Here is a 72,089-nt window from a genome sequence, read left to right on the forward strand (position 1 = left end):
ATAATAAGTATTTAACATTTTTTTAAATTATTTTTTAGAAGTTTCAGTTATGTTGTTTATGTAAATATAAAAATATATTTTATTTAAATAAAAATGGTTTTTGTTGTTTTTATTTTGACATATAACAAAATAATCTGTCATTTTCTTCTTCTTTTTGAGCTGTCATCTGTCATTTCTTCTTTTTTGGGCTGTCATCTGTCTTTTTTTCTTCTTTTTTGGCTGTCAAGTGTCATTTTGTGAGCAAATAATTTAGTAGAATATTTAGTAGATTTTATGCTCAATCTAGTAGAATTTAGTAGATCTTGTATATAAATCTAGTAGAAAACGACGTTCGGTCGTTGGCAACCCTGGGCCATTCCATCCGTATTGACAGTTCATTGTTGGCTGCACATTATTTTTGTTTTCTTTTCGTTTATTTCATAACAATCTATGAATCTATTCAATCTATTGTGAAAATTGAAAAATGGAAGTAAAACAAGAAGTTAATGAACGCACATGTAAAGAAGAAGTAGATAATGAGGGGGTTGATGATGTTTTTGATACCTTTAAAATTGAAATTAAGGAGGAGCCCAAGAAGGAAAGTACAAGTGATGAATTCGATTATTTGGTTTTAAACGAGGACCCTATAAAGACAGAAAAATATGAAGACAAACTCATATTATTTGAACAAAAAGAAACAAATGAAAAAAGTAAGTACCTAATTAAAAAAGTGGTTCCGTTCATAAAATATTATCTACATAACTATTTTGATAATTTACTAACAATTTGACCTCCTTAGGGTAAGCACAGAACAAGTAAGTCGCGGTGGAGGTGTAGGTCGCTGTAGATGCTACTAGTTAAGTCGCGGTCGATGTCGACAGCACATAGCAAGGAGGTCACCTGCGCTGTCAGTTGAGCTAGAATCACTATCAATTGGCTGTAAATAATAAGATCCTCCTTCATGTTTCAAAAATTTACTGAATTTAATTACTTTAGAAATTCAAAAATAAATGAATACAAAAAAGGGATTATATAAAAAATATCAACTCAAATCATCCTTGTAGGCCACGCAGTAGACATCCATGTAAAACAAAGTCGATGTAAACCTCCTGGATGGCATCGCGCTAAACCTCCATCACGACTTACCTGCTCTGTTCGCTTACATTCATTACAATGTGTTTGTTTTACATGGATGTCGACATCGACTGCGACCGACACATACAGCTCCACCGCGACTTACTTGTTCTGTGCTTACCCTTAGGGAGTAAAAGTGCGACTTTGCCCCTTACAATCGATTCAGGAAGTGTACACTTTGGTAGAGGTAGGTGGAAAAAGCTTTATTTTTGTTTTATAAAAAAAAATTCTAGCATCAAAAGTTAATAAGTGACGCTCAAAATAAAGTTGGTGCCTTTTGTTTTGGCAAAAAAAAATCAGGAAGATCACCCCCTACTTAGTAACTTAAATGAAATTACTTGTTATTGCTTCACAAGTTATTTATTTATTTATTTATTCACGGGCAAGCCCTATTCAGATATAAATGTTACAGTGTTCTAAATTATATAACATAATTATACAATTATATAACATTAATGTTAACCAATTATATAACATAAATAATCATAACATAGCAAAGTGGTTTGAGAGAAAATAATTCTATGGGTAGTACAGTTACAAAAAAGAAAAAGAAAAAAAAAAAAGAATAAGATAACATATACTTAGGTCAGTACAATTACAAACAAAAGATATCACCTAAATCAATTCAGAAATGTTCAAGGTATAACGGTTTTGAGTTATCTAATACATACATGTCATGTAACAACAACCACAATACAAAAGCTCTGACCGAAAATATTAAAAAGTTAAAAAGTTAGGGAAGAAATATGGTTTTTGAAGCGGGAAACTGATATATTAAAAATTTCGAGGTTATTTAATGAGTTAGCTAATCTAAGAGCTCTAGGAATAAATGTAAAAAGTTACTTTACTTATGTTGTGTTTATCTGTGTGATCTGTAAGTTTCATTAGTTGAAAGTGCTTATTTTTGAAAAAAATTGGTTTTAAAGTAAAATTTTTAATTTTGAAAAAATGCTTTTTTGTCAGGTTTAGGAAATACAAGTCATTAAAAATACCCCATTTTTTGGGGTGCCCGTTTTTTGTGCCGGTGAGTGTACAAATCAGTAGTTAGCTTTATTTATTTCTTTTCATTTAACCTTTTATTTTCTGATGAATTTAGAGCCTTGCTCTGGTTCCAACAGATGAGTTATAGAAGGACTCTCATCACATACCATTTTTCCATGTTTATGATTTTTAGGAGTTTTTCATTATGAGCTATATACATTAACTTCTCTGCTCCATCTATAGTCAGTCTATCCTTTTATTATGTATGAAAGAGTATATAGATAGATAGATAGATAGATTTATTTAACTACTTTACAAAAATATTGTTTGTAGCAAGTCAAAATTACAAGGTATATAAAAATTACAAGGTATATAAAAGTACAAGGTATATAAAATAGAAATATAAAACATAACTTATTAATATCACAAACCAGAAATATAGATTAACAAAAAATATTTTGTGTCACGGTAAGCATTTCAGTGGATGTTCTGCAATGCGTCATATATTCTTCCGAGCAATAAAAGCAATGCTTCAACAGATACCTTTTTATGACTTTTTTGAAACTGTTACAGCTTAGCTGTTTAATATCTTTTGGTAAAATATTGTAATAGTTATAATTAAGACAATTTTTATGTGAAAGACGCAATATACAGCGATTTGTTCGCAAATAGTGAGAGTTTCGCGTATTGTGAATATGAACATCAGACTGCTTTATTAAATGGGCCCGTTTTCTGTGAATTTCAGTCAGAACTTGATATATCAACAACAGAGTAGGTAGCGGCATAATTTTTAATTTGATGAAGAGAGGTCGGCAATGTTCCAGATAACTAACCCCTGCTAAAATTCGGATAGCTTTCTTTTGCATCCTGAAAATTTGAAGAGAATTTGTTGAATTGCCCCATACGATTAATCCATAGGTTAGGTGCGAGTGAAATAAAGAAAAATATGTCATCTTCAATGTCTCGAAAGTTGACAACCCTTGCTAGTTGACGAATAAGAAACAATGAACTAGACAGCTTCCTCTTTACTTGTGAAATATGAGCTGACCAGTTCAATCGATTTTCTATGGTTATTCCTAATAGTTTAGCAGTCTCTTTGTCATCTGGATCGCCATGTAAACCACTTGCAGATATAATCAAGTCCTGCATTTTTTCACTATTAAGTTTTAGTTTGTTCACAGCAAAAAATGTACTAGATTTACCAGAAACTTCCTCGTAAGCCATTTTTAAATCCTCATTATTATTACCTGATATTATGTATGTCGTATCATCCGCAAATTGTACTGATTTGTACGGAGATATGAAATGAGGCAAATCGTTGACATATACAGGGTGTCCAGAAACTCTACCGACAAACAAAGATAGGAGATTTTTTAGATAATTTTAAGATAATTTAACCCAATTCACTTAGTCCGAAAATGCTTCCTAAGGAGCTAGAGCTCTTTGAAGATGGAGTTATGTAATTAGTTTTTCTTAAATAACTCCAGAACGCTTCTATTTAGAAAAACGAAAATTGGTATGCATATTTACTTTCCAGAAATGAATCGATTCCATCCATTGTGAATTTCTAGTATCGGTCATAGGCGTCCGTTTTGGGTAGGGCAACAGGTATTTTATCGCATAACTTTTTGTCTTTCACTTTTAAGCATTTTTGACACTGGATTATTAAATTGTGAGGTATTCTAGTACTAAAAGGTACTCTTGCTTTTAGTCGGTAGGACACACCGTTTTCTAGAAAAATCGATTTGAAAGTTTTTCGTTTTTGGAATTTGAAAAAAATTTCAAAAAAAAAACGATGCATTTTACTAACTTAAAGCAAGAGTAACTTTTAGTACTCGAATACCTCATAATTTAATAATCTAGTGTCAAAAATGCTTAAAAATTAAAGACAAAAAAGTTACGCTATAAAATAACTGTTGACCTACCCAAAACGGACGCCTATGACCGGTACTAGAAATTCGCAATTAATATTCATCTCTGGAATATAAATAAATGTACCAGTTTTCGTCTATCTAAATAGGTTTTTTTTGAAATTTTTGTTTGAAATTTAAAGAACAAAAAAATTTTCAAATCGATTTTTCTAGAAAACGGTGTGCCCTACCGGCTTAAAACAAGAGTACCTTTTAGCACTAGAATACCTCACAATTTAATAATGCAGTGTCAAAAATGCTTAAAAATTAAAGACAAAAAAGTTATACGATAAAATAACCGTTGCCCTGCCCAAAACGGACGCCTATGATCGGTACTAAAAATTCACAATGGATGGAATAGATTTATCTCTGGAAGATAAATACGCGTACCAATTTTTGTTTTTCTAAATAGAAGCGTTCTGGAGGTATTTAAGAAAAACTCATTACAAGACGCCATCTTCAAAGAGCTCTAGTGCCCTTAGGAAGCATTTTCGGACTAAGTGAATAGGGTTAGATTGTCTTAGAATTATCTGAAAAATCTTCTGTCTTCGTTTGTCGGTAGTTTCTGGACACCCTGTATAATGAATAAAAGATGTGCTAAAACTACACTCTGGTTCAGAGGAGGAAGCTGGTAATCCCAGTATTGCAATTTTCAAATAGAATCCATTGACCAAAGTCTGCTTTTGCACAGAACTTTGCTAATTCTGTAAAAATGTTTTCTTTGTCAATAAACTTGTGAATATTGGTTAATATCTTGTCTATAGACTGCATAGCTAATAATATTATATGCTCTTCTCCAGAGAGACTTTGTCCTGTTAAAGTAGGATCAAGTAAGCTTGCAACATAGTGCAAATGCTTCACTGCCATTTTTTTCTTTTTCCTAATTTAGACAAGCATTCCTTTTGCTCAGACTTACTGATTGAAAGTAATGGAATAATTGGTGTTAGCACAACTGCTACTTTTTGCAACTTTATCTAAAATATTTCATCATCCAGACAGTTTTGTTTAACATACCGTGAAAATTTTAAATGTTTTCCCCCTATGACCATATGCATCTGTAAAGCACTTTTAGACGCAATAAGACTAAAATTTACCTAAATGCCTTGTTATTCTCGTAGCATTATTTGTTTATTTAAATTGAAAAAAAATGCACTTATAAATTTTCTTTTTATTTATTATCACTTTTGAAATATTCCCATGCATTACCTAGCTTTAGGCATTTTTATTATGAAAATAATGAAGCTAATATTTCAATTTTCAATTAAATTTAAATTAAAATCAACAAATAATTCAACCACAAAAAAACTAAGAACAAGTAAATAAAACAATAAACCGTAACCTCAATGTTCTTTCTGTACTTTGCAGTGGTCGTGTGAATTAAATAGCGATACTTTCACGTAAATTTAAATTATGTCACTGACTCTTATGTCCAAAAGCCTCTTGATATTCTCAAAAGTTCTCGGAAATGTTATGGAAAGTACATACTCGGAAACATTCTCGAAAGTTCTCGGAAGAATTCTCAATAATTTTTCATTGAAAGTATCTGGGAATATTCGTAGCCAGGAGAATATTTCCATTTTTTTATAAGCGAATATTCTCGGAAACTTTCCAATATTCGCGAATATTCGCTTGGAAATATTCTCAACTCACATCACTAGTTTTGAAGCTAGAAATTTTTTGTATGAAACAAAAATGAACACTTTTTTAAACACTTTAACAAAGTTTTCCCCAAAAGTGCTTTATTTTTTGGATATTTCACGTTAAAATATTGGATTTGGAATTTGACGAATATGAACCTATTTTTCATTAGCAATAACTCTGCTTCTGCTAGGTATAGAGACCTAATATATACACAATTTTTTTCACTTTTTTACAGGCTATGTTTCTGCTAAGAATGTTTTTTTCAACAAAATACATTGTGAGTTATTTGCAAAAAACATCTAAAAATGTGGTTATTTTGTTGAAAAATGAACATATTCACTCCCAAATAACTCGAAAAATATTGACTTGGTGAAAAAAATCTAAAGAACAAAAGTTGCTTAGGTCCATTTCCGGACTTATTTTGGACATATATTTTTTCACCCCCAAGAGGGTGGTGACTGTGGTGAGCTCACCCCTAGAGCAAAAGCACACATCGGCACAATAACACTTTTTTCATTGACATGTTAGCTATTCGTATGCCAAATTTCATGTCAATACAAGCGGTTCTGTAATATATAGAGGTTTGCAATATTTTACCATTAAAGAATGTACTACCTTTCTTCTGAGATTTTTAAACCGATTATAATATTATTGTATCTTCAGATGAAACAGTTAGGACATTTTTATAATTATATTTTGACAACTGTTAAAAATGAACTGACATAATTATATTATAACATTACATACAGTCGGAAAAATGAAAGAATACCCATGAACAATCACATCAATCACTTATTTTGTATTTGCTATATTTTTCGATAAATAACAAACGTTTGTTATAGAAAAAGACAGCAAATACAAAATAAGTGATTGATGTGATCGTTCATGGGTATTCTTTCATTTTTCCGACTGTAACATTGCGAGGTGACACTATAAATAGAGGAGGAAATTATATAGTCACCCACGCTATTTTGAACTTAGAAAATACAAAATAATTAAAAACCTAAATCTAAAATCTTGAATTGAGACATCGAATTCGTTCAGATCTTCTTAACCGTGATGGGATGACAACCAGTGGTGCACCACAATCACTATGGTTGACTTTAGATATAATTCCTTGAGCTTCTAAGCTGTCAAGTTCTTTTTCAAATTTCCTCCTGAGTGCATAAGGCACATCTCGTTCGTTAAAGTAGACTGGCTTGGCATTTTTACGCAGTTGCAAATTTACTTTAAAATTTGATATAAGTCCAATTAAAAAAAAAACAGTAAAATCCTGTATAAAATTTATATTTAAAAACCCTCAAAAGGGTCACATCAAAATCACATAACTAGTTTTCGACTGGTTTACCAGTCATCATCAGTGCTTACCTAAAATGAATATAACCTGATAAAATAATGCAAAGATATTGAAATTTTGACTACAGTTAAAAAATTATCAGTTATACTCACGTGCAATGTACATGCTAACCACCAAGATATTATTTGACAAAAATATGTGGGTCAAAGCCCAGTAAAAGAACTCCGTCAAGGAAACATTGGTTTAAAAGGCTACATTAAGTGTGGATGTTTAAAATATTTAGCTAATCTGCCCCACGTAACATCTGAGTTGTGGATTTGACTTGTTTACATGTTGAAAGGAGTTCGAGTTTGGCAAGCAAAACGAGAGGTCGTGTGGCAGGTGTATTGGCGATAAGGTAATTTCGGATTCGAAACCTATCACAATAAAAACACCGGTTTTTCAAAAGACCTATCGTTATCGATAATCGTTAAACTTAAAAAGCGTTCTTGTGCGAAATAAAAATAAACTTCTAAGTGTATAATAATAATATTTATATTAGTGCTGAGGTTAACATTTAACATTTAATTTAAAATGGCCAGTGGCGGAACAGGAACAATCCGAAAGGAAACCTATAGAAAGAATGAAGAACTATCTGATAGTGGCGACGAAGAATCTAAGAAGAAAAAATATAAAGAAGATAAATTATATTTTGAAAAGAGTAACCTGACGAGACGAACACCGAATAAAAGCAACGACACAAATGAAGAGATGATAAAAATGATGCGGGAAGTTATGTGGAAAAATGATGAAATAATGGCAGAAATAAGAACCATACGGAAAGACCAAAAAGAAACGATGGAATATATTAGGGAGCTGAAAGAAAAAAACGAAAAATTGGAAGAAGGTTTAAAAATGGCAAACAATAGAATAGAACAATTGGAAAAAGATAGACGGAGAAATAATATAGTATTAAAATGCCTAACACTAGATGCTACCGACGGAAAGCCTGTAAAGGAGTCAGTAGAACACTTCATAGGAAGAAATCTGAAATTAGAGGTCAAACTGAGAGGAGCGGTGAAGATCGGCGACCAAATCTTTGTAGCAGAAATGGAAAACCTGACGGATAAGCTGAGTGTACTAAAAAACAAAGGAAAACTGAAAAATCTACAGGGACAAAAGGTGTATATAGAATCAGATTTAACAAGAAAGGAAAGGGAAATACAAGCAAAAATTAGGAAAATGGCAAAAGAAGAAAAAGACAAAGGTAATACTACGAAGATAGGATATATGAAACTGTAGATTAATGGAAAGGAGTGGAAATGGGACCATAATAAAGAGAAACTTATACAAACTCACAGAAATTACGGGGAAGGGACTTCAAAAAACTAAAAGATAATAATGAGACCGGACCCACAACAATGACGACCAAGGCAATGAATGGGAAAAGCGATAGGGAAAAAGATGATGCAAATGTAAACAAGGATGAAAATAGGAAAAAGGGGAAAGCTAGATTGCAGAAAAAAGGAGAGATAAAAATGGGAACATGGAATGTGAGAAGCATCAGTGGAAAAGAGGAAGAACTGGTAGAAGATATGATAAGACAAAAAATAGAAATACTAGGAATAACAGAAACGAAGATGAAAGGAAAAGGTCTTAAGAAAATACACAAAGGATATTGGTTACTTTGGGTAGGAGCGGATACAAAAGAGAGAGCAAAAGAAGGAGTCGGGATAATAATTGCACCGAATAGACTACAACACGTTATAGAAGAAACATATGTTAACCAGAGAATATTATCGGTGAAAATTAAACTGATGGACGAAGAAATATGGACAATAATAACAGCCTACGGAGTAAATGAAGATGCAAGAAAGGAAGAGAAAGATAAATTTTTCGAGGAGCTCCAAATGCAAATTGATAATGGGGAAGAAAACATAATTGTAATGGGAGATCTAAACGGTAGAGTCGGAAACAACAACAGCGGAATAGAGGAGTGCATGGGAAAAGAAGGAGAAGAAATGCTAAACAGAAATGGTGAAAGAATAATAGAAATATGTATGGAGAACAAACTAGTTATAACAAATACAAAATTTAAACATAAAGAAGTACACAAATACACGAGTGTACAAGACAGCAGAAACGAAAAATCAATCATAGATTACTTTTTGGTAAGCAGCAACAAATGGAAAAGAGTACAGGATACGAAAGTGAAAAGAGGCTCGGAGATTGGCAGTGACCACCATCTAGTAATAATGAGAATGAGAACAACAGAGGAAAAATAAGAAAAGAGAAGAAAGGTAGTAAATGAAAAAATAAAAAGTTACAAATTAAAAGAGGAAATATATAAGAAGAAATTCCAAGAAAAATTAGATAATACTTTGAAAGGTAGGGCAAAAAATACAAATATAGAAAAAAAATGGGAATATCTAAAATCTAGCATAATCAAAGCAGCTGAGGAAACTTGCGGGAAAGCAAAAATAGCAAACACTAACAGGAGGAGAACAGAATGGTGGACGGAAGAAATACGAGAGAAAATAAAGAACAAAAAAGACAAATGGAAAAGATACCTAAGAACAAAACACCCGGAAGATTACGAAGCATATAAAGAAAAAAGGAAAGAGGTTAAAATAGCGGTGAAAGCAGGAAAGGAAAGGTCATGGGAGAGATTTGGACAAAAAATGACAAAAAATTATAGGGAAAACCAAAAACTCTTCTACGGTGCATTAAAACAACTCAGACAAAAGAAAGAGCACATTATGCCGAATATAAAAGACAAGAATGGAAACGTACTAACAGAAGAAAAACAAATAATGGAAAGATGGAGAGAACATTTCAAAGAGCTAACTCATGTAGACAAGGACAACATAGGGGAGATACAAGAAAGGAATGAAGAACAACAAGTGGAATCCATAACAAGAGAGGAATTAGAGAAAGCAATAGAGAGAGTAAAACTGGGCAAAGCACCAGGCAAGGATCATATCACCCCGGAAATGATAAAATTCATGGGGACAGAGGGAATGGATAGCATGAAAGAACTAATGAATGATATCATAAATAGAGCAGAATTACCAAAGGACTGGAAGAAAGACATTATATTACCAATACACAAAAAGGGAGACAAGAGAAACTGTAATAATTACCGAGATATCACCATATCAAGTATCCCTGGGAAGGTATTAGCAAGAATACTAGAGACAAGAATAAAAACCCAAATAGAAACAACTATGGAAGACACACAGTGTGGATTCAGGAAGGACAGAAGCACGCAAGACCTAATATTCACATTAAGACAAGTAAGTGAGAAGGTAATCAAGAAAAATAGAGAGATACATATGTGCTTCATTGACCTGGAAAAGGCGTTTGACAGAATCCGAAGAAAGGACGTTTGGAAGACACTAACAGAAAGGGGAGTCGACAGACACATAATAGAAGTAATAAAGGATATGTACAAAAATAATACAAATACAGTAAGAACCAATAACGAGGAATCCAGAGAATTTTCTACAAGTCAAGGCGTCAAACAGGGATGCGTGCTGAGTCCACTGCTATTCTCAGTGGTACTGGATGAAGCGATAAAGAAAGCCAAGAGAAGAATGAGAAAACTAACATTAGGATACTGGCAAATGAAACAGACTCAACTATCGGAGCTACTATTTGCAGACGACATGGTATTGATAGCAGAAAACAGAGAAGACTTACAGAACAATCTTGAAATCCTAGAAGAAGAACTATCAAACATAAATATGAAAATTAATACAGAGAAAACAAAAACAATGATAATTTCAAATACGAGGAAGACACACGCAATAGAATTAGACGAGAAACAACTAGAGCAAGTGGAATATTTTAAATACCTAGGAGTAATAATCGAATCAAATGGTAAACAAGACATGGAAATAAACGAGAGAATGGGACGAACAGGAAGCTTATTTAACACTATGAAAACAACATTTTTTGGGAAAAAAGAGATACCGGAAAAAGTAAAAACGGCAGTCGTTAAATCAGTAGTTAGACCAACAATCATGTATAGCAGCGAGACATGGACATTGACGGGGAGACAAAAATCCAGAGTCAATGCTATGGAAATGAGGTTCCTGAGGAAAATAGCAAACAGAAAGAGGACAGACAAAATACGAAACGAAACAATTAGACAAAACCTAAAACTAGAACCAATAAATGAAAAAATAGTAGAAGGACAACTTAGATGGTTCGGGCACGTGTGTAGAATGTCGAACGAGAGGCTAACAAAACGAGTGTTCGAAACGAGAGTGCAGGGGAAAAACAAAAGAGGGAGACCAAGAGTTATGTGGGTAGATGAAATCAGGAAAGAAGTCGAGAAGAAGTGATTGACATTGGAAAGTGCAAGAAACCTAGCGCAAGATCGGAAAGCATGGAGACTACAATGCCAAACTCAACTCCACCAGCCTTACACCTAAAGGTAGCAAGGCTTAGGACTAAGTAAGTAAGTACATGTTGAAAGTATGACGGCAAACGGCAAGTGACAATGAGATGGATAGGACCTCCGAACGATGACAGACAGAAATGACAGTTCCACAGGAAGTTAAAAATTAACCTGTCATATTTAAAGACTAAGGTGTACAGCATGTTAAAATTAGAAATGGTGTAACAACACACTGCATTGTGAAAATTATCATTTAAAATTCATTAAGCTAGTTGTTATAGTTAAAAATGTATTCACGTATACTGTAAGTGCAGTTAGGCAAATCACATTACACAAAAGTTTTGTATTCGATATTCTAAAGAATTAGTCGCCTAAGTTTGAGTTTAATATAACAATAAGTTAAATAAATTCGATAACTTTAAATCAACACAAAATTGCTTTTTTAAATCTTAGATCTCTTGATAATAAGATTTGTTTACTGAATTTAGTTATCGAATACAAAACTTTTGTGTAATGTGGTTTGCCTAACTGCACTTACAGTATACGTGAATACATTTTTAACTATAACAACTAGCTTAATGAATTTTAAATGATAATTTTCACAATGCAGTGTGTTGTTACACCATTTCTAATTTTAACATGCTGTACACCTTAGTCTTTAAATATGACAGGTTAATTTTTAACTTCCTGTGGAACTGTCATTTCTCTCTTGTCATCGTTCGGAGGTCCTATCCATCTCATTGTCACTTGCCGTCATACTTTCAACATGTAAACAAGTCATATCCACAGCTCAGATGTTACCTGGGGCAGATTAGCTAAATACTTTAAACATCCACACTTAATGTAGCTTTTTTAACCAATGTTTCCTTGACGGACTTCTTTTACTGGGCTTTGACCCACATATTTTTGTTAAATAATATCTTGGTGGTTAGCATGTACATTGCACGTGAGTATAACTGATAATTTTTTAACCGTAGTCAGAATTTCAATATATTTGCATTATTTTATCAGGTTATATTCATTTTAGGTAAGCACTGATGATGACTGGTAAACCACTCGAAAACTAGTTATGTGATTTTGATGTGGCCCTTTTGAGGGTTTTTAAATAAACCTTTTATACAGGATTTTACTGTTTTTTGTATTACATGGTATACGGCCAACCACAGGAAAACTTTTTCCTTGTGAATTTTTATAAGTCCAATTCTTTCTTCAAATATGTCTAAATGTTTTTGAACAATTTCTTCTTCATTAGCCTGTATATTTTTAATTTGTCTGATTGCTGTTGAGCTATTGATGTCTTGAAGTTAATGTTTAAATGTCTTATCCATACACGCCCTAATAAGGAGTCCAATTCATCGGGAACTACATAAAATTCTTCTGGTGAAATTTTATTTTGATATTGTATTGATGTTTTTGCTTTAACCAGGGGATAACATACGTTTTTTTATAAATATGATCTAAAGGCAATATCGGATTTTTAAAGTGGTAAATCAAGATAAAGTTCTTTAAGTTGTGATTCTGAGATGAGTGTAAATGCTGCTCCAGAATAAACTTAAAATGTCGGTTTGTTCTTAATAGGGCTTTTCATTCACAGTAGTTTGTTTCGAGCTTCTGTCATATGACAGAAGCTCGAAACAAATGACAATCGATGAAAAGCCCTATAAACACTGTCACATAAAATTTTTCAGCATCCCTGTAAGACTGATTTTCATAAATGTCTACACTTTTATTAATGCCAAAAATATCTCTGTTTCTGTTTCGCTGGTTTATGGTTGATATTCTTTAATTAGATGATGGGTTGAGTTAGTTTTATGTTTGTTTGCTAAAAGCTTTGAAATACAAACTGAAATGATGTGACCGTATTCTTTACCATCTTTGCACTGAAATTGTTCAGGATTTTACAGTTTTTAACAAGATGTTGCTTCCACATCTTAGGCATCGATTGTCCATACCCAATTCTTGAAAATTGATTCTTGACCTAGACTGGGAACACTTCCTAATATGAAACATTGAATTTGTCTCTTTCTAGATTAATTGATTTGGTTGATATTTAAAAAATTGTTACTGGACAAAAATTCTTTACTGTCGATAATTGAAGATTTTAAGATTAAAGCCTTTTTTCCAATTTTTCAAATGATTTTTCATTGGATTCCAGAAGACGTTCTTTAATTAAGACGTTCTCGAGATGCCTCGAATAAACTGAGCTCATAAAAAATGTTCAGAAATATTTACCTAATGTTGGAACGTAGAAATAAATTCACATTCAAGAGTAGTTTGCTTTAGAGCAGTAGTATATTCGGAAATTGACTGATTTTCTTGTTGATATAAGGAAAGAAATTTATGCTGCAGCACAAGAATATTTTTCTTTGAATTCAGGCGATTCTCAAGATTTCTTACGATGCGCGATGGTGTAATCAAAATCTCTAATTTTGTGAGGTGCAACTAAAGCTGAAAGCATTGAAAAAGTTGCATAGCCAATAGAATTCAATAGTAGGTCTAAAGCAAATTGCTTGTCATCGAAAACGTGTTGGATTTTAAGGTGATTTTCGGAAACGTTCTATGCACATTGTGAAGTTTTCTTTTTGTTCATTAAAATTTTCGAATAGAGGTACAAAATGATTAGTATTAGAATTTGAAGTAGTTGCCAAACTTTTCTGCAGTTGATCTAAAATTTCCTGGTTTACCATCATAAACTAAATGATCTAGATCCATGCTTAATATTTATTTTAAAAATCTGGTTATTCAATGATTTACCTCGTCGCCAATTTATTATATCTTCAGATGAAATAATTAGGACATTTCTATAATTATATCTTGACAACTGTTAAAAATGAACTGACATAATTATATATAACATTACATAACAACATTGTGAGGTGATACTATAAATAGAGGAGGATATTGTAAATATATTTTTTTTATTTAAGTAGGTACCTATATGATAGTGGTTTAATAGGTAATCACGGTTTTAGGTTTTGCCCACCAAGATATACAAACTGATGCAAGCAAATTATTTAAAGACCTTGATATAATTAACGCCGATTTGGACCAATGTCTAACTGCCTCGACGAATGTGAACACTGAGAAAAATTATTTTACCACTGAAATTTGGTATAAACAATTTTCAACAAAGGGCCATGTAGAATCAGATAACAGTGTTCAAACTGTAGAACAGGTTTTTACGTGTACAGTATGCGCCAAAAACTTTTCAAACATTTCTGATCTAAAATCAAGTGCGGAGACTACCGCTGCAGGAAAAAAACTTATAACGTGTGAAGTTTGTTCTAAAGAGTTTAATACAGCAGGTGTTTTAACAGTACCTATTGCAGAAAATACTTTTCCATGTCAAATTTGTTCCAAGAGTTTTTCACAAAGGTACAATTTAAAAACACATATGAAAATACACACTGGAGATAAGCCTTTTGCGTGTGATATTTGCTTCAAGATGTTTTCGCTAACATCCAATTTAAAAAGACACATAAAAACACATACTGCAGATAAATCTTTTGCATGTGAAATTTGTGACAAGAAGTTTTCACGAAGTTCTCATTTAAAAGAGCATATGATAATACATACTGGAGATAAGGCTTTTGCGTGTAAAGTTTGTGCCAAAAAGTTTTCACGAAGTTGCATTTTAAAAGAACATATGAAAGTACACACTGGGCATAAGCCTTTTGAGTGTGAAATTTGCTTCAAAAGGTTTTCACAAAAATGCCATTTAGAAAAACATATGAAAGTTCACACTGGCGATAAGCCTTTTGTATGTGCAATTTGTGACAAGAGTTTTCCACAAAGATCCACTTTAACAGAACATATGAGAGTACATACTGGAGAAAAGCCTTATGCGTGTGAAATATGCTCCACAATGTTTTCGGTAAAATCCAATTTAAAAACACATATGAAAATACACACTGGAGATAAACCTTTTGCATGTGAAATTTGTGCCAAAGTGTTTTCGCTAAAATCTAATTTAAAAAAACATCTGAAAATACACAATGGGGATAAACCTTTTGTATGTGAAATTTGTGCTAAAAAGTTTGCACGAAGTTCTTATTTAAACGATCATATGAGAATACATACTGGAGATAAACCATTTGCATGTGAAACTTGTGCCAAGAAGTTTTCACATAGATCCAGTGTAAAAGAACATATGATGATACACAGTGGACATAAGGCTTTTGCGTGTAAAATTTGTTTTAAGAGTTTTTCACAAAGATCCTGTTTAACAAAACATACGAAAGTACACACTGGACCTAAGCCCTTTGTGTGTGAAATTTGCCTCAAAAGATGTTCACAAAAAGTCCATTTGGAAAAACATATGAAAATACACACTGGAGAGAAACCCTTTACTTGTGAAGTTTGTGCCAAGAAGTTTTCGCAAAGGGCCAATTTAAAAGAACATATGAGAGTACACACTGGCGACAAACCTTTTGCATGTGAAATATGCTGCAAAATGTTTTCGCAAAAACGTAATTTAAAAACACATATGAAAATGCACACTGGAGAGAAACCTTTTACATGTGAAATTTGTGCCAAAAAGTTTTCACGAAGTTCCAATTTCAAAGATCATATGAGAATACACACGCTGATCATATGAGAATACACACTGGAGATAAACCTGACAGACTTGCTTACTCAGCAAAGGCTATAGCGGAATAAGATGGTCAAAAATGCCCCCGCACGGATCAGCGCCGCTATTTATGTTTTCGATAAAGGATATAAAATTATGCACTCATGAAAATTTTTAGCTTCCCGGAGGTCCTAGAACCTCTTAAATCGAGAAAAGAAGAATTTTTACGTTTTATTTTTTTGTGAGCGCAATTTTAATTTAAAAAATCTGAAAAAATTCATGAGGATGTATGTATATTTTGAATACAAAACAGCCTGATTTTTTACAGATTTTTGTAATAAAAAATGACCCCAGGAAAAATTTTTGAAATTTTCAAAAAAATTTTAGGTTATGTAAATATGATTTGGCCAACTTTTAAGTAGTATTTTTTTGTGTATTTTTTGCCGTTCTTTTGAATGGCAGAGTCAGAATTTTTAATATCTGAGCGGAAAGAACGAAAAAATTGAAAAAACCGGTTTTGGCTGTCTCGAGATGCATCTCGGGACAGCCAATTTTAGTATTTAGGATCCTGACTAAAACAACTGAAAAAACACTAAAAGTGTGAATTTTGTCATAAAATTTGGTATGTTGACTTATAATAATATTTGGAACAGCTTTTCCAAATAACTTTTTTCGATATCTCTAACGCGAAGCAAATCGAATCGAATATCGAAAATTCACCCTGTTTGTGGATCCGTAGTAGACCGCGTTTAAAATGTAAATTTCAGTTGACTATTTTAAAATTGTGAACCATCAACCTGTGTGACTGTGCCAAATTTCAAATCTGTATATATTTTGATAGCCGAAATATAGGGGTGTCTTCATCTTAAATGCTACACACTGTATATTATCAATTTAATAATTTATTGCAACTAATATAGTCGTATTTTTTATACCTAGATTTAAAATATACATTCAAAATACTGACTAATTCACTAATTTTATCATAAAAAGTTCAAATTGATTGCATTGAAGTATTGAACCAATTAATGTGTAATAATATAATATATACAGAGTAAGGTTTATGTACGGAAATCCTCAATTATCTCGGAAACGGTTAGCACGATTTTTATAAATTTTGGTGGGTAGGGGTTTTCTAATGCGGCCGATATTATAGTGATTATTTCATTCAAAGGAGATTCTGACCAATAGAAAGCTACAGAAATAAAAATTAAACTGATTATTTTTTAATGATTTTAACTTCCAATCGTATAGTAAGATATTTGATCACGTGTTTAATTCTGTCCAATCAGATTAAAATTATACTGAGAATTATCTACTGTAGAAAATTCCCGATAGAATTTTTTTGTTTACCAATTTCCTAGTTTTGACAACTGTCACATTTAAGAAAATATCCATAATATACGTATTAAAAAATAATCTTACGAATATCACACGACAGTAAAAATAAATAAGGAAATAATGCTTCATTTTTACTCAAATTTGTTGTCATTGGGCAATAGCCACTCGAACCCTGCGGGCTCTCGTGTCTATTGCCAGACAACAAATTTTCGAAAAACTGTCGCATTATTTTCAATTTATTCTCACTCTCTTGTGATATTATCCCCGATAATTTTTGATAATTTCCCGTCGTCAAGTATATTACGTCAAATGCCCTTCGTTGCTATGAAAAAATACATTCAGTGACATTAATGACAATTAATGTTTAAAAAAAATTATAAAAGTGATGACTTTCAACCGTGAAATATTTATAACAACTGTGTGTTTAATTTTACTAATTTGTACTTACATAAATAAATTACAATAAAATTTTGGTTTTGAACAGTTTTATTCATGAAATTATCGCAACAAATTGCACTCGATCTCTAAAATTAATATAGAATTTTTGCCCTCGTGACACTTTGACATAATTTCACTCGACTTCGGCTCGTGAAATTAAAACTGTCAAAGTGTCACTCGGGAAAAATTCATTAATTTTGCAGCTCTTGTGCAATTACTACTGATAATTATTACATTGTCGTCAGATCTTCCGCTTTTCTAAAAATCTAATTAATTTTTTTTGCTTCAATTGGAATACCCTGTATATTTTTTTGCGTTTTGAAGTCCTTAAGAAATACTAATTATTTTTCATGTTATATCCATGCTATATTCACATAGTTATTGCTACATTGATTTAAAAAAAATTAAACAAATTATAAAAATCAATTTTTTTCGGCCCGACATTATTTTACGTTTTTTGGACCATTGGGAACAAAAAAGTTCTTTTGTAATGTTTCTCTAAAGTTTATTCGTTTTCGAGTTATAAACAATTTAAAACTGAAAAAAATCGAATAATGACGATTTTCAAGGTTCAAAAACACAAATCAAAAATATTATTTTCGAAACTGCCTAGTACACAAAATCAAGTTCAAGCCTTATTTTATCAGTTACCAATAAGTAATTTAAGCTTGTTTCATTCTAAAATATTGTTTTTAGTTGTTAATGCAGCCCGATCGCCCGTCCTCTCATATGCGCTTCACTAACAATTATTAAAAAGCAATGTTTTAGAATAAAACGGGCCAAAAAATTTTATAGCGAGCCCCTAGAAGAATAGCTTGAATTTGAGTACTCAGCGGTTTCAAAAATAATATTTTCTATTTGTGTTTTTGAACCTTGAAAATCTTCATTATTTAGTCCAGAAAGCCACTGCGCATCCGCTAGGAAAAATATTCTAATTCAGATTTTTTGCACAATCTTACTCAAAAAGGACTCCTTTTAACAAATTTGCATGTTGCCAGGACCAAAAGGTGGTCAAAAATTTTTTAAACGTTTTTTTTTGTTTTTTTCCTAAAATTATTTTTTTTGCATGGAAAAAAGTTTTTTTAGGTTTTTTGGATCATTCCAAACAGGAAAGGTCTTTAGTAACTTTTCTCTAAAAATGATAGTTTTTGACATATAAGCGATTAAAAATTGAAAAATTGCGAAATCGGCCATTTTAAACCCTCAAAAACTATGTGAAAAACTGAAAATTTGAATGTTGCCAAGGTAGGTAGATATTCTTTAAACATCGATTGATGAAATCTCGAAGAGTTTTTTGCAATACAATATTCAAAACTCCTATTTTTTTTAATTGCTAATCAAGCGTGCTCGACACTATTTTCCACCGACAGTATGGTGCAAATGAAAGGAATAAATTCGTTATTTCGTAAACCGGCGACTTTAGGGAAAAATCCCGAAACAGGTCGATTTTTATTTTTAAGTTATGATATTGTGGCATATATGGTATACTAGTGACGTCATCCGTCTGGGCGTGATGACGTAATCGATGATTTTTTTAAATGAGAATAGGGATCGTGTGGTAGCTCATTTGAAAGGATCCTCAATTCTCTATTCAGTAATGTAAACATTTATATAATTATTTATACAGGGTGTCCTTCTACTTCTTTTTTTGTCAAATAATTTAATTTAATAAAAATTTTTTGGACACCCTGTATAAATAATTATGTAAATGTTTATATTACTGAATAGAGAATTGAAGAACCTTTCAAATGAGCTAGCACACGGCCCCTATTCTCATTTAAAAAAATCATCGATTACGTCATCACGTCCAGATGGATGACGTCACTAGTATATCATATATGCCACAATATCATAACTTAAAAATAAAAATCGACCTGTTTCGGGATTTTTCCTTAAAGTCGCCGGTTTACGAAATAACGAATTTATTCCTTTCATTTGCACCATACTGTCGGTGGAAAATAGTGTCGCGCACGCTTGATTAGCAATAAAAAAACAAAGAAGTTTTGAATATTGTATTGCACAAAACTCTTAGGGATTTCATCAATCGATGTTTAAAGAATATCTACCTACCTTGGCAACATTCAAATTTTCAGGTTTTCACATAGTTTTTGAGGACTAAAAATGGCCGATTTCGCAATTTTTCAATTTTTATTCGCTTATATGTCAAAAACTATCATTTTTAGAGAAAAGTCACTAAAGACCTTTTCTGTTTGGAATGATCCAAAAAATCTAAAAAAAAAATAAATAAATAATTTTAGGAAAAAAACAAAAAAAAACGTTTAAAAAATTTTTTACCACCTTTTGGTCCTGGCAACATGCAAATTTGTTAAAAGGAGTCCTTTTTGAGTCAGATTGTGCAAAAAATACGAATTAGAATATTTTCCCTAGCGGATGCGCAGTGGCTTTCTGGACTAATTCGATTTTTTTCAGTTTTAAATTGTTTAGAGCTCAAAAACCATTAACTTTAGAGAAAAATTACAAAAGACCTTTTTCTTCCCAATGATCCAAAGAATGTAAAATAATGTCTACATGGGCCGAAAAAATTGATTTTTATAATTAGTTTAAATTTTTTTTTAAATACATGTAGCAATAACTCCGAAACTATGGCATTTAGGCATAGGGAATATAACATGAAAAATATTCAGTATTTCTTAAGGACTTCAAAACGCAAAAGAAATAAGAAATTTCATTAGATTTCCAGAAAAACGGAAGATCTGACAACAATGTAATTATCACTATAATATAGGCTGCATTAGAATACCCCACCCACCAAAACCTATAAAAATCGTGCAAGTTATTTCCGAGATAATTGAGGGTTTCTATACATAAACCTTACTCTGTATAGTATAATATAATAATATTATATTAATACGCATTAATTGGTTCAATACTTCAATGAAATCAATTTGAACTTTTTATGATAAAATTAGTGAATTAGTCAGTATTTTGAATGTATATTTTGAATCTATGTATAAAAAATACGACTATATTAGTTGCAATAAATTATCAAATTGATAATATACAGTGTTGTGCATTTAATATGACGAAACCCCTATATTTCGGCTATCAAAATATATACAGATTTGAAATTTGGCACAGTCATACAGGTTGATGGTTCACAATTTTTAAAATAGTCAACTGAAATTTAAATTTTAAACGCGGTCTACTGCGAATCAACAAACAGGGTGAATTTTCGATATGCGATTCGATTTGCTTCGCGTTAGAGGTATCGAAAAAAGTTATTTGGAAAAGCTGTTCCAAATATTATTATAAGCCCACATACCAAATTTTATGACAAAATTTACACTTTTGGTGTTTTTTCAGTTATTTTATTTAGTCAGGATCCTAAATCCTAAAATTGGCTGTCCCAAGATGCATCTCGAGACAGCCACAAACGGTTTTTTCAATTTTTTCGTTCTTTCCGCTCAGATAATAAAAGTTCTGCTTCTGCCATTCAAAAGAACGACAAAAAATACTATTTAAAAGTTGGCCAAATCATATTTACATAACCTAAATTTTTTTTGAAAATTTCAAAAAATTTTCCTGGGCTCATTTTTTATCACACAAATCTGAAAAAAATCAGGCTGTTTTGTATTCGAAATATACATCCTCTTAAATTGTTTCAGATTTTTTAAGTTAAAATTGCGCTCACAAAAAAATAAAACCTAAAAATTCTTCTTTTTTCGATTTAAGAGGTTCTAGGAAATCTGGGAACCTAAAAAATTTGCATGAGGGCATAATTTTATATCCTTTATCGAAAACATAAGTGACGTGGCTGATCGGTGCGGGGTCATTTTTGACCATCTTATCCCGCCTTTAACAAATCTGCTGAAACCATTAGAGAAGTTTGTAGAATTGAATCGCTTATTGTATAAAGGGAATAAGTCCACCTCTACGAATTTAAAATAAGATATACATTTTGTTAAACTAAAGTGGACGGATCAATGAGTATAAGGGAAATTTGTATCTCTCACCACACCATACGCGAAATATCGCAGGATAAAATTTTTGTTGAGCGTGTATTAGTCCAGAACTATTAGTCCAGGACTGGTTACCTTTATACAATAATTCTTGTAGTGCCATTATCGTTTCTGTTTTGTTTACAGAGATGTTTATTTTATTACTTCGATTAGCTGTAACACGTGTGTGCATTAGTAGTTTTGCTGATAAACATTAATACTTTTTTTATTTTAAACAATAGTCAGGACAGGACTCCAGGTGTGTACTTGTACAAGGTTTACGACTATGTACGGGGTGGCGTCTTTTCGGTATACAGGGTGTCCCCGAAAATAGTGCGTTCCTTAAAGGTGTAGGTAGAAGGCACCATGTAAATCAAAAAAGTCTTATAACATTTTTTTCTAAATTCACCCGTTTAGCCAAAAAACGAAAATACATTTTGGCATGCAAATTGAAATATGGCAACTCTGCAATACAAAACGTTAAAGGTACATGGTCACAATTAGAGAAAATAGTGGGTTCCTGTTTATTACTGCTATATCTGTAAAGTAATAAAATGTAAATATCAATGAAACCCTTGTCCATATCGTAATACCCCTAAGTGTTTACATTTCAACCTGTCGGGGCGCCTCAACATCAAACAAAAGAAGAATTGGTTTCGTTTGATATTATACCGACATCTGGATATTTCGGTTAATTTATTAAGTTTTATTCTGTACCAAAAGAACGAGTCTTTCTCGAGGAACAAGTGATTATCAAAACAACGAGGAATCAGTATAGGTAATTCAAATAGTATATCCGTTACTTTGTAAAGGTTAGGTACTGTTTTCATCGTTATGAGTTAGATTGGAAAATTTTTTGTGTTTAGTGCAAACGTGATTGTGTTTAGTGTCACAATGAAAATGTTTTCCATCCGAGAATATCATGATATGTTGATTGTTTATGGAGAAGCACAATGCAACAGTAATTTAGCTGTCCAAATTTATGTGCATCGGTATCCCCAAAGGCGAGCTCCTAATCCTCGAACTTTTGTGAATGTTTCTCAAAGATTATTAGAAACGGGTTCTGTTGTACCGAAAAAAAAAATAGCAGAAGAACAAGAAGTGTCCATCGATTGAATGTAGAAGACAACATTTTAAATGCTGTGGAGAATAATCCAAATGTAAGCACACGAGATGTGGCTAAAATGGTTGACATATCGAAAAACTTCTACATCCATATCGCTATCAGAGAGTACAAGATTTACACCAAGGTGATCTTCGTTTAAAATTATTCCATATTCCACTACATTTCAGAAAAAAATTACAAATAACTTTTTTTAGTTGCATTAATTGGGTATTTTGGGAATTAAACCATAGTTAATAACCAGTAATAACGTAATATTTCATTCTGCGTTTAAATTTTTCAAAAATATTTCTTAGTTTTCTCAGGATTCGAAAAAATGAATGCGTTTCAAATGCATTAGAGGCCAATTTTGAGCATTAATCCAAAACCTCAATTAATTCAAATTAACCAACAATGAACCATTGTTAAAGCAAATGAACCATTATTAAAGCAACAATTATGTTGAAAGTAGGTAACAAGGTAACCCATATTTCAGATGTCAACAACCTCCCAAACAGAGTAAATAAACATGGGGTAGTGCATGGGGTTCCATTATGTTATATTTCGTAAGTCACAATTGTAGGTGTTGCCAAATTATTCAATTGTCTGAAAATGAAATTTTGTCCATATAGAGAACAATGTAATTTTTTTGGAAACGGTTAACTTTAGAAAAAAATGTTATAGGACTGTTTTGTTCTAAATTGTGTAATATATCCATACTTTAAAGGAACGCACTATTTTCGGGGACACCCTGTATAGATGAAGGAAGGTTATGTTGGGAGGAAATGTACTTATGTACCTACCTTATAAACTTATGTAAGTCTTGAGTCTTGACTTACATTGCCGAAGATAAAAAAAATGAGCATTTTAAGGACTGGCCAAGGACCAATGAAGAATATGATAGTGATTAGATTTTTAAGTAATAAGTTTTAAGGTTTACTGTAGGTCTTGTTTGTAAAATAAACGTATTTTTTATAAATAAATTAATAATTATTACCTGTAGAGCAGCAGCAGTATTTCTTCTTTTATTCATTTATTTTATAGAGGAAACAAGTCCCACCCCTTAAAACCGCCCTTTTGCCCTTAATAGTTTTCAAAGCCAAATTACTGTATCACATGTCACTCTACTAGTTTATTTCTACATTTGATATGTAGAACAAAATTTGGTAGGTCTTCAAGTCTCTAAACTAATTAGTTTTCTAAAAACTAAGTATTGCGTACTTACCCTTTATACAATAAGCGCTTCTATTGTAATGTGACCGTACTGGCAGTCACCAGTCGGTTAATTATACACGAAAACACCAGGTTTAGCCAGAAATGTAGAGCAATCGACAATCTCCCTCCGACACAAGATACTCTCAATCTGTCATCAAACGATGACAGCAGCCCCAGTGCTCCCGTCACGTTGAACGTGGATGGGAAATATGTTGGACAACATTACCAGATGCTTCCCAAGTATGAAGAGAACTAATTCGGTGTGGCTGCAAGAAAGGCTGCACACGACAATGTCGGTGCAATAAGGCTGTCTTGTAGTGTACCGCACTTTGTGCTTGTGGCGATAATTGTTTCCAATAACTTATTACTGTAAATTTTATCTTTATACATAGTATATTTCAATTCGCCTTAGTATATGAGAGTATTATGAATATATGTATTATGATTAAATTACTTATTTTAATATCCCTGTCGCAAAAACCTGTGTCACAAGCCTTTTGCGTGTGAAATTTGCCTCAAAAGGTGTTAACAAAAATGCAATTTAGAAAAAAATATGAAAATACACACTGGGATAAGCCGTTTGCATGTGAAGTCTGCTTGAAAAGTTTCCCACAAAGATCCACTTTAACAGAACATATGAGAGTACACACTGGCGATAAACCTTTTGCATGTGAAATATGCTCCAAAATGTTTTCGCAAAAATGCAATTTAAAAACACATATGAAAATACACACTTCAGATAAACCTTTTGCATGTGAAATTTGTGCCAAAAAGTTTTCACGAAGTTCCCATTTCAAAGATCATATATGAGAATACACACTGGAGATAAACCTAACAGACCTACTCAGCAAATTTAACAAGATCTGCTGAAACCATTGGAGATGTTTGTAGTATTGTTATAATATGTTCCTACTGGTTCTTCTTATTATTGTAGGTCAAGTACAACAATAAAATACTTACCTGCCGAACTTAAAAATGTATATTATCTTTATAAAATGTACATTAAAGATCAGTTTCATAATCATAAAAAAAGTATCATTGGAGGTGTTCAAAACTATTTTTAAGAGATACTTCAATATTTGTTTTCGTCTTCCGAAGAAAGTAAATGTGCACTCTGTGAGTATAGAAAAGAAAAAAATGTTAAATTTACTAAGAATGAAGAACTATTCTACCAAAATCATCTACAGGTCAAGGAAGAGTGTAAAATGCTTTTCATTTCAGAACAGGAACTCGCCAAGGAAGCTTGAGTTTTGATTGTGAAAGACCTCCAGAAAGTATTAAATATTCCTCTTCGTAATAACATACTTTTATACTATTCCCGAAAATCTTCATTTTTCAACGAAATTGTAAAAGCGGAACCAGAAATGCATTCTGCTATCTATGGTTGATACTATATAGGGTGAGGCAGATAACTGGCCTATTAGAAATATCTCGAGAATTAAAGGCAACAGAATCATGAAAATTTGAATGTAGGGGTTTTGAAGCATGATCTATTAAACGAAACTATTTTCATTTCTTTGCAACTTCCGGTTATACCGGAAGTTGCTTATAACTTCGTTTTTTTAAATGGGACATCCTGTATATTTTTACATTTTTGGAATCTCCTCAATATCTTCTTTTTTAAAATATGAGGTTTTGTAATATTATACAGGGTATTTTAAAAAATATTTACGTTTTTTTATTAATTTCGTAGCAACATTCACACCCTGTAGAATTGTAACAGTTTGACAATAAAAACTCTGCTTACGTTCAAGTGATTTTTAATATAATCTATTATTGTTAAGAATCATTAGTATAGCTAATATTGAAATTTTAGTATACAGGGTTGGTCGAAACTCGGAAGGAATATTTTCTGAGTTTTCTTAAATGGAACACCCTGTATTTTAGTATTGTAATGAAATGATATTTCATGGTACTTTTTTATTTTATAAGTATTCCCTATACCTAATTGATTTAATTTGTGAGTTATTGGTGATTCAAGCTAAACATTAATAATTAATTATGTTGCAATTATTGCAACAAAAAATACGTAAAATTTTATTAGGTTGGCCGTGAAAAAATTCAATCACAAATAATTTTTCAGAAATAAATAGATATTAATCCAGACTGATCCTTAAAATTACCAATAATGGTTTAGGTATCAAAATACCTACGTAGTTAAGGTTGTTGGTGCGATTAACAATTAAGCACAAATTAAAGCAGTTAGGTATAGGGAATGCTTAAGAAATAAAAAAGTACTATAAAATATCGTTTCATTACAATACTAAAATACAGGGTGTTCCATTTAAGAAAACTCAGAAAATACTCATTCCGAGTTTCGACCAACCCTGTATACTAAAATTAAAAATTTAGCTATACTAATGATTCTTTACAATAGTAGACTATATTAAAAATCATTTGAACGTAAGTAGAGTTTTATATGTCAAACTACTACAATTCTACAGGGTGTGAATATTGCTACGAAATTAATACAAAAACGTAATTATCTTTTAAAATACCTTGTATACCATTACAAAACCTCATATTTTAAGAAAGAAGACATCGAAGAGAATCCAAAAATATAAAAATATACAGGGTGTCCCATTAAAAAAAAACGAAGTTATAAGCAAGCAAATAGATGAAAATATTTTCATTAAATAGATGACTCCTCAAAACCCCCTAATTTAAATTTTCATGATTCTGTTGCCTTTAGTTCTCGAGATATTTCTAATAGGCCCTTTATTTGCCTCACCCTGTATACGTGGTACCAATGAGATATCCCATGCTTCAAATTAATGAAGATGATCGGCAGCCACTCCTAACAGAAGAAGAAATTAGAGAAGCCATCTTAACACGTAAAAATAACAAAGCCCCCGGTTCGGATAATCTCCCTGCTGAACTCTTCAAAAACGGCGGCGACACCCTCTTGAAACACATGCATAAACTGATAACTGCAATTTGGCAACAGAAAGAAACACCCACAGACTGGAAGTTGGGTGTTCTGTGTCCTCTACACAAAAAGGTAGACATGATGGTGTGTGATAATTAACAAGAATCTACAGGTCGAGCAAGTCTCGTAAATTTCACGATTGCGAGCCACGCTTCACGCAACCGTGTTTGCGTACTTGTGTTTCGAGTTGCGTGGTCGTGCGGAGTTATATTTACCAATTCCCAATTCGCACAATCGTACTTGAGACACTGTGTCAGGTGAGGTGTTTGAAAATTTGTGTAACTTGATTCTGTGGTGTGAAGGTGGTTAAACTTTTGTTTTATTTTTTTTTCGCAGAAAATTTTTAGATGAAGTAATTGTATGATGAAGATAACACAGAAAATACAAGAGGGCAGCATACTTTGCAAAACAACTGTTACAATTTGAAATCAACAAGTTGTTGTCTTGCAGGTAAAAAGTGACTTTAAAAAAATTATATCTTGGAAACTAAAAATTATTTTTATTTATAATTGAAACATGTAAAAGTATAGTACTCTCAAAAAAATTTCAGCCAAAAATATTCATTTTTGTAGAGTTGACTGCAATTTTTCGACAACTGCCCTTTTTTGCAGTGAGCAGCATAACAAGTCCAGTCTCATCTGAAATCAAAGTTTCTTGTAGTTTATACCTCTGGCTAGTGAATGAACAAAGGATTTTTTATTAGATGAGGTCATTTTTGTTTTATAAAAAAAACTACTTTAAAAATGAGAAAAATTGGGGTCAAAAATGTGTTTAAACTTATGTAAAATCTTCAAATTTCATTTTTTTTAATTCCTTCGTTCATATTCTAGCCAGAGGTATAAACTACAAGAAACTTTTTGATTTCAGATGAGACTGGACTTAGTTATGCTGCCAACGCAAAAAAAACTTAAACTCTACAAAAATGAATATTTTTGGCTGAAACTTTTTTTGAGACTACCTTAAGTACTATAATTTTACATGTTCCAATTATAAATAAAAATAAATTTTAGTTTTCGAGATATAATTTTTTAAAAAGTCACTTTTTTTACCCACAAGACCTATGTACCCCTTAAAAAAATGTTTCGAAGAATATGTTTGATGGCCAAGATGCATACATATATTTAGAAGGAAAGTTCCTGATTTCTGTAGTATAATACATACTACCAAAGAGGAAGTAGCCCTAAGCGCCGGACTCCACTTGCGATTTGTAGTTGTGAAGATTGAACACATTCTTTCAAATAGAAGTCGATCCATGATTATTTAGTCACAAATGGATTGACTTGTATTTGAAACAATGTGTTCAATCTTCCTGATTACAAATCGCAAGTGGAGTGCAGCGGTAATAACACCAAAATATTCCATATAGGTCCATAGAAGGTACACAGACATTGAAAAATTCCTGGAATATCCCCGAAAACATGTTCCCTGAACATCCCAGGAAAATCCTGTGTCAGCATTTTAAACATTACCTGAATGTCTTATTGGCACATTCCATGAATGTCCACGAATGTTCTCTGGACATTCAAAATATATTTTGTAGACATTCCCTGGATATACCAGAAACACAGTGATGAGCGCTCTAATAACCGGCAAAATAGCACAAAAGATGTATTAAGTAGTGAGATAAAAAGACATGAAACTAGTCGAGCTGGGAAATTTAGCGATATTAACTTATACATTTAGATTGTATCGATTGTGTACCACCTTCAGACGTATCAGACGAGTTTGGAAACTACCACTGTCACAGTGACAGTTTTAGTTGACATACTCCTCCGATATGTGTAAAGGTGGGATCAATATAACGTAAATTTAAAGGTTAATTTCGCTAAATTTCCCAGCTCGACTAGTTTCATTTCCTTTTATCTCACAACTAAATATGTTGCCCATATTTTGCCGGTTATTAGGGCACTCATCACTGTACATCCTTGCTGATGTGACAATACCTCCTATCTGTTTTTTCATGAGTTTTGTATGAGAGATGGAAAAACATGTTTTAAGGTCACCTCCTGTGTTCATATGTAAGTTTTGACTTGTTTTGTAGTTCATAGATAGTTTAATTTACTACAAAACAAGTCAAAAAATATCATATGAAAACAGGAGGTGACCCTAAGACAAGTTTTTAGTCTCTCTTACAAAACTCATGAAAAAAAAACAGATAGGATGTATTATTACATCACTGACGATATGTGGCCATACCAAATAATACATCCTTGATAAATATAAACATTTTTATTGAACAAAATCTTTTCATACATTTTTTTAATGCAATTTACCGATATTCCTAAATATTTCAAAAAAATGTGTCACATTTGCTTTGTAAACCTTTCTTTTGCCTTTCGTAGCCACATATTCCGTTTCCTTCCTGGTTTTTTGTAGACCACTTCTCTCAGCTGATTCTAAAAAAAAAATAAAATAAATGGTAATTTTTCTATCCTTTACAATTAACAATCAGAAGAAATATTATTTACAGATAATGATATGCATAATAATAATAGGTTTGTTCTAGCATCAGTTTCAAACAGTTTGAAACCATCAGCGAATAGTGGACCAGCGCGAGTAGAGAGGATCGCACAGGTGACTGTATTATGTTCTTTTACTGACCAACTGTTTGCTGACGGTTTTTGACTAGTTTGACTGTTTGCTAGAATAAACCTAATAATAATGAATATTTTGTATTTTGACAATGACATCTGATGTGGAAGTCAAAACATTAATAAAATTATTTTTTCAAGTTAACTTTCACATGCGCGTCTTAAAATTGTACTTTTAATACTTATATCATAAATAACTATTAAAACTATCTTAAGAGGAAACAGTATCGATCAACAGGTAGCGAAAATGTGTTCCAAGATTGCAGCTGTAATTTTGAATATTTTTTCGAGATATTTGGCACACATATTCTTAATATAATAAAGAATGGCGGTACAGAGCCCAATTTGAAAATATATTAATATGTGGAAATTACTCTGTAATTAAATACAATATAAAAAAACGAGCTTGTACCGCCATTAAGAAGAACAAAAAAATACACTTTCTTCAAATACAACTTTTTTATCCGATTTTGTGTTATTTTGGAACTACTAAATTTTTTTATTTCATTAGTAGTTCCAAAATTACACAAAATCTAGGCATCGGATAAAAAAGTTTATTTGAAGAAAGTGTATTTTTTTGTTCTTCTTAATGGCAGTACAGGCTCGTTTTTTAAATATTGTATAATTACAGAGTAATTTCCACATATTAATATATTTTTCAAATTGGGCTTTGTACCGCCATTCTTTATTATTTTACGAATACGTGTGCCAAATACCTCGAAAAAATATTCAAAATTACAGTGGCAATCTTGGAACACGTTTTGGCTACCTGTTGATCGCTACTGTATTAACTTAAAACATTGTAATTTGCTAAACCAGTATATTTTACTCTACTACTACTCTACTAGCTACCTCATTTTCCACTGTTTCTAAAGACTTGTTTACATGGGTAGAGTTTTGAGGAGAGTAGAGTAGCGGTAGTACTCTACCAAAAATGGCTTGATACCATTCACATGAGGAGAGTACAAGTATAGTACTGATGCTAGTATAGTGAAACCGATTTTTGTATTTTTAAACACTCTTGATTATAAGTGCACCTTAAATTCTTAATTTTTTGCTTAAGCTCGTTTACTCCAAAGCCCCCTTTGCCATTCTTTCGATGATTTCATCCTCCGCAGCTTGCTGCAAACTTTTATTTCTGTAGTATACACTACCTAAATTCCATAAACACTGGTATTCGCCGTATTATAGCTCTACAAGTTTTAAAGTTTCATCTTCGGTGAACTTCATTTTCACTATTTACACAAAACACAATTCCAGCCAGAATGACAGCGCCCCCATGTACTCTCCTACCTACTCTATTCTGCCATAATTGAGCGTGTTCCATGGGTAGAGTGTGCAGCCGAGTAGACATTTTGGCAGTAGTGGTGGTCATAGAGTAGTTACTTTGCCATAGGTTGCTAGTCACTCTACTTTAACTCCAACTATACACTCTACCAGCTATTCTACTGTGCTGAGCATTTTTACAGGTAGAGTTACTCTACTCTATCAAGTACTTGCATCATTACTCTACCCGTGTAGACAAGTCTTAAATCTACTGAATGAAAATCTACTTAAGCTTAATCTACTCTTAATGAAAAATGTCTAAAATCATTTACCCACCTAGTATTATTGTAGAATTTAAGACAGTCCAGTGCCTTATAAATAATTTCAATATGAATATTTTTTCCTTTAATTCTCCTTTGATACCACTCCATTTTAGATTTTGGGGAACTTATTTCATTGTGTTTATAGCCCATATTTATTGAAGGAACCCAATCTGGAGATTGTTATTATCGATTAAGTCGGCTGGTTTTCCTATTTTCCTATAAGATTAAAATGTTAACATCTTCAAAAATCCTTACTGTTGTAATTGTAACTTACCAGATATAAAATGATTACAGCAGACAGGACAGGAAAATTTTCATTTCGCTAGTAAAACCTGTACATTGTATTGCATTTAACCATTGTTGTCTCTCAGATACCTTATTTAGTTCAGTTTAAAAGTGAACTCTCGATGACGTCAGTGACTGACGTCATCGAGAGGATAGCCAGGTTGAAGTGGAGATGGGCAGGACACGTAGCCAGAATGACAGATGGGCGATGGACGAAGAGGTTATTGGAATGGAGGCCAAGAGAAGACAAGAGAAGCGTCGGTCGACCGCCTACAAGATGGACTGACGACTTAAGAAAGGTAAATAAAAACTGGATGAGGGCGGCGCAGGATAGATGGGGTTGGAAACGAGGGGAGGAGGCCTATGTTCAGCAGTGGACTTTTGAGGCTGGATGATGATGAAAAGTGAACTTTATCTTGACTTTATCACAATTACTTTGCATTTCACACTTCAAAACACAACACCAATGAAGCATATTATCTTTCTAAATTAATACTTCCAGAGAAAATGTTTAAATTAATCTTTGTACAACACAAAATTACAAAGAAATACAACTAAAATTATCTAAAACTCATGAAGAACACATAGAATAAGATTTATCTTTTACACCCAGTAGCCATATTGAGAATTATGAATCAGTAGAAACGATTATTTAAATTTGGTAAATATAACTCCGCACGACCACGCAACTCGAAACTCAAGTACGCAAACACGGTTGCGTGAAGCGTGGCTCGCAATCGTGAAATTTACGAGACTTGCTCGACCTGTAGATTCTTGTGATAATTATAGAGGCATCACTCTACTCAATATGGCATATAAAGTGTTGTCCAACTTATTGTACAAAAGACTTCTCCCCTACGCTGAATAAATAGTAGGAGGAGATTAGTACGGTTTCCGTCCTAATAAATCAACAACGGACCAGATATTTACAGTGAGGCAGATCCTTGAAAAAACCCTAGAGTTCGGCGTCGACACCCACCACATATTCGTGAACTTCAAAGCCGCATACGACTCAGTTAATAGAGGTAAACTTCTACTTGCTATGGTAGAATTTAAAATACCGCTTTATCTTGCCCAATTAACCGAACTTATGCTCACAGGAGCAGAGAGCGTGGTAAAGATCCAGAACGATTTCTCAAGACCCTTCCATTGCAAAAATGGATTAAGACAGGGTGATGGACTATCGTGTCTCTTATTTAACATGGCATTAGAAAAAATAATTCGAGAATCTCAAATGAATACGAATGGTACTATCTTTAACAAATCAGTACAAATTGTCGGATACGCAGATGACATAAACATCATAGGTAGATCTAAAGAATCTCTGACTGAAGCATTTCGGTCGTTAAGAGCATCTGCACAGAGAATGGGGCAAACAGGGATGCGTGCTGAGTCCACTGCTATTCTCAGTGGTACTGGATGAAGCGATAAAGAAAGCCAAGAGAAGAATGAGAAAACTAACAGGATACTGGCAAATGAAACAGACTCAACTATCGGAGCTACTATTTGCAGACGACATGGTATTGATAGCAGAAAACAGAGAAGACTTACAGAACAATCTTGAAATCCTAGAAGAAGAACTATCAAACATAAATATGAAAATTAATACAGAGAAAACAAAAACAATGATAATTTCAAATACGAGGAAGACATACGCAATAGAATTAGACGGGAAACAACTAGAGCAAGTGGAATATTTTAAATACCTAGGAGTAATAATCGAATCAAATGGTAAACAAGACATGGAAATAAACGAGAGAATGGGACGAACAGGAAGCTTATTTAACACTATGAAAACAACATTTTTTGGGAAAAAAGAGATACAGGAAAAAGTAAAAACGGCAGTCGTTAAATCAGTAGTTAGACCAACAATCATGTATAGCAGCGAGACATGGACATTGACGGGGAGACAAAAATCCAGAGTCAATGCTATGGAAATGAGGTTCCTGAGGAAAATAGCAAACAGAAAGAGGACAGACAAAATACGAAACGAAACAATTAGACAAAACCTAAAACTAGAACCAATCAATGAAAAAATAGTAGAAGGACAACTTAGATGGTTCGGGCACGTGTGTAGAATGTCGAACGAGAGGCTAACAAAACGAGTGTTCGAAACGAGAGTGCAGGGGAAAAACAAAAGAGGGAGACCAAGAGTTATGTGGGTATATGAAATCAGGAAAGAAGTCGAGAAGAAGGGATTGACATTGGAAAGTGCAAGAAACCTAGCGCAAGATCGGAAAGCATGGAGACTACAATGCCAAACTCAACTCCACCAGCCTTACACCTAAAGGTAGAAAGGCTTAGGACTAAGTAAGTAAGTAAGAGCATCTGCACAGAGAATGGGGCTAAATATAAATGTTCAAAAGACCAAATATATGTGTTGCACTAGGTCAAGCAACCCGACACCTACAAGAATAATAATTGACGATCTAGAACTGAAAGGTGTCGACACCTTCATATACTTAGGCTCGCTGCTAACTAAAGATAACAATGTCAGTGAAGAAATTAAAAGAAGAATAGTGCTCGCCAATAAGTGCTACCATGGCTTAAGAAGACAGAGGGCCTCAAAAATACCTAGAAAAATTAAATTGACTGTCTACAAAACACTAATAAGACCAGTGCTAACATATGGCTCAGAAACTTAGTCACTTACTCAGAATGACCAAGAACTGCTCAAACGTTTTGAGCGAAAAATTTTAAGACGAATATATGGTGGCATAAAAGAACAAGGTTATGTGGCGCAGACGTTATAACTTTGAGTTGTATAGAAATTTTGAAGAGCCTGACGTACAATTCATTAAGGTAGCACGCCTTAGATGGATAGGTCATGTAATCAGGCGAGAGGAAGATGCCATAGTCGGAAAAGTTTTTGACAGAAGAGGGCCGATAGGACAACGAGCAAGAGGAAGACCGAGACTTAGGTACCAAGACAACATAGAAACTGATTTAAAATCTATTGGAATTAGAGCATGGAGAAGAGTTGTCAGAGACAGGGGCGAATGGAGGATTGTTCTGAAGAAGTTTTTGGCTCATAAAGAGCTGTAACGCCACTGATGATGATGATGACCAATGACATATCCACTGTAATTTATAACTACGTAGAAGTAGACAACAGGGAGAATGTAAAAGCTGTATCTCTTTTCTGTGATAGTTGTGCCTTGCAGAATAAAAACAGGTCTATACTAGGAATACTTCACACGTTTCTTAAAAAAAATCTAAAACCATCCGTAAGGTTAAATTGTTTTTCTTCTTCCTGAGCAGACATACATGCCTGTAGATGCAGTTCACTCTACAATAGGGATGTTCACAAAAAATTTAATAGTCATTTTAAACATGTAAAACGATTAATAAACACCCTAGGAATAATTGTCTAAAATATTAAGAAAATTAAAAAAGCCTTTCTATTAAAAAACTTCATTAGAAATCTAGCATTATTTTAAATTTCAAGAAAACGCTTCTGACGTCACTAGTGGTACTCGTATACTCCAGCGCGCGCCATGCCATGTCGGCATGTCCACAGAATTCTTTCTCTTTGGGTACCTCATAGAAGAGTGGGTGGGGTAGAAAGGGAACTCTATAGGCAGAACTGGTCCCGTATTCCAACACCATCGATATTTTTGGAAGCCAACTAAGCGTTTTAAATTGGAAGATTTCTGTAACGATTTGGAAGATCTCTGTAACGTTTTGGAAGATATCTGTACCGTTTTGGAAGCTTCGCTAGGCATACCAAATTCTATAATGTGCACGTTATTAATTTTTAGTTTTTGCAATAAAATATTTTTATTACAGAAACCATAAAAATAAAAATAATTATTGCAAAAACAAAAAATTATTAACATGCACAAGCATAGAATTTAGCATGAGCAGCGATTATATTTAAAAAATGATAAGTATGTATGTATGGACAATGTAAGAACAATAATGAAACCAACAAATGACAGTAATAATTATTATTTATATAAATCTTGACATGAATTCATTGTTTTCATAACATAATGTAAAATGTCTTTCTACCTTAGGAATTATAAACATTACCTGGAAACAACTAGGTACAGCTGAGGGAAGAAAAATAATTTATACACTGAAAAAATGTCTATTAATAACTAAAATATGAAACATTCACTTCACTAATCACTTGGGTACGGGATAAAAACTTAATACACAAATATAAAATTGATATAAAACACATACACAACACAAAAATTACAAAATGACGCACTTAATTCAATAAAAGACAACGTTGCCATATTTTATTTAGGAAATATATTGCATGTTTGGCTAAAATCTACTAAATCAAGAACTAAAACTTTATTAACTTATTTAAGTATAATTTAGGTTTTTTTATAATAAAAACAGCAGCTAACTTAACTAGAAATAAATATAACGTGAATGTAAAAAAACCAAACTTTTTTTACATTTTAACAGGGAAACAAAATGACCTAGGTACTTAATTAATTTTTATCAGTTTTATATTTAATATTTTTATATAATATTTTGTCATCCATTGATTTTAACATATTATGCATGTCTGGATCAAATTTGGTACAATTCCCAACCTCATTCATACCTTCTTTGACAAATAATCATGAAAATACATTTTTTCTACAACCGTGTTAAAAATGCAATTTTTAGCACTCCATACGAGCGTTAAAAATGTTACTTCAAGGCACTATGGTTTGTTTTTTTAACCAAGAGGAGTGATTCAAATTTACCGCGCTCTATTGCTTGTTTGTAATTGGTCCAACCGCAGGCAAGTTTACACCACTGTTATCAAATTTTGACACTAATGACATTTATCAAATCTTGACACTAGCGACATTTCATAGGTTAATTAAGTTAAACAGGCGATTTTTGTGTTTTCTGTGTTATTCCTTTAATTTTTAGATTGTTAGTCTGCTTTTATATAAAAGCAGTTATTTTTGGAACTCTTTAGCGACGTATTAATTTAATAAAATATTTATGGATTAGCGTTGAGGGCCGACTAGATCAACCAAAAAAGAAGATGTATTTGGTTATTATTCTAGTGACTTTCTTGGGTGTGTATCTGTCTTTTTAGTTTACTCCTCCTGGTTAAAAAATAAACTATAGTGCTTTAAAATTTTTAAGGCACTGCAGTTCGTATTGACCGTATTCGCGGTGTGCAAGTACTTGGAAAGGGAAACGAGAAACGACCGTGCGCGAGTCGCGGAGAAATATTGCAACTATCTTAAATAATTCATATTGTCAATTGAAATTGTCAAATTGACGTATATTTCATACCTTCTGTCATTGACGCAGAAAAATTATATATTGCTCCACAATATTGATATGATATGCAATTATTATATAAAGGTAAATTTAATTAATTGTATTTTGCTTGCAGTACTGCATTTTAATAACTTATTTTATTTACTACATACAATTGTTTACGTTTGCTAAACATAACCTGCATCTTATTTTTTCTTCTTATTATTTTTTTGGACTATGGTCTTGACAATTATCCAGCAACCAGGACTAATATAATTGGCCAATATAATTAAAAGTGCGAATAAAAGTACAGAGCGTAGAAATAGAGGTCGCTTTGCCGAACTTGCACGGTCCCAATAGGCAATTTGATGTAATGTCAAAAAATATAAAAATGGAATGTCAGTCAAGTTCAAGTAAAAGTTTTTGTAGATATTGTCCTGTAATTACGTTTGTAGAAAAAATATTGTATGATATGCGTGTTAAAAAGTACATTTTTAAAGCACTCATGTGCTTTACTTTCACATGCTTGCCTTAAACGTGTACTTTTAACATTTATATCATAAATAACTATTTATTCAAAAGTTTATTGCGATCATCAGTTGTAATACGGTTAAAAACGGAAAAAAATCTTTTTCATTTTACGTTAATAGAAACGGGTAAACACATTATTTTTGCAAAGTTACATTTTACATACATATTTTAGTTTTCCGTCGTTAGTTTAATTTTAATAGCCTCACCGAATGTCAAAACTCTTTGTTATATAAATATTACCCGAAACACTACTGCACTGCTGCTTGAAACAAGAAAGTTTGGTATCAGACACCAGTTTCATTTATTTCTCTAATCTCTGTATTCATACCTACGTCCTGAATCTTATTTTCGGTAATGACATTAGGAAATTGTAACAAAATGTCAAATGTAAATACTATTAAAGAGTTAATTTCATTTTAGTCATAATGCATAGCCTAGAAAATGTTGATACACAGTGATGAGCGCGCTAATAACCGGCAAAATAGCTCAAAAGATGGAAAACATAATACATTGCGAAACAAAAAGAGATGAAACTAGTGGAGGTGGAAATTATCGTTATAAACGTCTAAAATACCATTACATTACATAGTTTCCCACCTTTAACGTATCAGAGGTATGACAACTGTCACTGTGACCATAGAGTTAAATATTAGCATAGAGAGAGTGTCATTCAGAGCGAAGTGACGACACCATCTTTTTTATTTGGATTAGTGCTGTTTCACTCTTACGCATAGTAAAGCTGCTACAGTTGTCCTCCTCTTTCGTGCCTATATTCACACTGAATGTCATTATAGATTCTCGATACAATGTGTTAGAAGGAGATGCAGCAAACCAGTCCCTGAGATCTTGTCGTCAGGAAGCGCGAAAGGTAGGCTCCCTCTATGTTAATATATACCTCTATGACTGTGACAGTAGAATTTTATAAAATACTCCTGTCACAGCTGTCACAGACGTCTACAGTTGGAAAACTATGTAATGTAATGTTAATTAATAGTACGTTTATAACGATAATTTCCACCTCCACTAGTTTCATCTCTTTTTGTTGCGCAATGTATTATGTTTTTCATCTTTTGAGCTTTTTTGCCGGTTATTAGCGTGCTCATCACTGTATACCAAAAACCTACTAAAAAATATTGCCTACTAGAATTAAAAAATATATATATCAAAAATCTATTAAAAAAGTAGAAATCTGCTGAATGTGGCAACGCTGTTACCAAATAAACACAACTGTCCAACTCGACATTCAATTGTCAAATATTCTTCTTCTTTTCAATTAGCCTTGTACCACATATATTAGCGATCCACATTATGTGTCGCCATCTCTAATTCCGGAAGCTCACTATATATATGGAACCAATTTTTTCCATTGAGTTCGCAGGGCATGGGGTACCTGTTTGACGTTAGTTCAGGTCATTTTATTTTGTATTTCGTTCTCTTATTGTTTTATCAGGGCTAACTTGGAGTTTTATTATGAATTTGTTTAGTTTAAAGTGGATAGACTGTTTCTAAGGACATATTTATTTTGGGTGGTACAAATAAATAAATAAAATGAAAGGTTTTAAAATAGCTGATTCGCTTAACCTACGTACTGTACATGTAACAATGGTGTCTGATTTCTAGTCATCTTGTAAAGAAATAAATCAGTCACAGAGTAGCGGAATGTTTATTTTAATAAGGTACAGGGGTGAAAAAAAAAGAGAAAATTTAGTGTGATTTTTAATTTCAAATATTTCATTCAAAGGAGAGTTTGTTTATTCTAATGGACTTTTGGTCCTCAGTAATCATGCCCAAGTAGCAATTTGTCGACGCGACAACGTTATCTACCGCGTGGCAACGTTTTGTTACAACGTTGTTATTGCCTAGAAGACGACCCAATTCTGCACTAATTTGGTGGACGATTTTTGAGTTGTCTTGACGTTGCCTAGGCAACCTTAAGCGTTGCATAAGACAACTGAAGCGACTATAAAAAGCGCCTGCGTGCAATGGTTGTTCAAAGAGTCGGACTGGTTATGTTTTTTTACCTATATAAAAAGTAAACTATTTTGACATCATATTCGGTATTTAAATTTATATAAATACATAAATAAGGACTTTACCTGATGTGAAATTTATAAACGCATCTCAGATTACCGTCAAATATGGATATTCCACCTTTAAAAAACACACGGGCCCATTTGTTATGACCTTTTTAACAAAAAATATGCAAATTTAAAAAAATCTAATTTTAATATAAAAGCCAGAATTTATGTTAAAGATGTTTTGTATAAATTTAATGTATTGAAGGTGCTTTTAAAGGTATTAGAAAATGCCTGCATTTTTTATATTTTCTTTACATCCCAAAAAAACCAAAATGGTGCATTAAACATTATTACTTAAAATATACCTTATTACCAACCCTAGACGGATGAGACAACCGAAAAGTCCAATCGCCGACCAAACACGGCCTGGCCGACTATCCCAACCACTTTAGAACGCACCCTCTTATTGAGTGACAGAGGTCATGTGACCAGTGCAATGAAGTGCAATATTCTCCTTAACAGCGTTGCCACATTTAGTAGATATCTACTGTTTTGGTATATTTTTGATATTATTTAAAAAATTCTAGTAGGCAATGTTTTTTATTAGATGTTTGGTATATTTCAACATTTTATTATCACTAAAATAAAATTTGCTTTTTAATAGTATTTACCCCATTACCGAAAATAAGATTCAGGACGTAGATGATGATAGTAGATGGACAGAGAAATGAAACAGAGAAATAAATACCAGATCTAAATAAGGAAATCTTTATATAATTGGTTTGGAAAATTTTCAAAATGATTGTAACGCTCGGTTTCATAATTAGTTAAAGTGGATTTTAAATTTTAAGTAAGTTGGTACCTACCTTTATCACAATTCATATATGGGTTAATGTCAACTTTAAAGTGAACTTTAGTTAATGTTCACTTTAAGTTGATTATGAAACCGGGCGAGAAGTGGCCGATTTTGACAGGTAACCGTAACACAGGTTTTACTGTATTTACAGGGCCTAAAAAGAATCTACTGATTTCTATTGATTTTTTGAAAGCAAAACTACTATCCGTTGCAAGATAATTCGGATGGAATTCAGACATAATATGTACAAAAAGTATTTGTAAATATACGCCCGGTATCTCTTGAACTTCTTATTTCCAATGTCATTCCTGGATTAATTTCTGCTCCCAGCGTATCTATCGCCTATCGCAAAGTTTTTGTCTATTCAGCAAACGGCTGAAAAACATTACATAATTTCTCTGAATTAATTATTATCAAAACAAAATAAATAGTCGTCTGTAAGCGGAAGAATGTGTGGGTGTTTATATTATGAAAAATATTCATTACTCAATGGTTTGAACCTCTTAATTCAACGGTCTTTGCAGGGCCGCCGCTAAAGTGTTGGCCGCCCGTGTGCAACGTAATATGTGCCGCCCCCTTCCAACACTTTAGACTTTAGACGTTTCAAGTTGAAACGTTTTCAACATAGGTATTTTAAAAATGAATAACCATTTTCAATTTCGTTGCAAAACGAAAACACAGCCGAACCCTATTCTAGCCCAATCAGAGAGTGCTGCAAGCACCCCTACCGGTTTCGAAACTTATTAGTCTCTCATCAGGAGGCACATATGCTGCTCTCCCTGATGAAACCAAAACAAACCCCAGCGTGCAGTCCCGGATTGCAACGAACGAAATGGCATAGATGCTCTAGCGGCAACTGCTAGTAAAAAGACTAAGTTTTCACTCTAATGGCATATAAAACAACATAATGCTATTCTACATCCCACCAGAATGAAAACAATGGGAACCTTCTCTGGTTACACCTCCGAGGCTTCTACAATTTGCAAGCCATACGGATGCTGAGACTAAGGAAGATGAGGGAATTCTACAATTTACAATTCACGTCCCATCTGCTCAGCGCGGTAAAGTTCCAACGAGAATGGTTCCCTTCATACTCCACACAGAGTAAATGTAAATAAAAAATGAATAACCATTTGCAATTTCGTTGCAAAACGAAAACACAGCCGAACCCTGTTCTAGCCCAATCAGAGAGTGCTACAAGCACCCCTACCGGTTTCGAAACTTATTAGTCTCTCATCAGGAGGCACATATGCTGCTCTCCCTGATGAAACCAAAACAAACCCCAGCGTGCAGTCCCGGATTGCAACGAACGAAATGGCATAGATGCCCTAGCGGCAACTGCTAGCAAAAAGACTAAGTTTTCATTGTAATGGCACATAAAACAACATAATGCTATTCTACATCCCACCAGAATGAAAACAATGGGAACCTTCTCTGGTTACACCTCCGAGGCTTCTACAATTTGCAAGCCATACGGATGCTGAGACTAAGGAAGATGAGGGAATTCTACAATTTACAATTCACGTCCCATCTGCTCAGCGCGGTAAAGTTCCAACGAGAATGGTTCCCTTCATACTCCACACAGCTGGGGTTTGTTTTGGTTTCATCAGGGAGAGCAGCATATGTGCCTCCTGATAATAGACTAATAAGTTTCGAAACTGGTAGGGGTGCTTGCAGCACTCTCTGATTGGGCTAGAATAGGGTTCGGCTGTGTTTTCGTTTTGCAACGAAATTGAAAATGGTTATTCATTTTTTATTTACATTTACTCTGTGTGGAGTATGAAGGGAACAAAGAAAGTTAATATTATTATGTCAATAATAATACACAGAAATGCCATCTTGCACTAATACCTACATGTGTAAGTTTTGTTTACAAGACTACTTACAACATTCGGCTTGCTTAATTGTTAACTAATATATTTAAATATAGGCCTGGATCCCGCGTACCAAAAAAAAGTTTATTAATAGCTGAAAATTTGTTAATAGCTTAATTTTGTCTAGTCGGACAAACTTTGATGTATGGGGACACTGGAACAGGGGAAGTTTTAATTGGGGAACAGGTTAAAAATTTGGAACGTCAGACTACGAAATCGTTCCAATATGATATAACTTCCAATTGATTTGTTACCATTTCATTAAACTCTCTTGCAAAAATCAGAATTTTAATGAGGAACACGAAGAACATGTCAAATGACAGGAATAATGTTGGTTAGTAATAGCAGTCTGATTTTTGCATGAGAGTTTAATGAAAGGGTAACAAATTAATTGGATGTTCTGTCCAACAAAATACATGGGACGTTTTTGTAATCTGACCTTCCAAATTTTTAAACTTCCAAAATTAAAACTTCACCTGTTCCAGTGTTCCCGTACATCAAAGTTTGCCCAAATAGACACCGTTAAGCTAATAACAAATGTTCAGCTTGCTATTATTCAACTTTTTTTCGCACGCGGGATCCAGGGCTATTTGAAATACAGTAGTGTACCAAGGAAACGGGCACTACTATATGTATATTACAAACAAAATCGTTTATCAAAAGCGTGTCTAAAGAGAACAACTTAACAAGAACTTATCTAAATTCTCGGAAAGTATCCTATTATCATATCGTACTCTCTTAAATCATAAATGTTCAGAATTTTTAAAAAATCGCATATGAACCACATTGATAAAAATATCAATGTCCGAAAGCCGCCAGCCACTTTGAATTAAAAAGCATTCCCGGCAGGGGTGTAGTCGCAAATTAAGCAGTACCGGAACGCTATGACTTTGTGATATTACTTGTCATTACAGTGGTCAATTTTCCGCGGGGTATGAGGAACCCAAAAAAGCAGTACCGGAACGGCGTTCCGGTGCATTCTGGCTCCACTACACCCCTGATTCCCGGATTATGACTTCAGCTGCAAAAGGGCAGTTCATATTTAATAAACAACATTTTCTGCCATTTTTGTTTAGATTGTTTGGAATATTAGAGTTTATAGAAATATCTGAATCATTACTGTTATGTTCTGAATATTAGGTAAACGGAAAAATCTAATTTACTCATACACTGTACTTTGATTATTACTTTTTATTTAATTAGTTTTATACATTTTAAATTATATGACATGACATGAGCTGTGACATAAGTCAAACTGGGGACCTGGCTGTCAGCTGCGTTGCCAGACGTCTTTGATACCTTGATATATGACACGCCCCTTCTAAAAATAAAAATTAAATTTAGTATGAATACTATTACAAACAATATTATTATAAGTTTAATCTTTCTGGCTGCTTTATAGTACGTCCACTTCTTGTGAATCTTGCATTTTCTTCTCCTTTGGGGTCGTTTGGGTTTGATGTTAGTGCAGTTTGGTCCCTCACTTGAGAAGTGGGTTGGCTTGGCGAATGAATAGTGCGAATAGGGGAATTTTCCACATGGATTTGAGGGGTGTTATTGTTTTGGTCTTCAAGGTGATTTCTGATGTTTAGTGGCTTTAGAAACGATCGGTTTCTTCGATATTGGCCATCACCTGCCTGCACTATATAATCTCCATGGCTTGATTGGTGTTTAACAACGGCTGGTGTCCAGTCTCTGGTTCCTTTTTGAAGTAAAATTGGTTGATCAACTTCAAGGGTTGGGAGCCTTTTCGTTCCTTTGTTATAATATACCCTTTGTCTATATTGTCTTTTTTCGAGTGCCTTCTTTACACGAACAGTTGGAAAGTTAGGTTTAAGGACATCAGTTTTGACTGGTATTATTGATCTGAGCCTCCGACCCATTAGTAATTGGCATGGAGCAGGTAAATCAGACTTGGGAGTTATGCTGTACTGTAGGATGGCTAGAAATGGGTCTTCGCCTTCCTGATAAGCCTTAGTTAACAAAGCTTTTATTGTTTGTATGGCTCGTTCGACCATACCATTTGAGCGGGGATATTTGGGACTGGAAGTGTTTAGAAGAATGTCATATTTCTTTGCAAATTGTTGAAACTCGTACGAATTGAATGGAGGACCGTTGTCGGAACAGATCTCTTGAGGAATTCCATTGATTGAAAAAATATTTTTTAGGGTTGACAAAACAGTTGATCCCCTTTTATTTGCTAACTTGTTGACAATAGTGAATTTGCTGTAGTAATCTACAAGGACAATGAAATCCTCCTTGCCTAAAGATTTAAAATCCATGTCTACTTTTTGCCAAGGTAATATTGGAATTTCATTAGGGGTCAGGGGTTCCCTAGGATTTGAAACTGCATACTTCTGACAAGTTAAACAATTTGACACAATGTTTTCAACATCTACTGATAGACCGGACCAGTATACACAGTCGTTTGCTAATTTTTTGGTGGAAACAATGCCCTGATGAGTGCGGTGTAATAAATTTAAGAACTCTTCCCTCAGAATAGATGGGATAATTAGTCTGTTTTGATAAAAAAGCATGTCTTTATGAACATATATATATATATATATATATATATATATATATATCATCTCGAATTGTCCAGTATGCTTTAATTGGACTTGAAACATTAGCTTTATGGGTTGGCCAGCCATTTAGGGCATAAAACTTGACTTTATGTAGAATAGCATCCTCATTAATAGCTTTAATAAGCCTGGCCTCATTGTCTGGAGTGGTGGATAGTACAGAATACACCTTCAGGTTGTTCTCCAGATAATCAGTATTGATAATATCGTTGATTGGTTCACGGCTGAGTGCATCAGGGACATGCATCCGCTTGCCTGGAACATAGGATAATTCAAAATCGTATCTTAATAGTCGAAAAACTAGTCGTTGGATTCGGGGAGAGAGTTCATCTAATGGTTTTTTAAGTAATCCTACTAGCGGGCGGTGATCAGTTTCTACCTTGAACCTACGACCAAACAAATAATAATGGAATCGCTCACATCCATGTACTACAGCCAATAATTCTTTCTCGATGTGATTATATCTTTGTTGACAGCTGGTTAGTGATACAGAGGCAAATTCAATAATATGGTCGTCTTGGCTTATCATGGCGTCTAGACCGTAAGGACTTGCATCAACAGAAAGTGTGACGGCTTGATTTGGATTGAAAAATGACAGGACTGGGGTTGACGTTATAAGTTTTTTAAGTCGTTCAAAACATCTTGTTTCTTTAGCAGTCCACTGCCATACATTCTTTTTACTCAGAAGTTTTCTCAGCACTGCTGTTTCAGATGAGAGGTTAGGAATAAATTTTGCAAGGTATGTGATCATTCCCAGAAACCTTTGGAGTTCTTTACAATTTTTTGGAGCCTTCATATTTACAATGGAAGAAATCTTTTTTTCATCTGCTTCCACACCTTTTTCACTAAGCACATGTCCCAGGAAATTGAGACGACTAGCACAGAATTTTGATTTATCTAAATTTAAGGTCAAGCCAGATTCTGAAATTTTATTTAAGACAGCGTTTAAGTTTTTGTTATGTTCCTCTAGAGATCTTCCAAAAATTAAGATGTCATCAAAATATGCAATTACATCTGAAAGCCCATCCAAGGTTTCTTGAATAAATTTTTGGAATATTTCGGGTGCTGAAGAAATGCCATAGGGTAACCTCAAAAAACGATATCTGCCAAATGGGGTTGCTATTGTGCAAAGAAATGAGCTATCATCACTAAGCGGGATTTGCAAAAATGCAGAAGAAGCATCAAGTAATGAGAAATATTTCGCACCAGAGAGTTTGCTAAACAGAACATCTTGAGTGGGGATTGGAAAATTTTCCCGTCTAATATAAACATTTAAGGACCGAGGGTCCATGCACACCCTGATATCGCCGTTGGCCTTGGGTGCTATTACTATGGGGTGTACCCAGTCCGTTGGCTCACTTACAGGTACAATAATTTTTTCAGCCACCATTTCATCAAGTTTTCCTTCACTTTGGAATTAAGAGCAGCAGGTATTTTTCTAGCACCAGAAATTCGGGGAATAGCATCATCCCTTAAGGCTATTTTGTAGCATATATCAACAAGTCCTATACCTGAAAAAACTTTTGTATGTTTGCACAGAATGTTATTTACACTAGTTGGAATGGGAATGAGTTTGTCGGAGTCTATAATAGTTTCACAATTATTGCCATTCAGGTTTAATATTTTTAAATCATTAGCAGCACTAAGTCCCAGAATAGAACTAGGGTAGGGGTCCCTTAGAACATAAAATAAAAGTTTTTTCTGGATATTATTATATTCACAATTTATATAAATCTGTCCGATAGTGTCTATTTTGTTACCAGAATATGATGAAAGTTTTACACGTGTTAATGAAAGTTTATTAGATGGAATATTTAAGTTTTTAAAATCACTAAAATTTAAAATGTTTACATGACTGCCCGTATCAATTTTGAAATTAGTTTTAGTACCTATGAGAGATATCCTCTCAAACCACTCAATAGCATTAACTGAGTCTATTGTCCACACGACATTTTCAGAACAGTCAATAGAGTCTATACGCACTTCTAATTCCTTAGTACTGTCTTCCAGGTTTTCGGAAATTTCGTGTACTCTATTCATGCTGCGGCAAAATTTACGATAGTGACCCTTACCGTTACAGTGGCCACAAGTTCTATAAAAAGCAGGAGCCAACCCACTTCTGATGTCAGCACTTTTACTGTTGCCGCTGTGCTCTGCTTTAGACCGAAACTGTTCATTTTTCTGAAAGTTGCTACTTGTTGCACTACGCGCACTATCACTATTTGGCATGTATTGTTTATTAATTGCACTCACGGATGCACTGTCTGCCGCTATTTGTCTCTTTGTTAAAACACTTGATTCCATTGACCTGGATATGTTTATAGCTTCAGCTAAACTAAGATCTGGCTTTTGTAATAATTTCTCCTGTATTCTTTCATCTATAACTCCAAGGACAATCCTATCCCGTATCAATACATCTTTTTCTTTAAAATCACATGAATTTGCTAACTCTTTCAATGCCATGACAAATTGTTCTATTGTTTCACCCTGTAACTGGTTTAGTTTGAAAAATTTGTAGTGCTCAATACCTGATTTTTAAGTGGCTCACAGTATTGATCAAACTTTTCCAATACTACTGACAATTTGTTTTTGTCTTCTCCTTCTTCATACTCAAAGGTGTTATAGATACCGATGCCCTCATCTCCTAAATAGTTTAATAGTACTGCTATTTTTATGCTGTCTGGTTTAGTTGACTTCCCACTAGCCAATATGTAAATATGATATGTTTGCTTCCACAATTTCCAGTTTGCTGGGAGATTGTTACCCTTGAATTCGAATTGTTCAGGGGCTCTACGCTGTTCAAATGACTCGGCCATTTTAAGAAAGTAAATTCTACAGCTAGCTAGGTATTATACCACCCTAATTGAATGTGTTTTTATCAGAAAAAACCGAAAATGTTTTTATGATTACCGCTAAATCACACCGTTGACATAACCTTTTCACACAAAGTTATTTTAAACATTAGTTTTCCGTTTACCGCTGCCACCATGTTATGTTCTGAATATTAGGTAAACGGGAAAATCTAATTTACTCATACACTGTACTTTGATTATTACTTTTTATTTAATTAGTTTTATACATTTTAAATTATATGACATGACATGAGTTGTGACATAAGTCAGACTGGGGGCTGTCAGCTGCGTTGCCAGACGTCTTTGATGACCTTGATATATGACAATTACTATTTAATTTTTTGAATTTATTTTCGTTTTAAAAAAAGTATTATTATCAGTGGCCTGCTTTTGGCCTTTTTTATAATGGGCCGCCCGTGTGCGATGCACACTTCGCACACATGGTAGCGGCGGCCCTGGGTCTTTGAATACAGGGTGTGCATCAAACAGACAAATAAAATTACTTCAATATTTAAATAGCTCGAACAACTTTCTTGGATGTGAATCTGTCTTTTTAGTTTACTCCTTTCGGTTTAAAAACAAAGCTTAGTACCTTACATGTTTATATTATAGTTAGTTTGTATTTTAGGTTATCCCCATAATGAAATCAAAATGGAAGTTATGGAGACACTAACTACTGAACATTCTTCGTACGAAAGAAATTATGTGCGTCCACAAGCTGAAGAAAAAACATTGAATCAAAATATGAAAGTTGCGATTGGAAAAAGATCCTGCAAGTGCGAAATTTGTTCTAAGCAGTTTACCCAAGCAAATAGTTTGAAAACACATTCGAAAGTACACACTGAAGAAAAGCCTTATAAGTGTGAAATCTGTTTTAAACAGTTTATTGGTGTAAGTAATTTGAAAACACATTTGAGAGTGCATACTGGAGAAAAACCTCACAAGTGTGAAATTTGTTTTAAGATCTTTAGTCAAGCAAGTAGTTTGAAAACACATTCGAGAATACACACTGGAGACAAACCCTACAAATGTGAAATTTGTTTTAAGCAGTTCAGATATAAAATTTCTTTGGATGAGCATACGAAAGTTCACACTAGAGAAGCACCTTACAAGTGTGAGATTTGTTTTAAGCAATTTAGTCAACCTGATACTTTGAAAAGACATTTGAGGGTGTACACTGGGGAATCGCCTTACAAGTGTGAAATTTGTTTTAAACAGTTTGGTCTCCAAAGTACTTTGAAAATACATTTGAGAGTGCATACTGGAGAAAAAACTTACAAGTGTGAAATTTGTTTTAAGCAGTTTAGTCGCGTAAGTAGTTTGAAACAACATTCGAGAATACACACTGAAGACAAACCCTACAAATGTGAAATTTGTTTTAAGCAGTTCAGATATAAAATTTCTTTGGATGAGCATACAAAAGTTCACACTGGAGAAGCACCTTACAAGTGTAAAGTTTGTTTTAAACAGTTTATTTATGCAAGTAATTTTAAAACACATTTGAAAGTGCATACTGGAGAAAAACCTCACAAGTGTGAAATTTGTCTTAAGCAGTTTAGTCAAGCAGATTCGTTGAAAAAACATTTCAAAGTGCACACTGGAGAAAACCCTTACAAGTGTGAAATTTGTTTTAAGCCGTTTACTCAAGCCAGCCATTTGAAATCACATATGATGACTCACACTGGAGAAAAACCTTACAAGTGTGAAATTTGTTTTAAGCAATTTAGAAACGCAGGTAATTTGAAAGAACATTTGAGAGTGCACACTGGGGAGAAACCTTACAAGTGTGAAATTTGTTTTAAGCAGTTCAGACATAAAATTTCTTTGGATGAGCATACGAAATTTCACACTGAAGAAGCACCTTACAAGTGTGAAGTTTGTTTTAAGCAATTTAGTCGATCTGATAATTTGAAAAGACATTTGAGAGTGCACACTGGGGAATCGCCTTACAAGTGTGAAATTTGTTTTAAGCAGTTTAGTCAAGCACGTTATCTGAAAATACATTTGAGAGTGCACACTGGAGAAAAGCCTTACAAGTGTGAAATATGTTTTAAGAAGTTTAGTCAAGCCGGTCGTTTGAAATCGCATATGATGACACACACTGTAGAAAAACCTCACAATTGTGAAATTTGTTTTAAGCAGTTTTCTTTAAAAGATCATCTGAAATTACATATGATGACTCACACTGGAGAAAAACCTCACAAGTGTGAAATTTGTTTTAAGCAGTTTACTCAAGCCGGTCATTTGAAATCACATACGATGACACACTGGAGAAAAACCTTATAAGTGTAAAATTTGTTTTAAGCAGTTTCCTCAAGCCGGTCATTTGAAATCACATAGATACAGGGTTGCGAAAAAGTCTGGCAACACGTTATTTTCTCGGAAACCGTTAGAACGATTTTTATAGATTTTGGTAGGTAAGGATCTTTTAGTGCGGCCGATATTATAGTGGTAATTACATTGTTGTCAAATCTTCAGTTTTTCTGGAAATCTAATGAACTGTCTTATTTCAAATGGAACACCCTGTATATTTTTTAAGTTTTGGAATCCTTAAGGGATACTAATTATTTTTCATATGGTATTCCCTATTCGCCTATACTTAAATGCCATAATTTCGGAGTTATTGCTACATTTATTAAAAAAACATTTTAAACAATTTATAAAAGTCAATTTTTTCGGCCCGGGTAACATTATTTTAGGTAAAAACAAAATAAGTTATCAATCGAAGTAGCACAGAAAACGACAATAAATATCGTTCCCATACCACCAGATTGACAACAGGTGGAATACTTTCTTTGGTTACAACCTCCCGAGATTTTCAAAAAATATAAATCATACAGGATGCCGAGGAAATTAAGATAAGAGAATTTTAAATAATTCACAACTCATCTGCTCAGCGTGGTAAATGTTCCAACAAGAAAGATTTCTTAGTACTCAACAAAAGAGTAAATGAATTAAAAATATATAAACATTTTCAATTTCTTTGCAACACGAAAATGCAGCAGCTGCATTATACGCTGGTTAAATCGGAGAGTGCGGGAAGAGGCTATACCGGTTTCGAAGGTCTTTTCCCCCTCATCAGTAAGCGCATATCCTCTGCTCTTCGACTTTCCCAGGCATCATACTTTGGGTCTTTCCGAATTGCAAAGAAAGAAATGTCACGGATGCACTAGAACCATTTACCGAAAGACAAAATAAGTTATCAATCGAAGTAGCACAGAAAACGACAATAAATATCGTTTCCATACCACCATATTGACAACAGGTGGAATTTTATAGTTAATTTTTATAGTTATTGCTGGCGCCACCTAGCACACAGTGATTAAAGATGTAGAATTCAGATTTAACGATACAGTTTTCTTCCACTGGGTAAATTGTCAAGAACAGTCCAAAAAAAGAATAAGAAGAAGGTAGAGGTTATTTGACAAATGACAACTTCTTCTTTTTCCTGAGTTAACTGGCTATGTCAAGGACATAGCCCCAAAGAAGAAGATAATTAATTTTATAATAATAATTAATAACAAGATAATTGCACATCCTGAAGTCGTGACGTAAGTGGAGGTCTGCAAGTTCGTAATGATTCGTAATCATTCGTAGTGTCCAATTAGTATTGTTCGCGATTGTAAGCTAAGTGTATTTTATATTTTATCTTTGACAGTTATTTTTACAGGAATGTCGACACTAAATTTTTTTCGAATACATTGAAGTTTAATATTATTTTGCTAATTGAATAATTTCATCACATAATGCATACAAATCCCATTTAACTTTAACAAGAATTCAAATTCAACTTCCGGTCTCCAGTTACGCCATCATGCGAGAACTCGGACTTATTTGAGCTATGGGAAAATACTATCTCGTTATTTATAGTATCATGCAGGGAGCTGAACTTGTTATGATTTTCATAGAAAATTGGTTATAACTGTTGACGTTTACTTAGCCGACATAAATTAATAAAATGAAATACTGCCAATTTTAAACATTCGGTAATCGTACGGTACTCATCGGTAGCCTAAATTCATTTTTCGGTAATTACAACTTAATTAATTAAATATTGACCGTATATCTAGCCGACATTAATAGAAATATTCACTTCTAAACAAAAACTCATTGACAAAACGATAGAGAATCGTTTGGTAGAAACGAAAATAGAAAAATATTTATTCGGTAATCAATAGTTACTGAGAAAATTACAAAAAACAAGTAGCGCAATTCAAAATATAATCAATATGCCTGCCAACATGGCGGATACGACGGATGGGGGTGGGGGTGCGCGAATACGTCGGCGCACATGTCGCGATTATATTTTGAATTGCACTACTTGTTTTTTGTAATTTTCTCAGTAACTATTGATTACCGAATAAATATTTTTCTATTTTCGTTTCTACCAAACGATTCTCTATCGTTTTGTCAATGAGTTTTTGTTTAGAAGTGAATATTTCTATTAGTGTCGGCTAGATATACGGTCAATATTTAATTAATTTTTAATTAAGTTGTAATTACCGAAAAAGAATTTAGGCTACCGGTGAGTACCGTACGATTACCGAATGATTGAAATTGGCAGTATTTCATTTTATTAATTTATGTCGGCTAAGTAAACGTCAATTATAACTTTAGGTTTGTTCCAACACAACCAAGAACCGTCATGTAACGATCACGTTACTAGATAATTAACGTTCCATGGGTTCCATGGGAACGAAATAATACGTTCCATGGTACTGCGCAGGATGGTAATACTGCCCTTCTAAGCGCAAAGGGGGTATCTACATTAGACCTCAAACTGAGAAAACGACGTTTAAAGTTTAAACGTCATTTATTTTGGATTTTTATTAGGTAAAACCTTCAAACCTTTTTTATTGAGTTTCTTATTTTTTTCTTTAGCTGAATGTATTGTTTTAATAATAAAATTTATTATTATACATTAATTATACCAGATACTGCCAAATTTACAACGAAAAATACTAATAATGCTAAGATGTTTTAGTTGTAACTGCAATGTACTACGCCAAATAAGTGGTAGGCGTAGTTACGTCCAAAGTTCTTAAGTAAAAGCAAATATTACTAATAAAGCTTAGTATTTACACTGGATACTACCAATGATAAAATAATATAAATTAGAGATTACTAGGATATAAATTTATTAACTGAAACTTCCAATGATTAATAAAAGGTATTTAAAGTAGTTATGCTGAAATGCTCAAGTAAAAGACACTTCTACGACTATTAACGCTTAGTAATCGATCTAGTAATATATATTTAAATTTGATCAGTTCAAAGTTCTGATGATTTTTTTTTTTGAAATTTTGTTTATTTATTCCCAATATTATTCCGAAGCTATTTCTTTGTGGCATTTATGTAATTTATTATTCTAAATGGGAACTAAGCCACAATTTAACTGAAAAAATTATTGACGTTTCGAAGTCCACATCGGATCTGACTCATTCATATCGGTAATTCAGACATTTAATATATAATATTATTATACATTTTAAAGTAGAAGACTTTAAAATGATATTGCCAACATTTATGAATTGCGTTCCTGGGACGACTATATTGAAAGATAGTTCATTCGATTACATGAAATCAACTTTAACTCAAGAATATTCGTCACAGAAAATCATAGCATGCGATTTGTCTTTAAAAAGACAACCACAGGCAATGGTGACAGTAAAATTCTCACGTTAGTGATTCCATAGTAGATCACGAGGAAAAACCGGGAAAAAAACCTCATGATACTATCCCGACATTGTAAGTATTTGGTCTTACTTTCAGTTTACTCTCAAAACTAACACCAAAATTTTGATTTTATATGTATGTATATAATACATAGATATATAAAATATGTACTATCCTCGATAGTTATTGACTTATAATCGTGGTATTTTCTTTCGATTAACTTTCTCTTTTAGTGTAAGTAACCTCATCCTACTGCATTCTATCGAGGAATTTGCGACACAGTTGGTTTCATTTAGCATAATTAGAGCCGCTTCTTTGATATAACTCTTTTTACTATCTGTTTCTTTCAGGACTATACTTAACCTTTCCACTGCACTCTATGTTCACTGTCCCATGCGTGTTTACATATTTGAGATCTATCAAATTCTCTATTTTTAATATAAGACTGATGTTCACTTATTCTAACGTTTAATGGTCTTGATGTTTCACCTAAGTAAAATTGTTCGCATTCACAAGGTATTTTATAAATACAATTCTTTGTTCTTTTTTTTTTCATTGTTAGGTTTAGTTTTAGACAGATAAAATAGATCTCAATGTGTTTGTTGTCTTGAATGTTTTTGACACTATACAAGAACAAAAATTGGAACAAAAAACAGGTAACATCTATTTACAATTTGTAGTTCCTACCAGCATACTAGAGGCAAAAGGTGGTAAATAGTGAGTACTAAGTATGCTAAGTACTAAGGCAATATAGGAGTATCTAACAAAAACTAAAGGTAAACAGCCGTATCTGTGAAGATACTACTTTTATATCTTAGTATATGTCGGTTACACCCAATTATGCTTAACAAAATAGGTTAAAACTGTAGATACGTCAAACAAAATATGCGATTTATAAAGAAACTATTAATATTTAAGACCAAAGAGCTTTAGTAACGTATAGAGGAAGATCCAAGAAATTACTAGACATAAAAATCTCAATATACCCAAAAATGTTAGATACCCCCTTTGCGCTTAGTACGGCAGAATAATTACATGGACGGTTTCTGGTCGTGTTGGAACAAATCTTTTGTAAATATCCTGTATAACATAACAAACCTTTATATTTTTGTGATGGGGAAGTTAAGATAATTACAAATATAAAATAAAATATAGGGTGTTCCATTTAAAAAAACATAAGTTTGGTCTGCCACTACACCTTGTAACATTCTAACTAATTTTGTAATGTGAAGCTCAAAGTTGGCTACTATTTTTGTGATTAACTTTTATTGCTATCTATTACTATAGCGGATCTACTAAGCTTTATCACACTAATCAATCACCCTATATATATCATTTTCTCTGCAAATTTCATTTGAGGCTATTTTTCGCTGTGTCTAGGTACAAGCTAACGTGTACGCAAATAAAAAAGTTAGGTACACGCTTTTACGGCCGGTTTCACAAGGTAAAGTTAACTTGTGGTTAAGAGATAACCTCAAAATTACCCCAAAATATGCGTTTCAGTTTCATAATTGTTACCCTTCTGGGTATACCCATAAGGGTAACCCACTCCAACCTGTGGTTAAAAATTCTGTGAGTTAACCATACTTCGCCGTTGACCTGAAACTAAAACGCATATTTTGACGTAACTTCTGGTTATCTCTTAACCACAAGTTAACCCACTCCAACCTGTGGTTAAAAATTCTGTGAGTTAACCATACTTCGCCGTTGACCTGAAACTAAAACGCATATTTTGACGTAACTTCTGGTTATCTCTTAACCACAAGTTAACTTTACCTTGTGAAACCGGCCGTTAAAAACGTCATCAAGTCAGTGACGTCATTATTTAGCTTGTACTATGACTAGGTTTTTTGGTACACGCTAATTTGAGCCACGTGTATGCTGTGGTATTAAGTATCTGTAAGTATCGCGAGTGTCAGAGTGTGGTTAGAATTTGTCTAATCGCGTTATGTTTACACTTTAATATTGATTTGTAAAAAGTTTCCTGATTTTTTACTTGTTTAGTGTTTTTTTTTATATTAACTATGGAGTGTGGACAATTATTTAGTTCTTTTAACGAGTTTAACAACATTCTAAAACAGTATGAAAAAGATAAGAGACAAAAATTCGTGATTAAGGGTAGCAGAAATAATAAGATAAAATATACGGGGCGATTGATTAGTGCGATAAAGCTCAGTAGATCCGCTATAGTAATAGATAGCAATAAAAGTTAGTAACAAAAATGTTAGCAAACTTTGAGCTTCATATTACAAAATTACTAAAATTAGTTAGAATGTTACAGGGCGTTCGATAATATATTGGCAGACCAAATTTATGTTTTTTAAATGGAACACCATATATTTTATTTTATGTTCGAAATCTTCTTAACTTCCATATCACAAAAATATAAAGGTTTATTGTGTTATACAGGGTATTTACAAAGTTATAACTAATTTTCTATGAAAATCGTAATAAGTTCAACTCCCTGTATAAATAAAAATAAACACCACAGCAAAAATAAACACCAATATAAACTGGTATATTTAACTTACGTATAAAAATTATTTTAGCAGTATTTTGTATATATCATGTTAACTAATATTTATTTTGCTAACCTGAATATATACTTTTATATACATATTGTTTTATTACAATTAAGTTTGAAACATCTGAATAGTTTTGCTTCCCTTCCCCTTCCCTTAATCCTTAAACGCCCAAGGGTGGGTAAAAAGTGTCCACCTAATGCGTATTCCCTTGTAACATATTTATTACGTGTTTAAAAATTTTCCAAAAATTATTTATTGTTAAAAAGACAGCCTTTTATCGAATGTTAAATTGGTTCTACCGATATTTTTGAAAATAAAAGTAATATCTCGAGTTAAATATGGGTGGGCATAAAAAGTACACACTTTGTAAAACTTGTCACTAGTTAGATTTATAGTTTGACGTAGCGTAGACGTAGACGTAACGTATGTCCACTTTACATCAACAATGGGTGCATTCAGCAGACGCAATCGCTAACTAATCGATTAGTAATCGATTTGTGACTTACATGCTGAATGCCACAATTTATGTGGCATTCAGCAGAAAATCACTAATCGATTAGTTAGCGATTGTGTCTGCTGAATGCACCCAATAACTTGAACAAGAAATTGACAAAGTTATTCAAGGCCAAATTTGACGAGTACAAAATGTATAGTTTGTAAAAGAAAATGAAGGAATTTGATGAAATAGAACAATTGGATATGTTTTATTTTGTCAAATTTCTTTATTTTCTTTTTATTCACGGCAAAATTGAATGTAGAATTGTGTTTTGTATAAGCCGAATTTGACCTTCAATAACTTGTTGTCAATTTCTTGTCCAATTATTGTTGATGTAAAGTGGACTGTAGACGCACTGGAAAAGTTCAACACCGAGTTATGTGTACTCTTGTTTATAAATGAACGCAAGCGCTTGACGGAACGTAAGAGAAACGTAACGTAACGGAAGAGTTCACCAACTTTCATCTTTTAAGGCTGTATGACACTATGCATTTTCTTGTATCATTTCTAATATCGTTTCTGATATGTCAAAAAAATGTATAGTGTCATACACAGATACAAAAAACGATATCAGAAACGATACAAGAATTTGTGTCTGGCACAGATTCTTGTACAATAACTGCGCCAATTTCTGCGCAAAGAGCAAAAACGTAAAACCTGCTGGTAAAACTTCTAAATGTCATAATGGCGGCTGAAAATGAGATCATATGATTTATGTCTTGATGAATTTATTTGTGTTTTGTAGGTATTATTTATAAATATTTTATTGATACTTAATATACCGTTTGGTATGGACTACTGTTCTACTAATAACCATATATTTAGAATAACTTTGGGTTTCATATTGCATAATTTTTTAATAGAGGAAAATACAATAGTTCCAATTTGGATCAAACTGAAGATAATTATAATGCAAATATTTTAGGACAAATATCAAAACAAAATAAAAAACAGAAATAATCAACAGTCAACGTAAAAATTCTAGTTATTATAACATTAAAATATTTGTTTTGAAAAGTTTATAAATTTTATAAAATCCTTAAAATCAGCTGTAGACGCAGTACTACCATACCAATGTAACGTGACAGGGCGACAAACAAAATTTCGACCAATCACGTGCCGAATTTCATACAGGTTTCGATACAAGAACTTGCATAGTGTCATACAGGGCACAAATGTACGTACAAGAAATGATACAAGAAAATATATACAAGAAACGATATCAGAAACGATATTAGAAATGATACAAGAAAATGCATAGTGTCATACAGCCTTTACAGTGCGTTTCTTATGTCTGGCCAATCAAAATCACGAATTTTGTTCTGTCACCCAAAGCCCAAAGTGGGACACGCCCTCATCAATTTTGTAAGGTTAAGGGCCGGTTGTTCGAACGCTAATCAACAATGATCACTATCAAATATTTATTTACTGTCACCAAAGCTGTCAATGTCAACTTTTATTGGGTTGCTGAAAACATAATTGATTAAAATTATGAGATTAGTTAATCAATTAACATAACAATTATTAACATAATTGATTAAGTAATTTCATCTTATGTTTTCAGCAACCCAAACAAAGTTGACATTGACAGTTGGTGACAGTAATTAAATATTTGATAATGATCATTGTTGATTAGCGTTCGAACAACCGGCCCTAAGGTGTTTATTAACTTCGAATTTTGTTAATTATATGTTACAATTAAGTTATTAATTTAATAAAAATATATCATGGTGTAGTTTCAATATTTCAGATAAATATTAGTTGTTTATTAGTCTAATTCTGGGTTATCCACACATATACGATAGGTAAATCCAATAAACATTAAACATTTTAAAGACTAGGAAATTAAACAAAATAGTTAGAAATACCACGGCAGTAAGGAGCATACCTTCGTGTATTTCATAATCCATGTAACACCAAAACGGATACCTATACAGGGTGTAACAAAAATACAGGTCATAAATTAAATCACATATTCTGGGACCAAAAATAGTTCGAATGAACCTAACTTACCTTAGTACAAATATGTACATAAAAAAAGTTATAGCCCTTTGAAGTTACAAAATGAAAATCGATTTTTTCGAGTATATCGAAAACTATTACAGATTTTTTATTGAAAATGGATATGTGGCATTCTTATGACAGGAGCATATTAAAGAAGAATTATAGTGAAGTTTGTGCTCCCCATAAAAATTTTATGGGGGTTTTATTCCCTTAAACCCACCCAAACTTTTCTGTACGTTCCAATTAAATTATTATTGTGGTACCATTATTTCAATTCAATATTTTCAAAACTTTTTTGGCTCTTAGTATTTTTTCGATAAGGCAGTTTTTATCGAGTTGCGGCTTCTTTTTTAATATGTTTACATAAAAATTGTATGTGGGTTTTGTTCCTTTAAACCCCCCAAATGTTTGTGTACGCTCCATTTAAACTATTCCTGCGACACCATTAGTTAAACACAATATTTCTAAAACTTTTTTGCCTCTTTGTATTTTTTCGAGAAGGCACCTCTTATCGAGATATGGCTTCTTTTTTAATACGGTTCGAAATATACCTAAAAATGTAAATCATACATAATTTTTCATATTATTACCAAGTCTCCATAATCGTACTTAACCATATACAAATATGTGGTGGATTTGACAAATATTCAAAATATCTCGATAAAAACTGACTTTTCGAAAAAGTATTAAGAGCCAAAAAAGTTTTAAAAATATTGTGTTTAAGTAATGGTACTACAATAATAATTTAATTGGAACGTACACAAAAGTTTGGGAGGGTTTAAAGGAACTAAACCCCCATAAAATTTTTATAGGGTGTCCAAATTTCACTATAATTTTTTCTTAAAATGCTACTGTCATAAGAATTCCATGTGTCCATTTTCAATAAAAAATCTTTAATAGTTTTCGATATATTGAAAAAAATCGATTTTCATTTTGTAACTGCAAAGGGTTGTAACTTTTTTTATATGCACATTTGTACTAAGGTAAGTTAGGTTCAATCAAACTATTTTTGATCCCAGAATATGTGATTAAATTTATGACCTGTATTTTCGTTACACCCCGTATATTATAATAAATAATAGTATAAATAAATAAACACAAAGTTTTTTTTTTATTTATCCGCATCAACCACTCGGGTTATTAGAGGTACATTTATAATACAAAATAGATAGAGCAAAAGATACATTTTTAGAATATAAGAATGACAAAAATATGGAAATTATTTAGAGTTTACAAAGAAAAATAGAAATGACTCATAATTTGTTTTACAGTTTAGAATGATTTACAAAAGATAAAACTTCATTGAATTTTGTGACCAGTGCTTCTTTCAGGCTGTTGGGTATCTTGAATATTGTTTTCGCTGAAGTGTATTCTGGACATTCTATTATTATATGGTTAACTGTGAGAGGTATTTGGCATCTTTGGCACATTGGTGGCGGTTCCTTGGAGATTACGTAGCTGTAGGTAAGTCGTGTGTGTCCGAGCCGGAGTCTGCTGATAATTACTTGGTCTTTTCTTTTTGGTGGCATAGGAAGATTTTTTGAAGATACGTCTGGTTTAATGGTTTTCCGATTTGTGTTTGTTTTTTTTTATTTTTTATTTATCCGCATCAACCACTCGGGTTATTAGCGGTACATTTATAATACAAAATAGATAGAGCAAAAGATATATTTTTAGAATATAAGAATGACAAGAATATGGAAATTATTTAGAGTTTACAAAGAAAAAAGAAATGAATCATAATTTGTTATACAGTTTACAATGATTTACAAAAGATAAAACTTCATTGAATTTTGTGACCAGTGCTTCTTTCAGGCTGTTGGGTATCTTGAATATTATTTTCGCTGAAGTGTATTCTGGACATTCTATTATTATATGGTTAACTGTGAGAGGTATTTAGCATCTTTTACACATTGGTGGCGGTTCCTTGGAGATTACGTAGCTGTGGGTAAGTCGTGTGTGTCCGAGCCGGAGTCTGCTGATAATTACTTGGTCTTTTCTTATTGGTGGCATAGGAAGATTTTTTGAAGATGGTTTAATGGTTTTCAGATTTGTGTTTGTTTGATCCCATATTTCTTGCCAGATTTTGTTTACATGATTAAATACTTACTTGAATAAAGGTTTAGTGTCAGAGATTGGTATGCCTGTTGTAGTCGGAATGTTCACATTGTTTATCGCTTCGAACGCTGTTTTGTCTGCTAACTCATTACCAGTTATTCCTACATGGGATGGGACCCACATAAATGAGATGGTTTTCCCAGAAAATTGGAGCTGATGCAACGCGTCTTTAATTAGAAATAGATTGATGTGGGTAGGGTAAACATGTTTGATGGCCTGTAAAGAACTTAGTGAATCTGATAATATTAGTATTTGGTTTTTATTTGTATTTTTACAATGATTTAGTGCGTCAAGTATTCCTTGAAGTTCTGCGGTATAAATACTGCAGCCATCAGATAATCTAGTGGCGGAAATTACGTTTTCTGATACAGTAGCAGCAGCTATTCCGTTGCAACTTTTGGAGGCATCGGTAAAGAAAAGTTTGTAAGAAGAGTATTTGAGTAAATTTGTATGATATTGAAGCCTTATCTCAGCAGAAGTGTGTGAATGTTTGTTAGAATTATGTAAGGAGAGGTCTACTATTGGTAAAGAAACTGTCCAGGGGGGTGTCTGATATTTTTTTTATGGATGCTAAGGTGTTTTGATTGATGCTATACGGTAATCGTTTAATGCGTTCGTAAAATGGTATTGCCTTGGTGGTGTAATTTCTGTATTGTTCCGGTGGTTCTTCCGATACTAAACTTGCGAGAAAGGTATTTTCCTTTGCGTTTAGAATTTTTGAATTGTAGCATAGTGATAGGTATTGTCTTCTGAGGTATAATGGTATTTCTCCTGCTAGAACTTGAAGGCTTCTTATTGGAGTAGTTCTAAAGGCTCCAAAGATTAGTCGTAGAGATGTGGTTTGAATGATATCCAGTTTTTTTAGTTGATTTTTGTTTGCTGTTTCATAACGCATGCATCCGTAGTCGAGCTTGCTTCTTATTAAAGTTAGATATAGCTTTAGGAGAATTCTAGTGTCTGAACCCCATTTATGATTGGATAACACTCTTAGTAAATTTATTCGTTGTTGACAGGATTGAATTAAATTGTTGATATGTGAAGTCCATGTGAGTTGTGAGTCAAATACTATACCTAAAAATTTGATTTCACGGACTTGTTTCAGAGAGTATCCATTTAGACACAGGTTTAAGTTGTATTCCTCTCTTCTTTTGTCAAAGATTATTACTTTAGTCTTCTCAGTTGAAAATGTTAAACCAGTCTCTAACGACCACTTTTCCAGGCTGTTTAATGTTCTTTGTAGAATTTGCCTAGCTAAACCTATATTTTTACTTTTAACATATATTACTAGATCATCAGCATAAATACTAGCTTTTACAGGAAGCTCTATGTAGTTTGTTATATTATTAATTGCGATTAGGAATAATATTGGGCTAAGGCCGATCCTTGAGGAATTCCATTATGGAGTGATTTCGATGTTGATATGAATCCATTGGTTTTTACTTGTATGGACCTGTTTTGAAGAAAATTTTTGGTAAATCGAAAAACTTACCATCTATTTTCCAGTTTTTCATCATTTTGAGAATATAATGCGTCCATGTCGTGTCGAAAGCTTTTTTAATGTCAAAAAATATTGCGATTACTTTTTGTTGTTTTGTAAATGCTTTATGAATTTCCGATTCTAGTGCGACAATGTTATCAGTTGTCGATCTGTCTGAACGGTATCCGCTTTGTATTGGAGTAAAAAGGTTTCTGTTTTCCAAGTGCCATTTCAGTCTTTTACTTAATATTCTTTCCATTGCTTTGCATATATTACTGGTGAGCGATATTGGACGATATGAGGATGGTAAGTTTTTTGGCTTATTCATTTTTAAAAATGGAATTATAATTGCTTGACGCCATATTGAAGGGCACTTTTTATTTGTGTAAATATTGTTAAATATGTCGACTAAAATTTTCTTTGCCGATTCCGGTAATTTCTCAATAAATATAGTTGGAATATCATCAGGTCCTGGAGAAGTTTTTTTAGCATTACTTAGGCTTTCGTTAAGCTCGTCTAATGTAATAGGCATATTGAGAGGGCATAAAATATCTTCTATTTCGATCTGTGACAATTCGGATTTTTCTTTGTGTTTTAAGAAAATAGAGTTATATTGGTCATTGCTTGAATGTAATTGATAGTGATCTGCTAAGATTTCTACAATTTCTAGTTTATTTGAAGTAATTAAGTTATCTGTAGTAATGGTGTCGATATGATTAACTTTGTTTGAGCCTTTTATTTTCCTTATTTTCTGCCATATATCCCTTATTGGTGTAGATGAATTTATTGACGAGACATAATCGGCCCAGCTTTCTTTCTTAGATTTTTTTATTAGAAATCTGGATCTGGCTCTTAAGGCTCTAAATCTAGCTAAGTTGACTTCGGAATTGTGTTTTTTAAATATATTAAATGAATGTTTTGTTTGTTTCAAAGAAGTCTCTATTTCGATATTCCACCAGGGTATGGGTGTTTTAGTGGTAGCTTTAGTTTTTCCAATCGCTTCTCTTGCTGAATCAACTATAACATTATTAAAATTTGTTATTGTTGTGTCTACATCTTCTAATATTTTGAAGTCTTCCATTCGTGCAGTTACTAAACTAATGTACTTTTCCCAATCTGCTGACTTTAATTTCCATGTTTCATATGGTTTTGTATTAATGTTTGCGTCTTTAATATGAGTGATTAAAATTGGTAGATGGTCGCTGTCGTATAAGTGTGAAAGCGTATTCCACTCAAGTAGTGGTGCTAAAGTTGAATCGCTGAGGGATAAATCAATGGTTGAAAACGTGCCATTGTATGCGTTGAAACGGGTAGGCATTCCCGTATTTAATAGTACCAGTTTGAGATTGTTAATTATTTCCAATAGAGTTTTGCCATTTTTGTCAGTATTTTCAGATCCCCAAGATTCGTTATGACAGTTTGTGTCAGCCAGAATTACTTTAGGAGATGGAATTTGTTCTATCACTTTTTGTAGTTCTAGGAGTATGGATTCGTCTGGATGTGGTAGATATATACTGCAAATGTTGATTTTGAAATGATGAAGTATTGACACTGCAACCGTTTCTAAATTTGTGTTTATCGGAATTTCTTTGGACTCGACAGTAGATTTCACAAAGATACCTACACCACCGCTAGCTGTCTGCTGCACCGGTCTACATTTAGTGTAAGATGTATAGTTTTTTAAATTTACTTTATTATTAGAAAGTCGCGTTTCTTGTTAACATATTACTAAAGGTGAAAATTCATTGATTAGTATTTTTAAGTTTTCGATATGGCTGTAGAAGCCATTTAAATTCCATTGAACTATGAATTTGTTATTGAATAGGGTTACAGTCGCTTTCTTCCTCAGTAACAGAAGAGTAGTTGTCTGTTCCGTTTATCTTTTTTAAAATCCTTGAAATATTGTTTTTAAGGCGTCGGTCGTTTGCGTTTGCGTGCACCATTTGCAATTCAGCGCTAAGTCCTTGTAGGTCATTAGTATAATCCTTTGCTATTTGTTTCAGGCAATTTGGAGCCTATAGCATTTGTAATATAGTCACATAGTTCTGTATATTTTAGTGGGTAAAGAGTAGTGGCTGACGATAAAATGGCTTCTATAGGTTTCATTGAGGTTTCGATGTTAAATGCTTTTTTTATTCTTTTGGGTGCAGATTGCTTTGGAGCTGGAACTATTATTTTTTGATTTTCTGACTCTATTATTTCAGGAGATGTTGAAATTTGTCTTTTGGTTTTGTGAGTTGGAGGAGGCACTTGGTGGTGGGTTGGTTATAGAAGTAGGAGGAGTACTGGATTGATGAGCAGTTGGAGACTCTGATGTAATGGATTTTTGATTTATTGGATAATTTTCTGTTTCAGAAATATTAACATTCATAGGTTGAGATAACTGGTCAAGATTTTGTTCATTAATTGATTCAGTAGTGCAGTTTTCATCTTTATGCCCTGTGGTATTACATTTAGAGCAATTTAGACCATCTAAGGAAAAATAAATTCTGTAAGCGGTGTTGTCGTGAGATATTAGAAGTGAATTTGGGATAGACTTATTAATTGTTGGAGAAACAAATACTTGACGCCTAAAGCTCAATATATGACTGTATTCAGATTCACGCATGCCAACTTTTAAAAATGTTATTTTAGACACTGCAGTAAGCTCCAATTTTTTAAGCTCTTCTTCGATTATAGTATTTGGAATACTGGGACAGACACCTGATATCACTAGTCGGCTTGCAGGAGTAATTAATCTTCTGATCTCTATGTCGTTTCCTTGTATTGAAACGGATTTGTGATTATGTAGTAAATTTTCTACGATTGTGGTGTTACTAAGATAGATGCATACTCGGTTGTTTGAGATTCTGGACGCGAAGATGATATTTTTTGGTTGTACTAAAGTTCCTATTGCTGTTATGTATTCATGTATTTTTATGTCTGGTACAGATGACAAAACGACTGCTTGTTGCTTGGTGGGGAAGTTAAAATTCGTTACGGCGTTGGAATAAGTAATTGTTGAAGATGTTGAAGAGGTAGTTTGTGTTGATAGTGGTTTGGTATGAGTTAAATTATCGCTATCCATTTTTAATTTTTGCTTTCTTCATTTGAAGGAAATTTTCTAGAGCCGCTCCTGACTTAATTTAAATAAGCCGGTTATTCGGCGTTTTTATTTTAAATAAAAATGGATTTTCTGTTGGTTAGGTTTCAGCAATATTCTTTAAGAAATGGTTTGATATGGTCGAAATGAAAATTGTACTTACAATTTTTCTTCTCTGCACTTAAAAACCACTTTAAACTTCACTCTTATTACAAACTTGTTTTCTAATTATTGGTATAAACCAACAAAAAACACGTTTAATCGGAGCTGAAATGTATCGATACTTTTATAACGAGTTCCAGGGCCGGAGTCCAAACACAAAGTTTGTTTACGGTTCGTATAATGTATAATTTATAGCATAGGCTATGTTGTTGAATTAAGTCATTCTTTCTACTCATGCGCAAAAATTCCGCTACGTCGAATTATAAATTGGAATATTATTTTCTTACGTTTCCAGTCCGTTTCTTCCGTCTCCGTTGCGTCTACGTCTACGCTACGTCAAACTATAAATCCAACTTATAAGTTGGATTTATAGTTTGACGTAGCGTAGACGTAGACGCAACGGAGACGCACTGGAAAAGATCAACACTGAATTTTGTGTACTCGTGTTTATAGATGAACGCAAGCGCCTGACGGAACATAAGAGAAACGTAACATAACGGAAGAGTTCACCAACTTTCATCTTTTACAGTGCGTTTCTTACGTCTGGCCAATCAAAATTAAGAATTTTGTTCTGTCACCCAAAGTGGACACGCCCTCATCAATTTTGTAAAGATAAAGTTGTTTATCAACATATTCGAATTTTGTTAATTATTTGTTAATACAATGGATGTTAATTATTAATTTAATAAAAATATATCATAGAGTCATTTCAATATTTCAGATAAATATGAGTTGTTTATTAGCCTAATTCGGGGTTATATACACATATTATACGATAGGTAAATCCAATAAACATTTCAAAGACCAGGAAATGAAACAAAATAGTTGGAAATCCCACAGCGTGCGGCACCAAGGAGCATATCTTCGTTTATTTCCTAATCCATGTAACACACAAAACAGATAAATATTATAATAAATAATAGTATAAGTATAAACAAAGAATACATATCTCTCACAAGAACCGACACGGACGGCGATTCTTTTGTTGTTAGCATGTACTTAATTTTAGTATCGAGTTGGCAAGTGTACACGCGAGTACACTGAGAAAAGTCTCGCACATTTCTGGCGTGTATCAATAAAATTTTAGTTGCACTGAGAGAAAGGTTGCATGCAGGGCCGGCTTTTGTTGACATTCTTAATATGGTGGAATTATTTTTGATTTACAAAAGGTTGCAAATACAACACAAAGTAATGGTGAGAATTATATTGATTAAAACCATGGATAAAATACCTTTTTTATCCTGATTTTAGCATTGAAAGACCAATAATAAAATATATTATAGTGGCGTGACATTCACTAATTATTCTTTTTGGCTTATATTGATACAACGATACAAAATATAATTTGTTGTTTTCACCAATTTTGAAAAAGTGTGAACAAGTTGGTGAGAATTTGAACGACTTGGTGTGACCTAATAGGCTGTCTGTCCGTCCGATCGCGAATATAACTCCTTCAGTCACTATACCAGGTAGAATGACAAATGAGGTGTCAAATGAAAGCTTATAATCCATGGATGGTACTCAAGGTGAGACATTTGACCTAGACTGTCTGTCCGTCCGACCGGAAATGTAACTCCTCCGTCACTATACCAGGTAGAATCACAAATGAGGTGTCGAATGAAAGCTCATAATACATGGATGGTACTAAAGGTGGGAAATTTGACCTAGGACTTCCGGTTTTAGAAATGCGACCGAAAGTACTCTTAAAGTCACCGCAATAGCACAAGTGATATATTATTCGACGCGCATTCGCAAGACGAGAACAAATATATACTTCTGGTTTCATGACTGTCTGTCCGTCCGACCGCGAGTACAACTCCTCAGTTACTAATACAGATAGAATGACAAATGAGGTGTCGAATGAAAGCTTATAACCCATGGATGGTATTAAAGATGAGAAATTTGACATCGGACTTCGGTTTTAGAGTTACAACCGTAGGTACTGCTTTAAAGTCACTCAAAATATGATATGAATGTAAAACAAGATGACAAAATTAGTAAAATCGTATATCAATCGACGCAAAGTTACACGAAGAGTTCCAATATCGACTTCCAGTGCTACTTTCGATTACTTTGGGTGAAAACCTAGGACCAATTACTTGTTTGTCGAGGTATTTCCTAATTCATTATATTCGTTATTTCGTAAAATAATCGAAAAATAACAGCCGTTGTAACCGTCACGGAATCCAATTCTTTTTGGATGACAAATGTTCGTGATCAACAACAAGAAACTGTATGTTAAAATCGAATGTCAATATTTTCAATTTTTATTGTCTTGGAAACCAGCCAAAACATTCCGTACATTCCAGCCAAAACCAGCCAGTACATTCTTTAAAGTCGAATATCGGGGTAAATAAATGAAAAACCAATAAGTATTGCACTATTTTATTTCTATAAATATAAAGATGTAATAACTGAAAAAATATATATAGTATACAATAAAAACTAATAAGCAATCGAGAAAAGAGAAAAAGTAATTTTTTTAATTAATATATTAATTAATATATATATGGAAACGTTTTGATCATTATGGTCAGAAGCTTATATTCCATATGAAAGCAGCCTTTAGCTTTTTTTGTTGGAACGCAAGTATAATCAAGAGAATGTAAACCTATTATGAAGAGTGTATTGTCAATTATCAAGCATTAACTTGAATGTTGAAACAATCTCAAGTGATATTGGATCAAATTTTTGAATTAGCTAAATTATATAATGTTACTCCTGAAAATCCTGAATTTCAAGTAGTCGGTCATAAATTGTTTTATATATTTGACCTAAGTTATTGTTTTATACAAACTACAGAAACAATTTAGTGAAACATAGTTTATTAAATTTAATTTAGGTTTGCTGATAAAAGTACTTTATGGAAGTTTTTGTGAGTATTGAATTCTCAACTTTTTAAACACAGCACGTGGCTTGTGGAATGAACACATGTAAAATATGACTTTGTGCTCTTCCTGCAGATGCATTTGGTACAGTAGAGGTCAAAGAAAGGTTAGACAATTTGTATGATATTTTAGATTCAAATTCTTTGTGAAATCCCAATAAATACAAAATTAATTTTTTATACGATAGTTTATAGTTCATGAAAAAGCTTAAAATAATTAATTCACATAATCAAGATATCTCAAAAAGAATTAAATTGTATAAATGTTGGAAAATAACAATTAATAGTTGTAGGCTATATAAGAAAATATATATAGAAAATAAGTCTATACAAAATATTATGAGCTACAAACTGATACAAAAAAAGATACTAACGCCAAGCCAAACAAACAACTGTGACAACAAACGCCGATCCTGTACAAGACAAATGTCACCAAAATTATTTGCTATTCATACAAATTGAGAAATGGCCGATCTGGCACATGCGCATAAAAATTTAGTTCATAGATAATCCGTTTGTGTCGGTTGTTGGGAGATATGTATTCTTTGGTATAAATAAATAAACACAAAGTTTGTTTATTACTGTTCGCATAATTTATAGGCTATGTTGTTGAATTAGAATTAAGTCATTGTTACTCATGCGCAAAAATTCCGCTACGTCGATCTATAAATTGACATAATATTTTCTTACGTTTCCAGTCCGTTTCTTACGTCTCCATTGCATCTACGTCTACGCTAGGTCAAACTATAAATCCAACTTAATTCACATAATTATCGACGTATAATTACATAATCCACATAATTATCCACCAACATGAAGAGGCTGAAAGGAAGAATGTGGAGAAAATCGACAAATCTGAATTACTGGCTTTTACTGGTATGTTAATTTTGATGTACATTGTAATTTTGTTGTAAGGTTTGTAAATTGTTTATATTATTATTTTAGAAGATGCTGTGTTTATTAAGCATAAGATTCTTAAGTTTAATCCATTTCCAACAACTCTCAATAAATATATCGGCTATTTTCGAGGTGGACATTTTTTACCCACCCTTGGGCGTACATGGAACCTAAAAAAGGTTGGGCGTTTAAGGGTTAATAAAAATATTTTCTATCAAACCAACACTTAAGTCCACTTTACATCAACAATAAATTGGACAAGAAATTGACCAAGTTATTCAAGGCCAAATTTGACGTGTAAAAGCACACTTTGACATCTAAGTTTGTTCGTTATAAACTTCACGTGAAGAAATTGACGAAAAAGAAAATTGTTCTATTTTTTCATTTATTTGGCGTGAATTCAGTGTCACCAACCTGTGTCCATTTGGCGGGAAGTGGAAGTAGAGCTGTAGAGCTTTTTGTTTATTATTATTTGTTGAGGTTGAGTCTTTCATGTTCATGACAACCTAAAAATTTTGATTGGAAAATGCATATAAGATAAGGGGGTGGGAAAATGGAAATTAGTGGCTTTTTTGCAGTTCTGTCTGTTAGTTTTGCTCTGGCTGGGTCTCTTTTGTTTAAACAATTATGTAAGTATTATAAAAACGTTTTCAATTTTCTGTATTCTTTAGGAAACGAATTATTTATGCATATTATTACCTGTAAATAGTAGTACCTATTTCCTATTTCTTTTGATTTTTAATTGTAAAGAATAGAAAAATTACCATTCATTTTAATTTTTTAGAATCAGCTGAAAGTGGTCTACAAAAAAACTAGGAAGGAAACGTATTATAGCCTTGTTGTGGCTATGAAAGGCAAAACAAAGATACCTATAAAAAGTGTATTGACTAGTTGGAAGAAACTCCACATTGTCGATGCATAATAAGATATTACTTTATAAACAAATATCAAGACCTAGGAATGGAACCTGGATAATATAGTCATCAAGAAGATAGCAGGAGGTCATGAGCAACAACAACTTCATAAGTATGAGAATATTGAGGAAATCCAGCTCCTCGATATCTACTACTGGACAAACTAGAAGATTGAAGAGGACAAAGCCTTTTGAACTAGTTTGAGTGATAGGTGATAGTGAAAAGCAGAGCGTAGTGCTTGTGTGCCTGTGTATGTTAGAATAGTGCACGATCTTGTTAGATTAGATAAGAGACGCTATAGGGTAAGCTCTTCATTTTAAGGAACAGTAGTAATTTAGGTTAAATTAAAATGGCTCATTGGTCAGTTATGACCAGATTGTAATTCTCTGATGTTTGGCAAAAAGGGCTGAAGTCAGAATTGCACATCAATAATGTTTTGATGATTTCTGGACCATAAAAAAAGTGTTGCAGACTTAAACTGTATGTACCAATAAAAAGAGCCGATTTTTCTGGTCCAGAAATCATCAAAACATTATCGATGTGCAATTCTGACTTAAGCCCTTTTCCCCAAACATCAGAGAATTGCAATGTACAATTCAATACAAATGAATCATCATCGTAGTGATGATTATGGAAAAAAATATATATATATAGAAATATATATATTTTGTGCAATAAAAATGTTTATATTTATCAAGGATGTATTATTTGGTATGGCCACATATACTTCTGGTATATCGTCGGTGATGTGACAATACCTCCTATCTGCTTTTTCATGAATTTTGTAGGAGACGAAAAACCATTTTTAGGGTCATCTGTTTTCACATGTAAATTTTGACATGTTTTGTAGTAAATAGATAATTGAATTTACTACAAAACATGTCAAAAAATATCATATGAAAACAGGAGGTGACTGTAAAAAAAGTTTTTAGTCTCTCTTACAAAATGGTTAACAGTTAATAGAGAGACAGATAATCGAGGTTCCACTGTATAGTGAAATTTGGACACCCGACACCCCATACAAATTTTATGGGGGTTTTGTTCATTTAAACCCCCCCCCCCCCCAAACTTTTGTGTAAGTTACAATTGAATTATTATTGTGGTACTATTAAACACAATGTTTTTAAAACTTTTTTGCCTCTTAGTACTTTTTTGAAGTCAGTTTTTATCGTGATATTTTGAATATTTGTCAAATCCACCACATATTTGTATATGGTTAAGTACGATTGTAGAGACTAATAATATGAAAATTTATTTATGATTTACATTTTTAGGTATATTTTGAACCATTTTAAAAAGAAGCCATATCTTGATAAAAAGAGCTTTATCGAAAAAATAGAAAGAGGTAAAAAAGTTTTAAAAACACAGTGTTTAACTAATGGTACCGCAGAAATAATTTAATTGGAACGTACCCAAAAGTTTGGGGGGGTTAAAGGGAACAAAACCCCCATAAAATTTTTATGGGGTGCACAAATTTCACTATAATTTTTCTTTAAGATGTTACTGCAATAATATTGCTTCATGTCCATTTTCAATAAAAAATCTTTAATAGTTTTCGATATATTCGAAAAAATCGAATTTTCATTTTGTATCTTCAAAGGGCTGTAACTTTTTTTGTGTGCATATTTGTACTAAGGTAAGTTAGGTTCATTCAAATTATTTTTGGTCCCAGAATATGTGATTTAATTTACGACCAATCTTTTCGGGACACCCTGTATAATAAATGGGATTAGCTGGCTTAAAAATTCATAATCTACGTTCTGTAGAAAATATACAGTTTTTGGTTTCTTTTTAACTAGATCTTAATATCTAACCAAGCATTTTAAGACCTTTTTATTATTTTTTCGATGATATATTCATGTTTTTAGTTTGTTCAAAATATTCTAGATGATTGTACACTATAATAGATAGCCAACTAAATAAACACAAAAATTTTATTTTTGTTACAGCCTGTATATAAGTTTACCTATATATACAGTGCATTACGCACCACCTTAAAAATTGGGCATTTTTGATGTCTCGAATTTCCTAAACCTGTTGTCCCATCTAAGTGATTTTTTTATAATAATATAGCCTGAGGCTATAGGTTACTGCCTTATGCTTGTCATGCACGGGGAGCTATACTGTAATATATATTATATCACGTCGCTCTCTATAGTAATGAGTGAGCCTGCACATACGGAACCATTAGTTCCCTGTCTGCAGGCTCACTCATTACTATAGAGAGCGATATGATATAATATACATATATTACAGTATAGCTACCAGTGCATGACAAGCTTAAGGATGTAACCTATAGCCTAGGCTATATTATAAAAAAATCACTCAGATGAGACAACAGGTTTAGAAAATTCGAGACATCAAAAATGCCCTATTTTTAAGGTGGTGCGTTAATTTCTTGGAGAAGTGTATTGTAATTTAATGTAAATAATGTAATATCCAATAATTGTAATTTAATATAAGATGTAATATAAGTTCCTTAAAAATATATTTTTTATTTCCCACCATACATTCTCCACAGGTCTAAATATCGATGCTAGACGTCCACCGGAGGTCCTCTCAGGACG

The 72,089-nt window shown here is 32.9% G+C and overlaps 1 protein-coding gene across 2 annotated transcripts; it reads left to right on the plus strand.

Moving 5' to 3' along the window:
* Positions 1-374: 374 nt before the first annotated feature.
* LOC126892468 (gastrula zinc finger protein XlCGF57.1-like) lies at positions 375-51,357 on the plus strand. 2 transcript variants are annotated; one of them, XM_050661999.1, is made up of 2 exons: positions 375-689; positions 47,913-51,357. In XM_050661999.1, the coding sequence occupies exons 1-2, from the start codon at positions 464-466 to the stop codon at positions 49,568-49,570; spliced, it is 1,884 nt and encodes a 627-aa protein (XP_050517956.1). In that variant the 5' UTR covers positions 375-463; the 3' UTR covers positions 49,571-51,357. The 2 variants fall into 2 exon arrangements, with proteins under 2 accessions (XP_050517956.1, XP_050517957.1); XM_050662000.1 differs by lacking the exon at positions 47,913-51,357 and adding an exon at positions 14,299-16,139.
* The last annotated feature ends 20,732 nt before the right edge of the window (positions 51,358-72,089 follow it).

The sequence above is a fragment of the Diabrotica virgifera genome, chromosome 9, assembly GCF_917563875.1.
Source record: "Diabrotica virgifera virgifera chromosome 9, PGI_DIABVI_V3a".
Taxonomy (NCBI): Eukaryota; Metazoa; Arthropoda; class Insecta; order Coleoptera; family Chrysomelidae; genus Diabrotica; species Diabrotica virgifera.

Coding starts and splice junctions, on each gene's coding strand:
- LOC126892468 (XM_050661999.1), top strand. CDS start 464: ATGGAAGTAAAACAAGAAGTTAATGAACGCACATGTAAAGAAGAAGTA. Junction 690..47,912: donor AAAAGAAACAAATGAAAAAA/GTAAGTACCTAA, acceptor TTTGTATTTTAG/GTTATCCCCATAATGAAATC.